The following is a 72,089-nucleotide window of genomic DNA, read 5'->3' as shown; positions in this document are numbered from 1 at the left end:
TGACATACATCAAATATAGCTTCAATCCACCTACTTCTCATCCATAATCCTTGATCCACCCAATAAAACTGTAAACTCGATCTATTATTTCCTAAGTAGGTAGATCATATCAGTTTTATATCAAGTTAACTTTAAAGGGCTGCAAGCATCATTACTGCAGTCACTACAGAAACTGGATACAACTAGCAGGAAAATTTTTGTTTTTAAGTAAATTAATGTGAGGAAAAAGTCATGAGCTATGCTTAATTTAGCAGAAATCACATTATGCTCCATTTTGTCAGAGAAGCTGATAATTTATCTTCATACCTAAGTCACATTGTTATCGTATTTTTCTATTTTCCCTTGTAGATTTTGTCGCAAGAAATGTCTCTGTCATTCTATTTGTTTAAGTTCGCCCCCTTTTTTCTATTAGAAATTTGGTTAAATTTATCTTGGTGCAAATATTTCGTTGTAATTTCCTCGGTACTAATTTATGTTTGATTCAGAACCTCATTGTACTCTAGAAGCCTGCTTGATAGTACTACTACTAGCCTGTGATCTGTGGGGTACCAGTACCAAGCTCTTTGGCTCACCCCAAATATTGAATCAAGGATCTTGACCTTATGGTTCTATTGAACTTTTATTGAATCATATTTTTTAATTACTAGCATTATGCTTGCTTCGTAATATCATTAACATTGCCCTCGTAATTTTAGCTTTGTATTTTTAACCATCTATATTTACAAACTTTTCCTCCCTACTAAGTGGCTTCAAGTTGGCTTAATCTCAGATTTGATGCTATGCTTTAGGTCGGGGTTGCTTAGCTCAAGTTTTGAGTTTAGTCTGATTTAGCTGGTCCTTTTTGCAGGCTTATATAATCATATTATGTTTTCCCTTGGTATTCTCTCTAGCAGTTTTGTTGTGTAGGATTCATGGAAGTGACTTGAAGCTTCTGATAGGAGTGGAAAATTTGACAAGAGAGGCACATAATGGCAATATTTTGTGGACAAGGGAAAATGAGACAAAAAGCATACATTTTTAGTGCAGGAGCAAAAGGGCAGTTTCTGCCTTATTCTTCTTTAAAGTTTGCATTTACCGGTTAAGGCTATTGTGGTTATTTTAGTGCTTGTCAGAATTTCCAGATTTAGTTGAATAAAGTTTTTTCTTATGTTCTTTTAGTTATGTTTCTTAAAAATTTTCTCTCAGAAAAATTACATTAGGTTTGTCTTATGTCAAGTTAGGAGTGTCTAAAGGTTAGTTTATTTCAGTTTCCTGGCATGAATAGGACTAGAGTTGGTAGGGTATGAATACCTGTGTCATCTCTTGAAACTTGAGATTTCAATGCAGCAAAGATGCATACAAGAGAGATATTTTTTCTTTATTTTCTGGGAAAACCAGAATTTTTAAACCCAGCAATTTGGGATCTCAATCCCTAAAACCAGTTTCCTTGTCTTATTTTCAAGTACAGGCTAGGTTTGACCCTCGACCAAGTGGGCAGGCTCTAAGATTCTAACTTTGTTCTTCACAGAGAAACTGGTGGAAAGGGATAGTAAATTTGGATCTGTCATTCTGGGTCCTTATTGAGTTTTAACTTTTACCTGCTAGGAGCAGGCTTCAAAACCATACAAGAATATTTTCACATACAGAAAGTTTTCTTGCCCTGATATAGATGGCGATTAGGAGGGTGATCTAGTAACCTGTTCCCCAAATAATATTTTATGTAATTTTTATAAAATATTGTTGTGTACCATGTAGTTTGTGAAATTAATATAATAGATGTGTCTATAGTATCTGTATATTGAATGATTAAATACTTTCATTATGTTTTCCGAGTGTTTTGGATGTTCAGTTTTTAGATGGAATCTAAAATCTAAAAATAATTTTATATGAACAACTTTGAAATCTTAAATGTTTAAATAGGAATGTTGGATAAAAACTTTCAAGTTTTAAGATAGTTTTATAATTGCTCTCAAAAAAATTTAAATTTAGGATATAAAACAAATAAAACAATCATTTGTCAGGGAATTTCCACCCCCACTTGGGGTGGGGTTGGAAACGGGGTTTTATTCCCATTAAGGAAACATGGCAGGACAGGGATTGCTTCCCTAGGTGGAATGGAGAATATGATCCTTGGTTCCATGCCCTGAAACCACTCTGTTCACATTCATGTCCATATTACTTCCTTTTTTCCAACCAGTTTTCATTTGTAATATTCTTTACATCCTGTTAAGTCCACGTTGCTTAATTTCTAGTGGCAACTTAAAGTCACGTTGATTCCCCTTCTCAAATTTCAGTTTCATGATATTCTTGGTAGTCAACTTTTTAACTGGGCCCAAGAAGATTGCCTTTTACCATTGATTTGTATATGGTGCTATGCTGAACAGGAATATCTTGGGAAAACTTTAAGTGAATGTTATAGTCAAGCTAACATTTAGAATCACTTGAATTTCTCTGTTATGGATGTCTGCACAACCATGCATGTGTCATTAGGAATGGAGTTACTCTGATATGTAGCACCGTTGAGGAGACATCTGATTCCTAATATATATGTTTTGTCCTAGACTGCAAGTTTACTTTAATAATTTACTTCACATTAGAAAATAGGGATTGGCATTGGGGCTTTGGTTATGGCAGGTAGTTGAGATAGTCTCTGCTGGTTATGCTCTGACGTTCTGCATCTTCTGTTTTTTATGTTTTGAGAATTTGAGAATGATAACATTTCAAAAGAAACTTTTTTGTTTGTGCCATCAATGAGAATTTTTATGCGTTTTTGCCTGACAGGAAGCGTCTGTTTAGTCTAATCAATGATCTGCCCACCCTTTTTGAAGTTGTGACTGGTAGGAAGCCTATCAAAGACAAACCTGGTGTGGATATTGGAAGCAAATCTAGGAATGGAACAAAGGTGAAATTTTTTATTTCCTCAGTGAGTCAGATTGATAGGAAGCATAGTTACTGCTAAAACTTAATATCTTTTATTCCCTAAATCATATCTTGATTTTGGGTTCCTGGTTCTTGGTGCTCCTTGTCATATTCAGAGATCACTGGATGGTCAGGTAAGAAACAACCCAAAATTGCTTGATGAAAGTTACGAGGATGAGGAAGACGAGCACAGTGAAACCCTCTGTGGGAGCTGTGGAGGTAACTACACTAATGATGAGTTTTGGATTTGCTGTGACATCTGTGAGCGGTGGTATCATGGAAAGTGTGTGAAGATAACACCGGCCAAGGCTGAAGGTATCAAGCAGTACAAATGCCCTTCTTGCAGCACAAAGAAGGGAAGACAGTAATATCCACAGTAAAAATTCCTTTGCAAATGTAGGTTGAGTTGGGCGTTGATCTCGTATCTATTTCGGCTCCTTGATATCTAAAGGCACTCTTATAGTTGACTGGGAGGTCCAAATTTGTCTAGGTATGTTGATTGACTTTTAATGCTTCACAACTGAGGACCTAATGATGGAGCTCATTGTAGATTAAAACCTGGAAAGATATGAAATACATCTGTCTTATTACCATTATTATGTACTGCATTTGTAAATGCGGCTAATTATAGAATGAACTTGGGAACTTTATTGAGGTAATAGTTGACCATGGAACGAAATGGGTACAGGTAATATGCAGACATGTTTATTATTTGCTCATAACTGAACTGATATTCATCCATTTTTATGGTACTGCCTTAGTTTCATTTTTTACTATTAGATCATGATCTAGCATCGGAATTTTCTTTCTATCCTGCTCCCAAAATTTGAGGTAAATTCTATTGTAACTTTTTACTGGTGAGTTATAGCTAGTTACTGTTGACTTGGCTTCTAGTTCTACAGTTAGATTTATGGAAACAGCTTTCTAAGCTGCTTTTATCTGAGTCTAATGGTAATTAGTAATTTAAGTTACAGTGACTTGTATTCACTGCTAGGTTTTATATCTGACAGTATATATAAATTACATATTACTGCACTGGCTGCTAAGCTGAAGATGATAACTGAAGTTTTTGATATCAAATCCATTTTCTTAAAATCTGGTCTTTTGATTTTTCTCTTCTTTGCTTGCTATTAAGTTTTTTAGCATTTATTTTTTGGTAAAAACTCTGAAGAGCTCCGTTTTTTTCTGTAGTATTTTATTATTGTTGTCCTATTTTTTGCAGGGAAAAAAAGTTATTTCTTGATCAAATTTATAGGTGCAATTTATCACGTTTCTTTGTACATTGAGAATTTTCACTCTTTGTATTTCCCACAATCATCTTAAATCTGTTTTCTCAACAGATGATCGTAAAAAAAAAAAATTAAAAAAAAAAAAAAACTTTTCTTTGGATGTTAAGATATTTTGTTCCAACTTTATTTATCAAAATTAAGTTTTCTGTTAATCAATTTTAATCATTTTTATATATAGTTAAGATCTTACTTTTGGAATATTACTAACGATACATCAATTTAGATAGTTAAAATAACTCTACAAATAATCTTTCTAAATATCTGAAGGACGAGCTTTCTAATGTACGTGTGGTCTAAAATATTTTGCTTTTATTTGGTTACCCATATTCTCCAGGATCTCTCTTTAATTAGAACTAGAGAAGAGAACCATTTCTGAGGTTGGAACTGTCATTATATTGCCTTTTACAATCATGAGTAGGACAAGGTTTATGGGTTGGTGCCCTTGTGGTCCGGAGGAATAGCATATGAAAAAGTTCAGAACCTACAAATTAAAAATTAAACCTAGAAAGTACAACAAGATTCTCATGAAAATTTTCATGTGAAGATTTTTTTCCAAATTGTTTAAAATTACAAAATATACCCAAATGATTTCTGCTGTTACTCTTCCAATTGAAACAATTCTGATCCACTATTTGGTTAGGTAGATTTACAATATGAAGTGGCCTAAATTAGATCCACAATTAGTGAAAAAATACATCACCAATATATAAAAGGTTACCGACTAGATATTGGATTAAGTTACAAGTTTGATAAGATGAGTTTCGAACATTATCTTATCAACCCAAACGAGTCGTTTTTGGATATATATATTATATATATATACATATATATATTTCACCATAAGTCTCTTATACGTATATATATTACTTACCGATAAATTAGGCGGATATAGTAAATGGATATTTTTGTATTATCACGGTGAGAAAATTTAAGTCTCAATTATTTGGAATTAAAAATGAAAAAAATCAGTAGAAAATTGAAACTTTAAAAATGTAAATTCTCTTATGTTCAAGTCAAATAATAACTTTTTTAAAAAATTAATTGGAGCTTTAAGGAGCTTATAGAAATAAAAAAAGGTAACATATGTATTCTTGTGAAGATATGTAAGGATTTCAGAGCATAATAGTAAAAAAATTATTGAATATCATATTTATTTAATAATGTGATAGATTTAATAACTAATAATATGAACATTAATTCTTCTGCAAATTGTTTAGTACATTAATAAATTTTAAATATTTAGGAATCAGTAATTTTTCTAAACTGAGTATTATATTAAAACCTCTTTAATTCAATTCAATCTAGATTAAACAACTCAGTCAAATATAACTTGGTCCGAATTGAAAAATAAATATTAAAGGAGCCGATAATTTAGAGGTTGATTTTCATACCAACTGTTCTAAATATATTTTAAATTGCTTGCAATATGCTAAGATAACATGTTAAGAATTTGGTTAAATATATTTTAAATTGATCAAATATAAAAAAATAGTCATCACTCGCTTAATATAAACTATACTTAAACATAACTCAAAATTAACTAAGACCAACATAAAGTATTTCAATTTAATGCTAACTTAAATACAATAACTTGCTTTTAAATAATATTAGTTACAAGTTGATTATTTTTTACATTATTTCATCATATAGTAAGATAATATTGTATTCCAACGTGACTACAAATTTAAATTTCATAAAATAGAAATTAATGAAAATATTATGAAATTAAGATAAAAATTAGAACAAAAGTAACATTTTAATTTTGAATTAATTTTATATTTAATTCAAATAAAATATTTTTTTTACAATTCCTTCACGAATAAACAAATATATAAAATTAACGTGAAAAATAAATATACGAATTAAATTAATTTAACTATGTATTAAATATAAAATTATATGTCTTTTACATATGTACGAAAATGTAAATTTTAACCAAAATACATAGAAATTCATTATCTTATATATGTAAAGAACTAACCCTGTCTTTATCTTCAAGTAAAAAATAAGTAATTCACATAAATATTATAGAACTTAAAAATAATATATCTACCCAAATTTCAAATCAAGATAATGTCTAGAAAAACACGCAACCTTTGAAAACATAAACAAATACAATATTATATATATATATATATATATATATATATATATAAACTACTTGTTCAAATCAAGTTAGTCAAAGACAAAAAAAAAAAAAAAAATCTTTTATAATTAACTGTGTGACACCTGCAATCTAAATCACTGACAATGATACTCTGCCCACCTCCACAAAAACACATTTTAGGAACACGTGATGAAATTGTATTTGTGCACGTGTTGATTGACGTGGTTTCAAGTAACAGATATACATCTCCTGCAAGTTGACAGACATGGTCCCCTTCGTGACCTAATCATGATTTGTTATTTTTTTAAATGTTAATTAAATCATAATCCAGAATTAAAACGAATATTAATCGATGTAATGGTCAATCAAAATTAACCTGAAAATGCCAAAAAGTTGAAGACTAAGACGAGTAATAATTTGCCTTCTGAAAGACGACTCTAATTTTGACAGAATTCATAAATATCATTACTGTATTTTAAATTTTATTTTTTAAATAATTTTTAAGAAAAATTTAGAGTTAATCAATCATGTATATAATATTTAGAAATATTAATTAATTAGTATTTCTAAATATTAATTAATTAATTTTTGCGAATATTAAACCAAGATTTTAGTCTAATCACAATGAACTTAATTTTGTTTTTCTTCTGTTGATTGTTTGGAAAATTCCATTTCGTCTTAAACTCTATTTATTTTTTTTTTAATAATCAAATCTAAATCGTTACACACAAAAAGAGCATCTTTTTTACCAACTAAATTAACTAATCCTCACCAATTGTTGTTGAATTATCTATAATTATTAATTAATTGATCACAACTAATTATCATTAAATGTTCTTACCTATTTAATATCTTTGGTTAGTTTTGAAATTTTGCTTCCATTGAATAAGTCTTTTGTTGGTAGATTTTGCTTTAATTATTTAAGAGCTTTCTCATGGTTCTTTTTCCGTAGATTTTGCTGGGGCCATCAATTATGATATCATCTACACGAAGTAGTTTGGCTTGTATTGCATAAAGCCGAACTATAGAAGAGCTTCAATGAACTTGAAGAATTATTTTCTAGATACTTGATTTAGACTGTAGATTGTGGAGATGATATTGTAGAGATCCAAAACTTAAATAAAAATAAAGTCATAAATTAAATACCGAAGTGAAATAATAAAGTTAGGGTTTACATTCCTTATACAATAATTTATAATGCCAAATAGGGTTACATGAATGTCATTTCTAAAAGAACAAACGAAAATCAAAGAAATAAATGAAAAACAAATAATTAAGCAATCATAGGGCAACCTTCACTAGTTTTTGAAGGGAGTCTGGTTGGTGAACTATTTCCAACCCTCTTGTTGATCAGGATCTGGATCTTGGTCATTTTGATATAAAATAGTTAATGAATGGATGAACTACACTAACCTAGTGACAATATCACACTAAGAACAAATACGAAAAATTAAAGATTGGTAAAAAAATAAAAAAAACAACCAATGGAGCTTTTAATTTAATATAAATTCATTTACTATAAAGAAAGTCATTTATTCCATATTTGTGTAACAAGTCTTTCATAACAATAACTTATGAAAACTTGTATTCATACACTATTATTTATCACATATAAGATAATAAAAAATAATTATTTTACATTTCTACCCACTTACCGATGCCCATAGGGGTCCATAGGGATGTCATTCTACTTGTAAACTCAATATCCAATTAAACAATTAACCGATCGTCCCCATATCCTGTCCGGTAATGGGCGCTAAATATTCTACCACCTCGACACCCCGTGCGGTATGAAGGTGAACCATATCTTCTAAACCTTACTGGTAAGGGACTTCTCAGTCCCGTCCGACTGAGATAACGTTCACGATAGGGTTCCCTATGTATCGGACCCGTCTACCATTTTTCGAGTATCAAGTAAGTCTTTCCCATACAGATTTTTATCAGTATCACAAGCAACTACGCCATAACCATATCTCATTTTATACTCACAGTTTACTTAGATAACAATATAGTTTAACACAGCCAAATAACCAATGACCGAAATACCGGCACAATGCAAGAGAAACAAATAACCAAATAACCAAACAGATTCTAAAAATCATCAATTGAGTTACGTGTAGTATAATAGTAATCAAATATAGGTAATAAAGGAAAATAAATAAGAAATCAAAACGACCATGAACTAACCGGTTTCGCCTCTACTAATGATATGTAATTATTCTTAAGGTTCTCTATTTTTTTATAAAAAAATACAATTATTAATTATTAAGCCTCAATTTACTGTAACAGAGAAAAATGTGAGGGATCATCACTCAAATCCGTGTCGAAACATCAAACTTTCTATGCATCTACTAACGGTCCCTAGGTTTTCTGAATTTTCATACAGAGATTAAAACACGCTTTATGTACCTAAAAATACCCCAAAAATTTTAAAATCGGTGTTAAAAATCCTTTCAAGCTAATTTCGGGGTTCCGGCACAGCGGCACCATCGTGCTCTAGTAATGGCACCACTGTCCGCGGCGGTGGTTTGCCTCAGCCTAGCCATTTTTCGGTCATCTTTATACATATTCCAACGAAAAACCACGTTAGGGGGCCTCGATAGATCGAAAAAAATAAGAAAATGAAAACCTACCGGTGGTGGAGTTTTTCGGGTGCGGCGGCTTTGTCGGCTCACTTTTACGATTGGAATTTTTGTCCGATTAACCTACAGAAAAAAGGACGGTGAATACAACAATGAAAAAATCGCACGAAACGGGAAACAAGAAGGAGCTCATCGGAGAGGTTGCAAGTTTTGCCCCCGGCGCTGCCGCTGAGCTTTACCCATGGTTTTCAACTCACCCGTCATTCGTTTTTCTCCGATGTGGCCACAGAGGTTCTCGAAATCGAATTCTGAGTAGGTAGGAGAATTTTTACCCTTTTTGGCGGTCGAAAGTGATTTCGGTGCGGCGATGGTCGGTAGTCGACTCCCTTCTCCGGCGACTGGTTCTTCTTCTCCAGCGGGAGGCTGGTAGCTAAGGTTTGGGTTCAGTGTGATGCAAAATATTTATACTCATCTCGCGTTAATCTGAGCATTCATCGCGTTTGATCTCGACCATTCGATTGCCTTAAAAAAGAAACGAATCTGAACCGTTCATCGTATTTGATCTCGACCGTCCAATTGCATTTAAGGAGAAAATAAATCTGGACTGTTCATCGCGATTTGATCTCAATTATCTGATCGCATTTAAAGGGAAAACAAATCCAAGCCGTCCAAGCGCGCGGGATCGATCTTGGGCCATTCGATCACGGGGCACATGAATTGCCTACGTGGCACCAACATCAGCGTGTCTTGTCATGCGGCGTGCTCCGGCTCATCGGGGTTGCTGACTAAGCGGTCTAATGTGGCAAAAAAAATTTTATTTGCATTCTAACCCCTAGTTTTCGATTTTTCTTTCAAAAATACCACCCGTACCTAAAATTTCACCAATTTTTCTAAAATTATTTTCAGTTTCGTCACTAACCTATTTTTTTTTCATAAATTCAACAAAAATTAAAATAATTTTTTTTTATATTTAAAATATTAAAATTAATCATAGTCTAAATTCTCGGACCAAGTACTACACATATACTAGCTTATAGATATAGATTCCTTTTCCCTTGTTTAGGATATCCAAGTTGAAGCTCTATGTAGACTTTTTTTCGTAGATCTTTATTAAAAAAAACACAGTTCATATCTGATTGAGCTAAGTGCCATTACTAACTTGCAGTTAGGGCCAAATTACGTTGATAATATCTAGTTTTGCAACCAATGAAAAGGTTTCAGTGAAGTCAACTTCTTATTATGAGTGTAGCTTTTTGCAACAAGGCGAGCTTTATAATACTCGATAGTTTTTGTTTGACTTGTAGTTGATTTATGAAACCAACAACATCTAGTGACATGTGTACCTAGTGGTAATGGATCATTGTTCAGATTTTATTGTCCTTCATGGCCACAAGCTTACTTGCTATAGCATCATGTCAGTCTTAATGAGATATAACTTGATAATAGAATTTGCGTTCAAACTTTATAGACACCACTCTGGTAAAAGCCTTGTAGCTTGGAAAGAGTCTAATAAAGAATAAGGTACGTTAGATACACCATGATTACACAAATATAAATTGTAATGAAATTCTTTGAGATAAGAAAGAGGTCTTGTAACTTGATTGATCTACAAACAAGTATTGGAGTAGATGAAGATATGAGAAAATCATCTAAACCTAAAGGAATATAGGTAGTAGAATCCTCTCATAACTTCATGTGATGGAATAGAGATAGGATTTGGAATAACTAGTTTATGAAAGGAATCCACCAAGGCATCTAAAGATGTGATAAAATGATACAAAATTTGATTTTTAAGAAAAATTACATCCCGTGATATGAAAACTTGTTTAATTTAAAGATTAAGCAACATATAACCTTTTATATCTACTGTGTAACTAAGAAATATGGATAATATCGGCCGTGGATCAGACTTGCTTCTATTTGTTGTTAAGGTGGATGCAAAAGTCATAAAACTAAACACTCAAAAATAAGAATAATTGGAACTATTTTTATATGGCATATCAAATCGTGATTTATTATGTATTAGAAAAAGAGTTCTATTAATGAAGAAAATAATAGTAACTACATTTTCATTCTAAAAATGGGGAGGAACTCAAGATTAGAAAAATAAAGCTTTATAGCATTTAAAAGATTTTGATATTTCATTCCAACTACTAATTATGTTGTGGAGTTTATACACATGAAAACTGATGAATAACACCATGCTCTTAAAAAAAAAAAAAAACTTAATAAGAGGAAGCTCTCGAGCATGATTAGACCTTAAGGATTTAATATTAGCATAGATTGTGTAGATACTAATTGAAAGAAAGAATTTATTACAATATGCACCTCTAATTTATTTTTGAGAAAGTAAACCCAAGAAAAATGAGTGGAATCATGAACAATTTTAAGAAAGAATTTGTATTATATATAGATACATTAAAGGTCTTTAAATGTCATATGGACAAGATCAAAAGCATTTAAGGATAAATTATTATGTGAAATAAAAGATAATTGCTTTTGTTTAATTAAAAGACAAATATAACATGTTTGTTGAGTAACACTATGGAAGTTTATACATGCTAGCATAGGCTACAACGATGCAAACGTTTGACATGATAAATGTCATAGCCTTGTATGCCACACATGAGCAATAACTTTATTAACAAAAATTGATTTCTCTAAATGATGTTACCCACTTGAAGAATATGTAATCCATTCTATTTCTTAGTCATGTCAATCATCTTCTTGGACTGAATTTCTTGAATCATACAATGATTAGGAAGAAAAATAACAACTTGAGACTTATTCAATAAAACACTCACTGGGATCAAATTGACTTTGAATTGAGGCATGTATATATCATCCTTAATGAGAAAGGAAGGATTAATCCACACATCACCACATACTCTAACTTTAAAAGATGTAATGTTGCTTAGAATTTGTAGTGGCAGTCAATAGATGTTTTGGTAACAATCTCATTAGTTATTGATATTATGATGAGTTGAGATTATGAATAAGTAAAACAATACCAGCTTATAACATGTTTTAATAGTATGCCCATGAAAATTGCAGTGTTAATAATAGGGCCTATTGTTTCTATTATTTCTATTTCCATTAGCTTCCTGATGTTTAAAACAATCAATTTTAGCTAAAAATGCCAAACTAGTGGCATCAACATATTTAACAACATTGTTAATGTTTCATTGTCGCTCATCCTAAATTAGTAAAGAGAAAACCTTATTCATTAGAGACAGAGGATCTAATAAAAGGATTAACTCTGTATTCGAGAATAAAAATCATCTACCTTTATCAAAAATAAAATAACATATCGTTCAATTCAAAAACACTGCCACAAGTACATTTACTACAAGAACAAAGAGCTTTTAAATTATTCAACTCCTTCATTAAAGCTTTTAGCTTCATGAAATATAGACTAATTGAATTTTCACCATATATATGACTAATTAAATCCCTATACAACTAAAAATTCGAAGACCATTACTTTATTTAAGACTATCTTAGAGATTTGCTCGAATTTCAACTGTAGAACTAAACACAAGATACTAGCAGAAATTTCTTTAGATATAAAATTAAAGATCCAAAAAATAACGATATAGTTGTACTCAATAAAATTTAGTGTCTATTGTATGATTTCGTGATAGATCCATCAAGAAACCCTAACTTCTTTTTCACATATAAAATAATAAACATAACTTAGCTATAAAACACATAGTTATCTATTGCAATAGCCATAAGAGTAATACAAATGCAGAACTATCTGAATAGGATAAGAATAAGGCTAAAAGGTCATCCACTAAGGATTTACTTGATCGTAATTGAGAGAAAAATAGTTTTCAATGGCCGGTGCCATATTCCAATTCCGAGAGAGAGAGATTAAAACTTGTTTTCCATTGAATAAGAATATGTATACAAGTGGCCCACATATGATAAATGCTGTTTAACAAACACAAATATACGGATATTAAAAGAAAAATAAATTAACGTGTGTCTAATATGCATTAATAATTTTCCTAATCAATGACATTAATTGATATTTGAAACTCTTCACATTAAATATACAAGTTCCAGCGTATGAGATAAATTTGTAGCTTCTTAATTTTAAACAAACTTATTAATTAAAAACCATTTTTAATTTTACTATTATTATTAAGTAATTATGTATGTATGTATGTATGTGCCTTAGTTTGAGTAATAATGATAACCCAATCAGCAAATTACGATCTGATACTTATTCCATTACTGTTTTATGATAGAGATCTTAGTTTTGTCTCTTACTTTTAGTAAGATCAATATATTTTACGATATAATAATAATAATTATAATAATAATAATAATAATAATGATAATAAGCATCTTTATCTTTTTCCAACTATTTATATACACCTCCGATCATCCCCGTAGGTTGCATTTGGTTTCGCCGGAGAGGAAGGTGACGTTGGCGGCGGGACAGAGGAGGAAAGATCCCGGCATCGACGAGAGGGTTCGAGTTTCCACGAAGCAGTTGAAGAATAGTTCGACATCGTTTTGGCATTCTTCGCCATTGCCGATTCTTTTTTCTTAATTTTGGCTTATCTGCTTCATCCTCCGGCTGTCGGACAAGGCGCTGCTCCCTCATGGCATGCCGAATTCCGATTGGGCGATCCTGTTGCTTAAATGATACTTGCCGAAAAATTAACTGTTAATTTATGCTGTGTTGCACTGAGGCCTTGAATTTGTATATTATATATTATTTTCACAAAATATATGCATATAAATAAATATTTAGTAGAAAGGAGAGAGTGTGTGTGATTTTTTTTTTTTTTTTTAAAAAAGTTTTACATTCTAATTATATTTTTTAAAATGACAATTTAAAATATTAATATTTATATATAGTTACATTTATTTAAATCTATAATAATTTATATATTTGTTGACCATTTTTTTTTTCAATATAACATATATATTTTTTTTTTGGGGGTTAAAAACTTTGTCCTTCTTGATTCACCATAATTACTTTAGTTTTATGATTAACTACGAACATCAAGCATCTAATTGAATAATTAATGGTAATTAAAATTAAGCCTACTAATACATGTATCCATACATGTGTGGTTAATAATTTTTAATTACGCCCATTATCATTCTCACTCTTCCTCAATAATTAACGATTGATTCTCAAAGTCATTAAAATATGATTTATTAATTTTTTTAGCATAATTAAAAAATTAGTCTCTTTCTAACTTTAAAAAAGTTAGCTAATATTCAAGTATTGACATATAGACCAAAATTTTTCTTTAAAAAATGACTTGTAGTTTTGGCATAAATAATTAAATTTTAAAGATAAAATAGCCTCAGCACCTGAATTTTGACCCAAAAATTATAATCACTAAATTAAAAAAACTATTTTCTTAGTTAAAAATTATTTGAGCACAAGCCAAAATTTTATCTACTCTGTTTTTTCTTAGTCAAATTATGTCTGCATAAAAATATAACGTGCAATTTTAGTGTTTGTCAAAAAATAATTGGTCAATATTATTTAAATATATGTAAGTGCAAAATACACATGCCTATGCAATATATTTTCAACTTACACACATAAAAAATTTAAAGAATTTTTTTTTTTTTTTTTTTTAATTTAAGTGAAGTCTTTTCACTATGGTTAAGAGGGTATTTTTTATATTTAATTCTCAAAATTCACAGAAATAAACATGTGCATGATTTAATTAAATAAAATAATGTATTCATTTTATAAAGAACCTTAATAGTCGGCAGTATTGACTTTGCAACATGATTGATATATAGAAATTTAACACTAACTACAAAAGTGATTTTGAAAAGAAACAATATTAATAAGATTTTCGCACACACAAGTAGAGGGGTGTATGTATATATATATATATATATATATATATGAATAATATCATCCATCCGTTTACTTTATGATATATATATATATATACTTATCAAATTCTAAAAGTTTAAATATGAGCATTGATAATTAATCTTTTGTTCTTTCATAAAATACCCACCATCAAACATATGCATATGGTATAAAAGATATAATAATTGAGAATCATTTTGTGCTATATACATGGGTGTGTTGGCATACACCTTTCTATTATGCTTATTACCATGATTTTCCTCCACTAATGCTAGCTAAATATGGGCGCGCATAAGGATTATTATATTGCATACATGCTTTAAGTCTAATCACTCAGAAAAAAACATTAATGGATTAGCAAGCAAACACAAATACTTATATATATACATATACATATACATATATACTATAGTTGAGAGTTTACAAAAACCAATCTTCACATTTCTTCTCCCATTAATTAGCAACTTGTCACTTCAATCAATGGAAATTAAATACTATAGGTACGAAGTCTAGTCAATAGATAAGTGAGGAATCTTTTGGGCCCTAAACTTTTAAAGACAAGAGCTAAAGTTGCATGAATTGCATGAAAACAAATAGAGAAGTTACCGTCCGTGGTAAATATTTTGTAATTAATTACCATGCTGTTTTAAATTATTAATAAGATGACTTTTTTTTTTTTTATCAAATTCAATTTTTTTTAACATCAATTTTAGATTTTTTGTGTTCATGTTATTACTTCTTAAAGGTATTTGTAAGCAACTTTCTTAAGAGGCTGGTAACTAACTTTTGATAGGATAAGCATGAGCATCAATCAAAGCTCCACTAGCTGTTTTTGTTTTAGGAATTTTGAGTGTTTTAATAAAGTATTACTTGCTAAATAATCATGTCAACTACTAAATAATAGTAATACCCTTTTATCCAGTTGCTGATGTCAAAATATTTTAGAGAGGATAATTTTTTTTTAAATTTATATTGAGCTGTCGATCTAGTTATGTATATAAAAAAAGTATATTAGTAGGAAAAGAGTCACTTGAAAAAAGTATCTTTTGAAGGGTGGGGAATAGTGAAAATATTCAAGTATAAGAGGATAAATGGATCCCACAGTAGCCTAATGGTAGGATGTGGAGTTGGAGACCAACTCACTTTTTACCTGTTAAAGTTTCAAATCTTATTCTCTCTGCGGGGTTATATTATGATTCTATTATTTTTAAGACAGTTATTTCATCCACAAAAAGTGTAACTAATGAGAGTATCCTTTGAGTTATAAATAACCTCTTAACAAGTTAGGATGGGAGGATGAATCATCTAGCAGATACTTTATTAAGTCGAATGTAACAAGAGGCTTGAAAACTAAGGCTTATGCACAAGGAAATGTCATCATACGAGAGATTGTCTCTATGTTGGAGAAAGATTTGAAGTGCAAATACCAGTTCAGGAGTTAAATCACTTTATTTGGCATTTAATGAAGAACATGGCTTCAGTAAAGTGTCACTTGGCTAAAAAAAATTGTGCGTGGGGACATTATATGCTCAATGTGTTGGATAGTGAAGAGATTAATGATCACCTATTTAGAACCTTCATGTATATAAAGAATTTTTGGATATTAAGCCCATTTAAGAGATTTTCAGTGAATCATGTAAGTCAATTATCTTGACTCATAGAGGGTCTCTTTCTTCTCGACAATATGTCTTTGTTTAGTTTATTTATACTTTGTGTGATATTTAGTGGAGCCACAATTTATGGGAATACCAACCAACATAAGTACCTCTGTATGAGATCACTATATGAGTGCAGCGGCAGATTACTGAGGTTGAGTTGTCAAAGAAGGAGAAATTGCACAATAAGAGCAAAGTTGTAAAGACCCGGAACCTTAAAGGAAATAAATTTATAATTTAAATGCGAAAACAATTAATAGAATTAAATTTATATTCCTTACACAAAAATTTAAAATTTTCAATAGAGCTACGAGAATGTCCCTACTAAAAGATAAATGGTAATTAAAGAAATAAAAAAGAAGAGCAAATAAATAAGTCTCATAGAACAACCTTCACGAGCATTTGAAGGGAATCCAGGTGGTAAACTACTCACAACATTTTTGCTGATCGGGATCTGAATCTTGGTCTTCTTGATATGAAATGGTTAATGAAAAAGTGAGTTATACTAGACTATTAAGAATATCACACTAATCACATATACGAAAAATTAAAAAATTAGTAAAAATCATAAAATAACTAATGGAGCCCTTAATTTGAGTAAATTCATTCAATACAAAGAAAATCGTTTATTCTGTACTTACTGTAATGAGTTTTCTAAAAAAAAATCTATGAAGACCTATATTCATACTACTTTTTATTTTCACACATAAGAGAATACGAAACGATAACTTTTCTTTGTTACCTGCTTAGTAGTACCACTAGGGGTTCATAGGGATGTCCCTCTTACTTGTGAATCTAATTTCCAATTTAAACAATTAATCGGTCGTTCCCATACCCCATCCGGTAATGGGTATCAAACATTCCATCGTTTTGATACCTCGTTCGGTATGAACGTGAACCATATCTCCCAAACTTTTTCGGTAAGGGATTTTTTAGCCCCATTCGACTGAGACAATGTTCGCGATAGGGTTCCCTATGTAATGAGCCCGTCCGCCCTTTTCCTAAGTATTCAGTAAGTCTTTCACATAAAGATTCTTATTAACAAAACAACCAACCACGCACACCAATATCTCATATTACATTTATAAATCACTTAAACTATATTCATGCTGACGGTATATAACTTAATAAACCAGATAAATTGATAAGGGTATAGAAAATATAATTTAAGAATATGCACCATATTATAACAAATAAATAGAGCAATACAAAAAAATAAACAGGAAATTGAGACAATTATGAACTAACCGGTTCCAGCTCCATTAGTGACTAGTAATTATTTTTAGGGTTATCTAATTTCTCATAAAAATATGAAATTATTATCGTTGAGCCTCAATTTATCGTAACGAAAAATATGGTGAGGGATCCTTAACCGGATTGGTGTTTTGAGATGTCGTACTGTCTACTATGTCTCTCAACAAGTACTAGATTTCCTGAATTTTTCCTGTGAAAGTCTAAAACACTCGTCACATACCTAAAAATACCCCAAAATCCAAAACGAGTGTCCAAAACTCTTTTTGGCCAATTTTGGGATTCTAGTATAGCGGTGGTTCACCTTGGTCTAGCCAGTTTTGATTGGTTTTGCACGTATCCTTGCAGAAAAATACATTATAGTGTCTCGGTTAACCGAAAAATCATAAAAATTGAATCTACCGGCGAGGAGGACCTCCAGGTGTAGCACTCCATCGATCCTCCTTTGCGGCTGGGATTTTTTCTTCGGCTAACCTGTATAAAAAGGAACAGTGAACACAATAACCAAAAAATTACGTGAAACGAGAAGCGAGAAGGTGCTCATTGGAGAATTTTTTGGGTTTTGTCAGCAACAGCTCTGTCGGGCTTGCTCACAATTTTTGGCTTACTTGTCGTCCCTCTTGCTCTGATTTGATCGTATGGGATGCTTGGAATCAAATTTCAAGCAAGTAGAGAGAATTTTTACCTTTTTTGGCGACCGGCGACGGCGGCAGTCGGCCTCCTTCTCCGGCCAATGGTTCTTCTCCTGCAGGAGGGTTGGCGGCTAGGGTTTGGGTTCCCATGCAAAACGAAGTATTTATACTCATCCTGCATCGATCTGAACCGATCATTGCAATTGATCTCTTCTGTCTGATCGCATCTAAGGAGGAAATGAATATGGACCGTTCATTGCGATTGATCTCTCCGTCTGATCGTGCCTAAGGAGGGAATGAATCACAGCCGTCCACGCGCGTGGGATCGATTCTGGGTCATCCAATAGCTAGGCATGCGGATTGCTCGCGTGACGCCAACGACAGCATGTCTTGCCACATGGCGTGCTCCGGTTCGTCGAAGCTGCTGATTGGTCGTCCTACATGGCCGAATTTTTTCTTTTTGCATTTTAACCCACTGTTTCTAATTTTTCTTTGAAAAATATTTCAAACTCAAATTTTTACCCCTTTTTCTAAAAATTATTTTCGATTACATGCCTAACCTATTTTTTTCAATAATTTTACAAAATTAAATTAAATTAATTTATAAATAATATTTTATTTATTTTTAAATTTCCAAAATTGATTCCATACCAATTTTTGGATCCAGGTATTATAACTCTCCCATTTTAAGAAGAAATTCGGTCTCTCAAATTATTTACCCTCTCACTTAGTCAAACAGTTGGGGATACTTGGCTCTGAAATCCGATTCTATCTCCCATATGGCCTCTTTCTGTGTGTGATTTTGTCATAGGACTTTGACGAAGAAAATTTCTCTGTTGCGGAGTACTTTACTTTTTCAGTCTACAATACCTACTAGTATCTCCTCATAGGATAGATTATTCTGAAGTGAAGAGGGCTTGTGGGGCAGGATGTGTGAGAGGTTCGGGTTGTACTTGCGTAGCATGGATATGTAGAACATTATGAATCCTGGATAGCTCTAAAGGTAGTGTCAGTCTGTAGGTGGTTGTATCAATTCGGTCTAAAATCTCAAATGACCCGGTGAACCGGGGATTTAATTTCTCTCTCTTGTCAAACTTACTGATCTCCTTGAAAGAAGTGACATTAAGAAACACTCAATCACTTTTCTCAATTTCCAAATCCCTCCTCTAGGTGTCTGTACAAATTTTTTGCCTACTTTAAGCTTTTTGGATGTTCTTTCTAATCTTAATTCTCTTGGCTATAGTCTCCTCTACAAGATCTGAGCCGAATAATTTTCTATCACTTACATCTTCCCAATAGATAGGTGATGTACATGGGCGGTCATACAATGCTTCGTACGGAGCTATACCGATACTTTCCTGGTAACTGTTATCGTAGGTGAACTCTATCAAGGTAGGTGATCATCCTAATGACCTCCGAAATCTAGAACACAAATTCGAAGTATATGCTCTAGTGTGCGAATCATTCTCTCCGATTGTCCATCAGTTTGAGAGTGAAATGCAATACTAAGGAATATTTTCATTCTCATAGCTTACTTAAAACAAAAATAAAATTGAGAAGTAAAATTGGGTTCTCTGTCGGATACTACTGACACTGAATTTTTATGTAACTTGACTATCTCCCGGATATATATTCTTATTACCTTGTCCAAAGAGTTAGTCATCTTGATAGCTAAAAAGTAAAAAGACTTGGTGAGCAGGCAATAATTACTCAAATGGTATCATGTCCTGAGCGTGCCTTAGGGAACCCTCTCACAAAATCAATTGTGATATATTCCTACTTCCACTCCGGGATCAGTAATGGCAGAAGTAGTCTGCTTGAGTGTTGATGTTCTGGCTTAACCTGTTGACATATTATACATTTAAAAACAAAGTCGGCTACTTCTCATTTTATCCCGCTCTACTAAAATCATAGTAGCATACTTTAATACATTTTAGTACTTTCGATATGTATGGCACTTTTGCCTTAGTCAGAACGACTGAGTAGGTACTGAGCTCAAATACGTACAGCTGCTGTCTAATCTCAAGACGGATGCCCCACTCAAACTTTCTTGTCTTTCTGCCTTTATCCATCATGTTTTCATGGGAATACCAGTCTAACTCTAAGAACTTTTGAGCATACTCCGATATAGTCATATCACCCTATACTAGGTGTGCAAACTCTATTTTTTTCAAATGTTGGAGGTGCTCTGAGAGATACTCTGTATTGAAGGACATCAGGAATTTGTTCCCAAGTGACTGAAATGGGCAGGGTGGCCTACTTTAACTGCCACCAGCGACCTGCCTCTCCCATAAGCATGTAGGTAGCAAGTACAACTTTTTGTTCGAGAATCACCCCAAGAGTGGCGAAGACCTTCTCTACTTCAACTAACCAATAATTGACCTCTTTAAAAGATGATACCCCTGCAAAGGTAGATTAGTTTAGTCTTTTACACTTTTTAATGTAGGTAGGGTCCATCATGGGTGGAATTAGATCCAGTGAAAAAGAGACTAAATTGTGCTGAAAAAGGACCGGGTTACTTTGTGGTGCTGCCGGATGATACGATGGAGGCACCATATTGTTATGTGGTGGTACCGGATGATACGGTGGAAGATCAGGGTTATACTGGGGTGGCTCTAAATCTTTTTGCTGTAAGGGTGGCTCAAACTGTGGTAGTGGGGGAAGGTCAGACAACTTCTTCCTTTCCTCTCGGGCTTGCTGGGCTGAGATAAGTTTCTCCAATATCTCAAAGAGTCGGTCAACATCCTCTCGAAGTGAACCATCCATAGCTGCTCGATTTAATGGGGGTCTTCCTCTTCTCATATTCTTGTACCTGTATTTCACAAGGAAGATTTGGATGATAGTTTGTTTTTTTTTAGTGTTTTTAAGTGTTTATGTAAGGAATAGTTCTGAAGAATGCGGCTATGATACCAACTGTAAAGACCCAGAATCTTAAAAGAAATGAATTTATAATTTAAATGCGGAAGCGATTAATAGAGTTAAGGTTTACATTCCTTACATAATAATTTAGATTGCCCAATAGAACTACAGAAATATCCCTACTAAAAGACAAATGGTAAGTAAGAAAATAAAAAGAAGAACGAATAAACAAACCTCCTAGAACAACCTTCACTAACATTTGAAGAGAGTCTGGGTAGTGAACTAGTATAATTTAAGAACGTGCACCATATAATAACAAGTAAATAAGGCAGTATAGGAAAATAAACAGAAATTTCAAAAAATTGTGAACTAACTGGTTCCAACTCTACTAGTGACCTGTAATTATTTTTAAGATTCTCTAATTTTTCATAAAAATATGAAATTATAAATCATTGAGTCTCAATTTACCGTAATGGAGAACAGGGTGAGGGATCCTTATCCAGATTGGTGTTTTGAGATGTTGCGATGTCTACTATGTCTCTCAACGGATACCAGATTTTCTGAATTTTTCCTGTAGAAATCCAAAATGCTCGTCACATACTTAAAAATTTTCCAAAATCCAAAATCGATGTTCAAAATTCTTTCTGGGCAATTTTAGGGTTCCAGCATGGCAGCGTTGCCATACTCTGGCACAGGCTTTGTCGCCTACAGCGGCGGTTCACCTCGGCCTAGCCAATTTTGACTAATTTTGGCCTGTTTTGCACGTATCCTTGTAAAAAAAAAGTTACGGGACCTCAGTTAACTGAAAAATCACAAAAATCAAATCTACGGGAAGGGGGACCTCCGGATACGGTGGCTCCACCAGTCCTCTTTTGCAGAAAGGGCTCATTGGAGAGATTTTTTGGGTTTTGGCTGTGACGGCTCCATCAAGCTTTACTCGTGATTTCTGTCCCATCCATTATCTCTCTTGCTCCGATTGGGTCACAAAGATACTCGAAATCAAATTCCGAACCAATATGAGAAATTTTTACCTTTTTTGGTGGCCAACAGTGGCTCCGATCCGGTGGCGGTCGGTGTTCGGCCTCCTTCTCCGACGTCTGGTTCTTCTTCTCCGATGGGGGGCTGCCAGTTAGGGTTTGAATTCCCATGCGATGTGAATTATTTATACCAATCTTATGTCGATGTAGGTCGTTCATCACGATTGATCTCGTCTGTCCGATTGCGCATAAGGAGAAAATGAATATGCACTGTTCATTGTGGTTAATCTCGTTCATTCGATCACTCTTAAGTAGGGAACGAATCTGAGCAGCCACGCATACAGGATCAATACTGGGCGGTCCGATCACTGGGCACGCAGATTGCCCGCTTGGCCTCCTACGTAGTGCTAACATCATCGTGTCTTACCACGCGAAGTACTCCGTTTCGTTGGGGATGCTAACTGGACCGTTCTACGCAGACAAATTTTCTCTTTTTGCACTTTAACCATCTGTTTCTATTTTTTCTTTCAAAAGTACTATTTGAACTCAAATTTTTTTCTATTTTTTTCAGAATTATTTTCAATTACATCCCTAACATATTTTTTTTAATAATTTAACAAAATTAAATTAAATTAATTTATAAATAATATTTTATTTATTTTTAAATTGTCAAAATTAATCTCATACTAATTTTTGAGTCCGGATATTACAAAAATCAACTTAGAATATAATTGTCCGTCACTACCATGTATGTATAAAATCGAATTGTGATATCTCTATTGGGATGTTGGATGACCAAGTTTGGTATGTCTCGTGATGTCGATGGACTGGTGTTGTTTACTAATTTTAGAAAAATTCATTCACCCTCGTACTAGAGGATAAACAGTTAGCAAGAGATGCGGTTCATCTTATTTGACTTGATGGATTTATTTTTCTCTCAAAAAAAATATAAAACCTGAGATATATTAGACTGTAATTACTTTAAATATGTTTAAATTAATATATATATTGTAATCATTAGTATCCCAATAAATAAAACTAAGAGATAAGAAGGAAATAATTTTTCATTTTTTTGCTATATCTTTCACTATGTTCTTTATAGCAATTACATATCATGTACAATTTAATAAAATCAAATCAATTATAAATTACATATGGAGTAGTATTTTAACTACGTACAATAATAATAATAATAATATGGTTGACAATTGAAGAAATAATAATTATATAGTATTTTAAATTATATTGTTTTGAATAATTTTCTGAATTGCATTAATTAAATTATAATAAAATTAAATATCTCATCGTGGGGATTTTAAAGATTCCACTTGAGATTTACCACGAGGACCCCTCATTCTAATGAAAAGTCTGTACTCATCGAATGTCATAGTTGTATATAGTGCAGGTCTATCTTCTGTAACAAGTTCTTTTATTGGCTCGATAGGAATATCACTCTTAGGATTGTAGAAGAAGGCAAGAGAGACACGATCTTGTGCTGAGTTTACCATCACTCTATGCTCTACACTCCTGTAAATTGCATTGCTTAATACCTAAATCACATATTGAGAAGTACTAATTAATGCAATTATATTAAATAAAATATTACTTGAATGTAATACGAGCTTGAATTTTTTTTAAATATTATTTTACTTTTTACTTAAATTTCAAAATAAATTTTGAAAGTTTTGAATATTGATTTATGAGACATTATATCTAAATTTTTTTAAGGGTCAATTAGGATGATATACTTATATATATATAAGAGAGAGAGAGAGATTTCGAAGAAAACATTTATAATATAGTAAAACCATATATAACTAATGACAAAAACTTGACGTAATTACTTACATTGCATGATTAATGAATAGTGTCCAAAAGACATCAAAATTAAATATATATATATATATATAAGCAAATTGATGAGAGATGTTTAAGTAATTTCTAATTAAATCCAAAGGAATAATATATATTAGCAATGTAATCCAAATTAAAGGGTAACAGGGTAAATTCATATATATATATACTTCATGTTTATCCAGTTTCATTTTTGAAAGAAAAAAAATTGAAAAATACTTTATTTAATCATATCCAGTATTTTTCATTTAACTCATTATTATCCGTAATATTATATAAGCATCTGTACATTTTTTTGCTAAAATATTTTAATTGAAGAAAAGGACAACTAATTTCTCTTTCGAATCCACTCTCCCAAAAAATTCATGGGATGAATAAATTTCCCATGATTTTCATCGCCTCACACGTGAATGTTTTATATATATATATATATATATATATATATATATATATATATATATTTTCATCAAATATATGGTTTATGTACAATAATTAATATACATACACAGAGTAGAAAAAAAAATATGTGTATATATATATATACACACGCATATAAGAACTGATATTATTGGTCCATCTAACATTTTATATGACTAAATTCATCTAACCATCCTCCAAAAAAGGAGAAATTGAAATGATATGTCAAGAATTCAATAACTGACTCCTCTTAAGAGTGTGTGTGTGTGTGTATATATGTATATGTATACACACACACACCATCCATTCAAACGGGACCGCTCCACGTGCCCCGGTTTGAAGCATATCCATAGCCAAACATTTTTTTATTTCTATGGATAACGAACAGAAAATTCAATTGCATTAATAAACATAGCAAAAAATCAAAAGAAGGAAGAAAAAAAAACAAAGAATGAATCTTGATCAGAATTACCTGAATTTGATCGCCAATATTAACGATGAATGCATGTTTGGCGGGCTTCACGGTGATCCACCGGCCGTCTCGTCGGACTTGCAGGCCGAGGACCTGGTCATCGGGGAGCAGCAGCGTCAATCCGCCGGGATCGGAATGTGAGGACAAGCCAAGAGTCAAGTCAGGCTGCGGACACTTTGGATAAAAATTTACCCTCAAACATGCTCCAATATTCTCCCCTCCAAATGCATTTTGAAGATGATCTTCTCTTAACCCAAGATTTATTGATAAAATCTTCATTAATCTCCCACATAACTTCACCAATTCTCTCCCGTAATCATCTATGATTTCCCTGCATAATTTGACAAAACCCAGTTCATTGAATCAAATTAATTAATGAACCCAATTATTGTCCGGTTAAATATAATTAATAAATACATAAATAAATAACACCGCCAATCTGGCAATTACAATCTTTAAACTGGAAGTCTAAACTGTATTTTTTGATATACTTTATGTACGTCGCAATTATAAATTACCCACAAACGAAAACCCAATTTACTGTATGGTAAATTTTAAGTAATGTGTCAGGTTTACGTAAAAATTAAATTTTTTAATAAAAAATGATTAAAAACATAAAATAAGTTCAAAATTCAAGTACTAGATTAACTGAACCGAATAAAAAAAAACGTGATTAATTGAGTAATTAATTAATTAATTAATTAATTACCTGGAAAAAGGAGGTGAAGCAGGCCATTTGTTGAAGTCTTTCAAGCACAAAGGAAGATAGTGAAGATAATAATAATCACTCCAATCAAGAATCGCACCTTTCTCGATCCCCAGCCTGCTACCATATCCTTCATAAGTTCTTGGCTTATTAGCATACTTCTGTTTCTTCTCCATCGGCAAATGGAAGAATTCCCGCCATGCTTCTCGAGCTCCGTCCATTAATTCATGGCTTACACCATGGTTGACCACCTGGAAAAATCCCCATTCACGACATGCCACCGAAATCTGACTAAACGTATTACTATTACTACTATTATTACTACTCGTAACTATTAAATCTCCATTTTTGTTCTCAAACAAGCCGGAGAGGTCAATAATTGGGATATTGGCGTTGTCGTAATTAGAGGAAGTATTCTCGAACGTTGGCCTATCTGACAAAGGTTTGACATAGCGAGGGGGAATGCATGAGAGGCCGCTGTCGGACAAAGATTGAACACGAACCACTGGCTCAGGCCAGTCCTCCATGTTGCTCATGATTAGAAAAGAATAGTAGTGGTTGTGAAATATATATATATATCAATAACAGGGTTGATTATGATAAGCACAAGAAAGTTGTACTTTTTTTTTTTTTTTTTCTGGGAAAAATTGAAGGTTGAAGAAGGATGAGTGGGAGAGCAGGAGCAGTTAAAAGAAGGTGTGAAGGTAGTGGGGATGGGAAGTGGAGGGAAATTGAAGTGGACGTGGAGGAGAACGTGAAGGTAATGAGGATTTTATATAAATGTGTATGTATATATATATATATATATTTGGATGTAGAGAGGGTGGAGGATGATAGTCAATACTCTTCTGCTTTTGACCATCAATTAGTTTAATTTCCGGACGCAAGTAGGATTCAAGTGCTAAAGTGGAGAAATTTGTTTTTAGAATGATCTAATCTCAGGTTAGACAGAGAGAGAGAGAGAGAGAGAGAGAGAGAGATAATATATATATATATGCCTTTTAATCAAACATAAAATGAAAAAAAAAAAAAAGAATTATAACTTAGAATTAGAAACCAAATTTACTTAGTGTTAAAAATGGTTTTGATTGATGTATTTTTTTATGTAATGTTACAGTTTTATATATATAGATTTTTTAGGACAAAAAATAAATAAGTAATTATAAATTATATAATTTTATTATTTAATTTAATTTGATTTATTTTTTCTTTCTAATATACTGGTCTATTTTCTCTTTTAGCACCCTTATTATCTTTCTCTTTAATATTATCATTTTTTTCTCTTTTAGCATCTTAATTTACTTCTCTTTAATACAATAATTTTCTTCTACTTTAACATATTAATTTACTTTGTCTTTAAGTACCCTGAATTTTTTCTTCTTTAACACTTATAACTATTATAATTATTATGTTTGTTTTGTATTCTCATTTTTATTTCGTAAAATTGAAATTTAAACAACTCATAATAATTACTCAACTAAAACAATATAAGAAAAAAAAAAATTAATAGCAACTCACTCTACTACAATGCTAAGATCACTTTTAGAATGTATTTATCCTTGTTGTACGAAAATGAATCTTGAAGTATGCACATTTTCACTAAAAGTCAAAAAAAAAATAAAATAAAAGAATTTGAAACCAAATAACCTTTCAAAAGATCCATTAGGAAGGCATACGAAAAAAATGAAGAAATGAAACATCACCATCTCATACAAGATGACCTGCACCTTTAGTATCACATGAATAATACTCTCATCTGGTGTCCTGTGAATAGTGAGAGTATCATCCATGTTATTAGAGATTGTTCGACATCCAAAAAAATATAAAATGAATTTTTTTTTCTTTTTAAAAAATTAGCAAATAAAAGATAATTATAGTTCGAATATAAATACAAAGCCACTAAGCAATACACTTAATTCATAAAAAAAAATACAATCAAACTCAGAAAGTACACATGAAATAGCACAAACAGAAAATAAAGAAGCAAACCAACAAGGCAAAATAACACCACCCACGAACAAAAAACACCAAAGCCACAAATAGGGATATAATAGCACGAAACTCAAGGTTGTTCATAACCAAGCCAATAGGTCGACCTCTCTATCCATGACCAACCTAGCCAAGAAATCTACAAGCGAATTTCTTTTTTTGGAGAGGGTTAATTGGTATGTATATTATTTAATTTTTTTCTATTTGTTTAATAAACATATTAAATAAAATATTCTTTTGAATATGAGTGCTCGTGATATAGTGAGTTGGAAAATAACATTCTCCGCTATGACATGACTACTATGAAAATGAATGAATAAGTTCGTTCATGAAGGCCAGAAAGCCGTCACGACGTCCTTAAAATTTTACAATTGTCAAGCTTGTTCTTATTTTAAGTTGTCCATGGATGGAGTACCCCAAGAGCTTGGTATTAGTGAGGAACCAAAAGTCTTGAAATAGGTTAGATAGCCCTACCAACATATTAGATCAAACTTAATATGGATGATTAAATTAATGGCGATCATGTCAATGCAATATACAGTAATTTTATTCGAAATAGTAATAATGATAGATGGTAGAGTTCATGCGCAACTTAAGTCAATCATTAAATTACTAATATATATTATTTGAAAAATCTCAATTTTTTTAAAATTAAATAAAAAAAATTCCTTGCATTATAATTTATTATACAATTTACCTTCTAATTGTTAAATTTCAATGTTAGATCTTACTTTGATACCTAAATTTATTATAATAACCTTATACTTGATAATAAATTATTTAATACTTATGATTATAAATATAAATAATTTCCATGCAAATACTTTATATATATATATATAAATAATAAACCAATACCTTCTCTTTATTTAGGTCGACAAACGGGGGCACAAAAGAAAGGTCCACAACCATTTTCGGTCCATCACACTATAATTTCATTCATATATAAATACATACATACATACACATACACTATATATGAATCATGACATGGGAGCTCGCGGGAACATGAGCGATGGATGACTCATGAGCATAAGTGAGCGGGACTACATACATACATATATATATATATATATATATGTGAACCGTGATGTTAGGGATTCACGTGATCTTGAGTGATGACATAAGCGTAAGTGAGCGGGCCTCGCGGGTGGCCATTTCGGCGCCGTGTTGAATTTTGATTTGCTCTCTCTCGCTCTCTCTCTCAGGGCAAAATATCTTGTATATATACACACACACACACACATACATATTATAGCCACATATAACATACCGAACACCATTTTATCTTTGAAAAAGATATCGAACATCGCTATGGCATATGACCCCTAGCACCCATTTATTTTTGCTATCGCAAAAGGGTCCACCAACGATGGTACCATAAGTCTCACTGTAAGCTAAACCATCAATATTAAGCTTGAAAAAATTAACAGAAGGAGAAAACCATTTTTCTCAAAATTGCAGACTCTCATCTCTCGATTTTGGATTCATTGACAATGTGAAACTTAAGGGGTAAGATTAATAATCTTAAAGCTTGAAGGGACCATGAAGCTGTCTTCATTATCACGAACGAAATTGTTCTTTCTCCCTAAGAGTCAAGCTGGCATTGCCATTATCACTAATCTTTATGTGGAAATTTCATATGATTCACAATTTTAGAAAAAGAAAAAATAAATAAATAAAATAAGAACATTAGAATGTTTATCATCGGTTAATTTTTAAACCGATAATCTAATTTATAAAAATTATTTCAAATATAACTTTTTGTTTTTTTAAACTTACTTAATAACTCTTAAATATTAAATAAAATAGAATAAAAAAATCTTATTAAATATTTATCCTAACCCCTACTCAATAATATATTTAAACCTAACAAATGTCATATCTTATATTAAAATTATTGTTTATCATGATTTCACCGCTTTTACAACAAACAAAAATATCTTTATTAAAAGTTATTTCTACAGTATTTATGAGTGAAAATAAAAATAATTTTTTTAAAATGGAGATGAATAATTCTAAATGTTTTTTTTATTTTTAGTATGGTATAATAATTAATAAAATTAAGAGAATTAAAAACTTAAGTACGAATTAGAATTAAACTCCTGTAATTAATAGTTAATGAGTGGAAATATCAATTGATTGATATTGTTTATCAAATATTATAAGAGAATGTGTACAAAAAAAAAAAAAAGTGAAAATTCAACAAAACCCACCATATGTATATTAATATATATATATATATATATTTTAATCTTGTTTATCTCTTAAAAAATTCAATTGCTCATGTGACAAAATTATGAGAGTGGAATTTAATAGCCTTCGTATTTTGGTTGAAAATTATGGCCCTACTAATATAGGCGTACGAATTTAACATTAAAGGCTCTCTGACCAATAATAATATGGGTGGCCATCACGTATTTGCCAATAACATGCTGAAGGAAATATGTACACACAACACATATATGCACACGTGACAAATGAAAAATACACATGTACATAACATAAATTACTGTTTTACTTTCATGATTTAGTTCATTTTAAAAGGTAAAGAGATATGTACAAGATATGTGTAATAATTACTGTTACTTTTTTTATATAGTATTTATTACTGTAAAAAGTTTAAGAGTACAGTTTTAATTAAATATTTAATAAGTTTTATACAAATATATATATATATATATGTAACACATATATTAATTTTTATACTTACATTTAATGGATAAAATCCTTTTGAAATGTAAGTTAATAAATTTGAAGATAAATTGTTCTCAGCTAATTAAAATCCTTACTCTTTAATTTTTTATTTATTGTATATCAGTTTATGTGTATATTATATTTTCTTTAAAATCCATTTTTAACCAAATGGTCAAAATTAAAACCTTTGACCAATATAATACACACACGCACACACACACACGTGTTATTGTCTTTAGACAAATCAGTTTTGTTTTTTAGCAATAGCTTAACATCATCCATGACTTAAACATGACATCATCACCACCTAGGAATCGCTATCAGTATTATTACAGTAAGAACCTCCAGATGTTTTTTTTTTTTTTTTTCAAAAACAATATATGAAAAAATTCAAAAAAAAAAATAAGAAGAATTTCCAATATTATAATACAATTAAAAAAAAAACAACTAACCCAATTTTAATTCAATCCATTTGACGAATTCAATTGAAATATAATTTTATTTTTTAAAAAAATATTTTATTTTTGTAATAGAAAAAACTATTAATATATACATATTATTAAACGTACAAATAATAAATCAAAAAATAAAAATAAAGCAATAAAGAAACGTCATCCTCAATCCTTTTTATATGGTATGAAGAATATGAAAAACATTAATTTTAAGTTTAATTTATAGTTATGATTCTAATGACTTAAAAAGTGTATTCCTTAAGCTAAGGAATTTCTTATTAGAAGCTAAAATAAAATTAGATCTCACACTATTGATTTTCCGCATTCATGATAATTAGTCAACTTTTAATATCAAATCATTTAGAAAATGTATGGTTCGATTTAGTTTTTACGTAGCTTCTAAACTTTTTTTACCGATTATAGAAATATGTTGGGTTATAATTTTTATTTTAGCTATTATATTTTTAAAAGAATTTTTTTTTTTTATATTGGCTGTGATGTCTTAATTTTACTTTTGAAAGATATATAATTGTTGAAATCTATATAACAATTCAAATCACATAATAAAAATAATTTGAATTTGAAGTTTTTACCATTAGCGATTTGGATTATAAAGATTATTAGCTTAATAGTGTTTGAATGCCCGATCTTTCACATATTACTAAGGTATGTATTAGTTTTTTGAGGCCGTATCGGAGTAAAACAAACAACGAGTGAGCTAGAAACAGCAGACAAAATCCGGCGACGCCGCCACAGGCAAAACCTGCAACCTCCACCGACAAGCCTCTTTCTGATTTTTATTTTACGTGATTTTTTCACCGTTGTGTTTATTGTTCTATTTTTTACAAATTGACCGAAGAAAAAGCCTCAGCTGCGAAGGTGAGCGAGCGGAGCCACCGCATCCGGAAAACTCTACCACCAGTAGGTTTCTGTTTTTTGATTTTTTTGGCCAACTGAAACCCCCTAACGTATTTTTTCGCAGTGATATATATATATAAAGGCTATCAAAACTAGCCAAAACCGGCCGAAAACAGCCAAGCCGAGGTAAACTATCACCGCGGACGGCGGTGTCGCTGTGTCGGAACCCCAAAATTGGCCAGAAATGATTTTTAATACTGATTTTAGATTTTTTTTAGGTATTTTCATGTACGTAAAGCGTGTTTGAATCTCTGCATAAAAATTCAAGAAATCCAGAGACCGCTAGTAAGCGCAGTAGAAATTTCAATATTTCGAACACCGATTCGACTAAAGATCTCTCACGCTTTTTTCCATTACGGTAAATTGAGATTTAATAATTAATAATTGTGTATTTTTATAAAAAATTAAAAAATCTTAAAAATAATTACATGTCACTAGTGGAGCCGGAACTGATTAGTTGACAGTCGTTTTGATTTTCTATTTATTCTTCTGTATTACCTATTTTTGTTTACTATTATATTGTGGGTAATTTAATTGATGGTTTTTAGGGTCTTTTTGGTTATTTTGTTATTTGTTTTCCCTGCATTACGTGCTGGTATTCCGATAATTGGTTATTTGGTTGTGTTAAACTTTATTATTATTTAAGTGAACGGTGAGTATCAAATAAGATATGATTATTGCATAGTTGATTATTATACTGATGAAAATCTGTATGGAAAAGATTTAATGGGTACCCAGAAAAAGACGGACGGGGTCGGTACATAGGGAACCCTACTGTGAATGTTTATCTTAATCGGACGGGGCTATCAAGTCTATTACCAGTAAGGTTTTGAAGATATGGTTCATTTTCATACCAAACGGAGTATCGAGGTGGTAAAATCTTCAATACCCATTACCGGATGGGGTATGGGGACGACTGATTAATTGTTTAATTGGATATTGGGTTCACGAGTAGGAGGGCATCCCTATGGACCCTCAGGGGTATCGGTAAGCATATAAAAATATAAAATGATTGTTTCTTATTATCTTTTATATGATAAATAATAGTGTATGAATATAAGTTTTCATATGTTATTATTGGGAAAGACTTCTTACACAAATATGTAATAAATAACTTTCTTTATACTAAATGAATTTACATTAAATTAATGGTTTCATTGGTTGTTTTTTATGATTTTTACCAATCTTTAGTTTTCTGTATATGTGATTAGTGTTATATTCTTACTGGATTAGTGTAGCTCACCCCTTCATTAACTATTTTATATCAAGATGATCAAAATCCAGATCCCAATCAACAAGAGAGTTGTGAATAGTCCACCATCCGGATTTTCTTTGGACTCCTTTCAAAAGTTAGTGAAAGTCGTTATAGGATTGTTTAGTTATTTGTCTTTTGTTTATGTAACGGCCTCGGAAATTTAAATAAAGATGTATGTATTAAAAATTTTAAATGCGGAAGCAAAATAAAAATTCTGATTAACATCCCTTACACAATAACCATAAACGTATTCAACGTATGAAAGAATAAGTTAATTAAAGAAAATACTCGAAATGAAAAATATAAATAGAACTATAAAATCTTTAGGCATCTAACTCGCCGTCTTCCTGCGGAACGAGCTCGGGAACCACGTCTTCCTGATCTGAAATGGTTAAGTAAGGAATGAGCTACACTAGCCCAATAAAGACATCACACTATCTCACTGCCACATAAGTAAAGGTTGGTAGAAAACAAAAACGACCAATAGAGCATAATTTATAACAAACTCATTTATTAATAATAAAAACATTTACTGTCCACTTACCTCAGTGAGATTCATGAAAACAACATATGAAAACAATAACATTATAACCATCAATAAAATCATATACACTTTATAACATAATACATGTTATACCTTTGCACTTCAATAATCAGACAACAATTCTCCTCTTTTACCAGCCTACTAGTATCCATGGGGATCCATAGGGGGTCCCCGCTACACGTGAACCATTAAAATTAATAACCTGATCGCAGGGCCGTCCCCATACCTCGTCCAGTATGGGCGCCAAAACTACAAATCTTAATACCCCGTCCGGTATAAGGGTGAAACGGGCCGTCCCCATACTCCGTCTGGTATGGGCACCAAAACCATAAACCTCAATACCTCGTCCGGTATGGGCGCCAAAACACATAAGGTCTTCATACCCCATCCGATATGAGAGACCACGTTCCCGATAGGGTTCCCTGCAGACCCAGTCCGTCCACCATCTCTCAAGATATCTAGTGAGGCTGTAGACATTATCCATTATCAATTCACATACCTTTTTACCATTTTTCTTAATCTCAATTATCCAATCAAACACAAACACGTAAACCAGTAATGGACACTAAACAAAGCAACACAACATCGGGTTCATAATAATTCAAAGTATAATAAATGAAACTGTGATTCATGTATACTAAACCATAGAATAAACACATCAGGTACCATACTGCATTCAAAACTGCAAAATAAATCAAACAACACCTTACCGAAAATATATCAGATTCGGGCTCCATTGGCAACCTTAATCCATATCTATTAAGTCATAAATACCGTTTTATCATTTATTAGGCTTTAATGTCATGATAAGAAATAGGGTGAGAGATCCTTACTTGTTTCGGGGTCTGAAATCGGCTGTACAATGCGCCTACAGGCTGTCCCTAAATTTTCTGAATTTTTTCCGAGAAACTGAAACGCACTACCGGTACCTGCACGTGTTCCAAAAAACTCCATATTAGACCCAGGGCCCCTTTTCGGTCAATATTAAAATTCTGGCACAGCGGCTCCGCCGTGCTCTGGCGACGGCATCGCCGCCCACGGCGGCGATCCACCTCGCGTTGGCCATTTTCGGCCGAATTCGGCCAAACTTGCATTGGTTCCTGCGATAAAAAAACCCCAGGGCCCTCGGTAGGCCAAAAAATCACAAAAGATCGAGACTTACCGGCGGCGGAACTCTCGGCTGCGGCGGTGCCGCTGGACTTCAGCGGTGTTTTTCGACCGATTGGCCAGTGGTTTGACTCTGATTTGGCCATAGGCGGATTCAGCATCGAAAAACAAGCCAATGGAAGAAAATTTACCTCGCTTAGCAGTTAAAAAACCCTCCGGTGCGGCGGCGGGTGGTAGCAGCCAGCTCCTCCAGTGACTGGTTCTTCTTCTCCGGCGAGAGTACTGGCGGCTAGGGTTTGGGGTCGAGTGTGGGTGAGGTTATTTATAACCTTCACCTTTTAATCTGAGCCGTCCGATCGCGATTAAAATGGGAATAAATCTGGACCGTCCATCGCGATGCGATCTGGACCGTCCGTGCATGATTCAATCCGTGCGCGTGAGATCTGGGCCGTTCGATCGCGTGCACGCGGATCGCCCACATGGCTCCGTCCCGCGTGGCCTCTCGTGTCAGCTTCCTTGCCATACGGCGTGTTCTAGTTGGCCGTAGCTGCTGACTGGGCTGCTGACATGGCACAACTTTCTTAAATTACGTTTTGACCACCGGTTTCTGATTTTTTTTTCAAAAACACCCACGGAATCTAAATTTCCACCATTTTTTTTCAAAATCAATTTCAATTAAATCCCAAAAATGATTTTACCATATTTTATCATTATTATTATTTTTATTTTTATTAAATTAAATATTGAAAAATTAAATTAAAATTCTAATATAAATTAAAAAGTAAAAATAATAAAATTTGGGTGTTAAAGTTTATTTTTTTAATTTTTGTTTATTCTTTTATAAAAAACATTATTGTATCTCTATTGGGTATTTTAAAGTATTGTGTAAGAAATGTAAACCCTAACTCTATTATTTCATTTCTCTATTTAATTTATAACTTTATTTCTATTTAAGTTTCAGACCTTTACAATTGAATCTTATATAAAGATCAAAATAAAATGCTACAAATAATTCATGTTTTTAATATATGTTTCTTATTTTTTAAAAAAGATTTTATTTATATTTATTTATCTATTTATCATGTGATGCTCGTTCAGTGATAATTATTATATATGATACGATACATGTTAATATCGTTTTAGCTTCTACAAAAATATACGAGGTTAGTAAAGCCTAAGATTTTGAGAAAAATTTCATTTTTTTCACGTGAATAAATTATATATCAAGGATTTGTATTTTGAATATAAAGTCGAGTTAAATGAATTTTTTTTTTCAATATCCATTGATTAAAGTTTTATAATTTTAATTTTACACGCACATTATATTTTTTTTACAAAGGAAAATAAGTTTAGGATATTTGAAGTGGATGATTTTCTTTAAGAAAAATTCATAACATATATATATAATTTACGCATGAGGGTAATAAAAATTTAAGTATAAATAAATTTTAAGTGATAATCGAAATAATAAACTTTAAAACTTAAATTTTCATTCTCTTCTAGATATAAACGTGAAAAATATTTCTATTATTATCCTATCCAAATGAAGTGTATAAAAAAAGATTATATTCCATCATATCTCCCAAACATGGTCTTATGAACCATTTCTTATTATTGTCAATTACATTTGATAAATAAGCCACCAAAAAAATAAAAATAATTTTCTTCATTTATTATGGTAATATATTGGGCTTGTAGAGAACTTGAGATGTGAATATATATATATATATATTTGGGCCTCTATAACGTGCGATAATAAGCCCAATAGACCAATATCAAGATCACTATTATTTGAATTTTCTTTATACTTAGTTCTTAATTTTTTATTTATTAATTATAAAAATTAAAATTATTATATCACCTTTTGATTTTTTCTTAAAATAAAAAATAAAAAAGACTAATTATTAAAATAATAATTAATATTTTTTAAAGAAACATTTAATATTTTTATTAATTTATTAGTTATTTAAAATTATTTATATTATTTTTTTAAAGAATATTTAAATATGATATAATAATTTTAATTTTTTTATATTTAGAAAAAAATAAGTATCTGAAATAAATAAAGAATGTTAAGAATCAAAGTTTTTTTAAAAAAATATTTTACATAAATCAAACTATATAATAAATCTACAAATTTGTTTAAAAAATCTAAAAAAATTTGAACCTTAAGGTCAGCCCACAAACCAATACTTTACTTACCAACATAAAAAATTTTAGAATCAAAATTTAGATTTAACTTAGTGATCTTCGGTTAATTAATCAAATAATTAACTTTAATTCAGTTAATAAACCAATCTAAGGTCCCTTAAGAAGTTGATTTTTAAGGAGACCAACTTCCCAGTTTATGAAATTTAACTCAAAGGTTGGACGAACATTTAAATCAATTTGGCCCAATTTAATCTCTGAAAGGTGGACTCTTTCTGGTCTTGGGTCAGCCCAAATTAAAGCTTATGTGGATTCCACATGGGGGAAATACATATAATCATATATGTATCGCGTGTATGTATACGCTGATTCGCACACATTTTCCACGTGGCCTAAAAGAACCGAACCAATTAAAAATTGAGATTGCTCGAATCTTTTTTACAAAAAAAAAAAAATATTTGGGGGGATGGGGAAGTTTGTAAGCAGTATAAACAATTAAAAATTAAGTTTGATTAAGTGACTTAAAATATTTTTATAATCGCTTAAATTTTTTTTTTCTTTACGTGTAATTCAGTATGAATTCACATATTTCGTATAATGTAATATAAAATTATTTATATTGTAAATTTAGTAATTTTATATATAATAATCAAACTAATTCAGTAAATTTGTTTTGAAATGATTATTACCAACATGTCATAACTTGGGGCAAGATTGTTATATTTTTTACATTATGCTCCAAACGAGTGATTTGTCATTGAATAACTTAAAATAATTGAATTTTTACAGGTGTTTGTATATGCTAAGACGTGTGTCTGTATGAACTACTTCACTAAAAGTATGTATATAACTTGTCTGCAAATTATAAACTATTTTCTACTGCACACAGTCTCTTGAATTCAACCGAACCACTCAAGCTACCAGTGTTTATATTTATATTAACTTTTTAATATGTACTTTAATTTCATTTATACAATAATAATTCGTTATTACTCAAATATTTTTAAAAAAAAAATGAAGTTTAATAGTTTGAATCTAATTATATCACTGCTACTCAAATTTAAAGTATTAAAATTAATATTATGATAGTATCTCTTATGTTTTAATTTTTTTAAAAAAAAATTAACATCATATTAAGAGTTACATAAATGTGTTTATAAATATTAAATTAGTCATATTGTATTTATCAATTACCTAAAATACCTTTTTATTTATTTTTTTAATAATGGGTTTTACATTTTCAACACTCTTAGATAGTGCAATGACCTATTGAATCCATTGAAATCATATAATAAAATAAAAAAAAAAAAACAGAGATGCCAATTTCTTTTTTTGTGTTTGTGTTTTTAGAAAAAGTAAATCATGATCTCTCCTATAAAAACCCAAACTTGATTGTACTCGTTCAAATTCCAAATTGCAAGTCACTGCCTGCCAATAAAATCATTGACTTATTTCTTCATCATTCCAGGAAACTATTTGAAACTCTACAGACAAACAATTCGAAGAAAATAACTTGATGGGTCTCCTCCCATTTGCCAAATACAACAAGAGTTATTGAACAAAACAATAAATTTTTTTAAAACAGTTTTTGGGATTGCCCAGATGAAGATGCTCCTATACAGATAATTTATATTTTAATGGGATTTCAATGACAAATTCATTTAAAACAACGATTATAATTTAAAATAGCTTAAGAATAACCGTACTAATATTTGTTTTGTGAATTCTTTTTTTTTTTAATTTATAAATTAAATAAAAGGATGGAATAATTTTAGTGGAATTTAATGGGAGGGGGAAAAAAAAGAGAGCTAATTAAAAATAAAAATAAAAATAAAAAGAATATAATTGAGAGAGAGAGAGAGAGAGAGAGAGGAAGTGGAAGGATGAGTCAGAGGCATATCCTGTCACCCACCTACTGAGAAGAGAAGCGCGTGATGACTTGTTTACAACTTGGAATATTTCCATCCGGTCACCCTTTCATTCACGAGCACTCTCACCCCCCACTCGCACAATCTTAAATCCCACTCACACCTTCCTTTTCAAAAATAAATTAAATAAAGAATATAAATTTAACAAATAATCTTTTTATTATAGAATTTTAGTATATACTTTAACATATTTTTTTGAAAATTTTATATTAACTAAATAAATTTCTTCTTAATAAATAACCTACTCATAAAATTTTCTAAAATTATATATTTTTAAATATCTATAAACTATTATTTTTTATGTTTTAAGTGTATTTTTATTAAAAATGAAAAAATAAAGGTAGTTAATTGATCCAATTTAATTATGTAACACCCAATAACATTTTTTAATTTTATTTTTCGTTTTTTTTTTATTTATATTTATTTATTTATTTAGTTTTAATTTAATGAAAAAAAAGGTAAAATTTGTTAATGATTAATTTGAAAATAATTTTGAAAAAAATATGTGAAAATTTGGATTCTGCGGATATTTTTGAAAGAAAAATCGAAAAACAAAAGTCAAAACGCAATTTAGAAAAGTTACATAAGGTCAAATGCCCGGTCAGCAGTCCCAACCAACCAGGACGCGTCAGGTGGCAAAGGCGTTGACGCGGGAAGCTACGCGGGAGGAGAGCTACGTGGGCGATTCGAGTGCGCGCGATCGAACGGCTGAGATCTGTTCTCGCACACACAGACGGCCCAGATTGAAAATGTGCATGGACAGTCCAGATTAAAAACGCGCACAAATGGTCCAAATTGAATTGCGCATGGACGACCTAGATTGAAAACACGCACGGACGGTATAGATTAAATCGCGCACGGACGGTCCAGATTGAATCGCGATCAGACGGTTCAGATCAAAAGCGATGAACAACCCAAATCAAAAGCGGATGGGTATAAATAACCTCATCTGCACCAAAACCCTAACCCTAACCGCCAAAACATATCGCCGGAGAAGACAGCTCAGCCGCCGAGGAGCCAACCGCAACCACCCGCCGCTGCACTGGAGCAATTTTCGACCGCCAAACGAGATAAAAAAATTCTCCTCTTGCACGAAATTCAATTTTAAACCCACCCATAGCCAAATCAGAGTGAAAGAACTAATCAGTTGGCCGAAAAACGCTACCGAAGTTAGGTGGCGCTGCCACGGGGTGTTTCAGAAAATGCCTCCGATGAAGTTTTTTCTGATTCCCGTTTGATGTGATTTTTCCACCATTGTAATTATAGTTTCCTTCTCTACAGGTTGATCGAAGCAAAACACCCAATCGCAACGTAAGCTGAAGGAGTTGTCGCATCAGAGAGCCCCACCGCTGGTGAGTTTTTATTTTTTATATTTTTTTGGTCCACCGAAGGTCCTAAGTGTGTTTTATTGCAGGAACCGATGCAAATTTGACTGAATTCGACCGAAAACGGTCAAAAACGGTCGAAAATAACCAACCCGAGGCAGATCACCGTCGCCCGCCAGAACACAGTGGAGTCGTCGCGCTGGATTTTCAAAATTGGTCGAGTAGGCCATGAGACTGATTTTGGGTTTATTTGGGACATTTGTAAGTATCATAAGCGCATTTTAGTTCCCAAAGAAAAATTTAAGGAACCTAGAGACCGCCCGTAGGCACAGTAACCACTTAGCTTTTGGCGTTGAATCAAGTAAAGATCCCTCACCCTATTTCCTATCATGGAATTAAATTTTAAATAAATAATAATACGGTCTTTTGTACAAATTAAATGTATGCACTTTATTAATTACAGATTGCTAATGGAGTCCAAATCGGATATTATTTTCTGTCAATTTTTGTTGATTTATTTTACAGTTTAAAAGCATGATGATATCGGATTTATATATTGTATGGTTTAAATGCATGTATTACTGCCTTACTTGACCACTATTTGATTTTGAGAATCTAAGATATGATTGCATTATCGGATGCATATTTACTTGTTATGTATTTATGTTTGATTTGGTAACGGAGACTAAAGAAAAACATAAAATTAATGTGATCTGATAAATGGATAAGATGACAGTCTCACTAGATATCTTGGGAGATGGTGGATGGACCGGATTCATAAGAAACCCTACCGTGAACGTTGTCTTATACCAGACTGGGTATAGAGACTTAGTCATTTGGCGCTCATACCGAACGGGGTATGGGGACTACCCGCTTCACTCTTATACCAAATGGGATATTGAAGTTTAATGTCTTGGCGCTCATACCGGACGGGGTATGAGGTCGGCTATGTAATTAAGACTGTTAAGAGAAAGTGGTTCACGTGTAGTGGTGACACCCCTATGGATCTTCATATATACTAGTAGACTAGTGAAACGAGAAACGGTTACGAGTTCGTCTATTGTTAATAAATATGAATTTATGATATGTTCTATGTTGCTGGTCGTGCATGAAGTTATGATCTGTATGATATTAATTGTCTGCATAGATTGTTTTCATAAATTCTCTAATGATAAGTAAAATAGTAAATGGTTTTATTTTAAATAAATATATTGGTTTAAATCTACTACTCCGTTGGTTATTTTAATTTTTTATCAACTTTTACTTATGTGACGGTGATATAGTGTGATATTTTTACTGGATTAGTATAACTCATTCCTTATTTAACTATTTTAGATCAAGAGGACCTGATTTCCTATTCCGATCCGCAAGAAGACTGCGAGTAGATGCTAGATACTTTATATTTACTTTTATTTTTCTCATTTCGCGTGTTTTTTTCAGAGAATTCATTCCGTGATGTTTATTAAGTACTTTTAAGTTATTGTGTAAATGATGTAAATATTAATTTTTTATTTCGATTATGCACTTAAATTATTATATATTTCTTTTTAGATTTCCAAAGTCGTTACAAATTATGTTTATGTACAAATAGAATTAATTATAGTTGAGATGATAAATTAAATAAAGTGTTTTATGGTGAGCAATTGCCAAGCACGCGCGGCGGCTTTCGTATAAAGCAAGAGCTCACACTCAGTCACACACGTGAAGGGCAACCCGCTGAGTCGGTTAGATATTGCTGAAAAAGGATGGGGCCCACCACCTACATTTCATATGCATTTGAATTTCATTTCGCGAAATTTAATTTTAATTTCATTTCTCATTTCATTTTCATTTCAGTTTAGCAAGTAAGCAAAACAGCGACCTTTGGCTCCGATAGGGGGAAAGAGAAGATAGCAGTGGCCTTCGCTTTAAAGATTTGACTTTGACCATAAAAAAGCTTTAACCCAGAAAGAGAGAAGAAGAAAAGTCACACCTTCCTCCCTCTTTCTCCCCCAAGGCCATACATAAAAGGAGCCTCCCCCATTCATGGTCTTCTCCTTGTAAACCAACCCACTTATTCTTCAAACCGAGTTCTTCTCGAATTAGCTCGCTTACTTTAACAGAAACTTCAGCAAGAAGGAAAAAAAACTAAGAACCCATATTGCATCTGCGGTTTTCTCTGCTGCAAAGTGCTCAAAGGTATGTTTTTTCCGATGAAAATGGAAGGAAGTTGAATAAGAATCGTGGATTTAGTTTGCTTTGAAGTTTAGCTTTGGATTTTGTTGTTGATCTGGCGGATTATTGGGTTTTTTTTGGTGGGTCTGTGAAATTCTTTTTGGGGTTAAAGAAGTTTTGAATTTTGTTTACTGTTTTTTTTTGGGTGTAGTTCTTTGGTTTGTTAAGGATTTCGAAACAGATCAAAATGTTGATTTCAAGTATGAGATATAATTTTTTTCCCTTCTTATTACGGTTTCTTTTGGTGTATTCTGTTTCGGTGCAAAGAATTTCGAAAAAAATTTGGGATTCTAGGTCCTTTCTGGGGGTTTTGGTATGTGGAAAGGTTAATCTTACTTAAAACTAGGGCAGATCTAGGAGGGTTTATATTTTCTTGGGGTATCAAGTAGTGGATTTGGGTTCATGTTCTTTCATTTTCTCATAAACTAAACAGAACTTTTTGTGTATATAGTGTTACTTTCAGTTTTCTTTTGTTTGAAATGAGTGGAAATATTTATTTATCTGTTCTCTTCATGTATGCAGGACTTGTTGGGTATGTGCAACGGTTCAAAGAGTGAGTTTTGCTCATCAAAAGTCCTTATGGAAGCTGAACCCAAGAAGCAGAAAGATGGTAGCTCGTGTAGATGTTCAATTTTGCTCGAGTTAGCAGCCTCAAATGACCTGGCTGCATTCAAAACCGAAGTAGAAGAGAAAGGTTTTGGTGTTGATGAGGCAAGCTTCTGGTATGGTAGAAGAATTGGGTCGAAAAAGATGGGTTTTGAGGAGAAGACTCCTCTCATGATCGCTGCCATGTTTGGTAGTATTGAGGTTTTGAAGTACATAATTGGAACTGACAAAGTTGATGTGAATAGGATTTGTGGCACTGATAGGGTCACTGCCCTTCATTGTGCTGCTGCTGGTGGTGCTGGTTCCTCCTTGGAGATTGTCAAGTGCTTGCTCGATGCATCTGCTGACCCGAGTTGTCTTGATGCCAATGGTAATAGGCCTGTTGATCTTATTGCCCCTTCTTTGAAATCGACATCAAATTCAAGAAAGAGGGCTATTGAGATGTTGCTAAAAGGTGATAATTCAGTTAGTGTTGCTGATCAGATTCTTAACCAAGAAGAAGAACAGAAGATCACAACTACTCAGTTGTCAAAAGAGGGAGCTGAGAAGAAAGAATATCCTATTGATTTATCTTTGCCGGACATCAATGATGGGATATATGGAACTGATGAGTTTAGGATGTATACTTTCAAGGTGAAGCCGTGCTCGAGGGCTTATTCACATGATTGGACCGAGTGCCCATTTGTTCACCCAGGGGAGAATGCAAGGAGAAGGGACCCAAGGAAGTACCCGTACAGCTGTGTTCCTTGCCCTGAGTTCCGAAAGGGAGCATGTCCTAAGGGGGATGCCTGTGAGTATGCACACGGTGTTTTTGAGTCGTGGCTGCATCCTGCCCAGTACAGGACCCGGCTTTGCAAGGATGAGACAGGTTGCACACGCAAAGTCTGCTTCTTTGCTCACAAGCGCGAAGAATTGCGTCCTGTCTATGCATCTACTGGTTCAGCTATGCCCTCACCAAGGTCTATTCCTGTTAGTGCAATGGATATGGCGACCCTGAGCTCACTGGCACTTGGTTCATCATCTTTGCCACTGCCTGCTGCATCAACACCGCCAATGTCTCCTTTGGCTGCTTCATCATCTCCAAAAAGTGGAGGTTTGTGGCAGAACAAGGTTAATCTTACACCACCTGCCTTGCAGCTCCCAGGTAGTCGGCTGAAGACTGCTTTTAGTGCTAGAGATTTGGATATAGAGATGGAATTGCTTGGTCTAGATAGCCACGTCAGTCAATTGCAGCAGCGGCAATTATTAGAGGAGATGTCAAGCCCCTCTTCCCCATCCTACTGGAATAAGGAGTACAGTAGGCTTGGAGATTTGAAACCTACTAACCTTGATGATATTTTTGGATCGCTCGATCCATCCATTTTGTCTCCTTTGCAGGGACTCTCGGTGAAATCTACAACACCAACTCAGTTGCAATCTCCAACCGGGCTTCAAATTCGCCAAAACCAGCTTCGTGCCAGCTACCCTACAAATCTCTCATCCTCTCCAGCAAGGAAACCTTCTTCCTTTGGCTTCGACACTTCTGCTGCTGTAGCAGCAGCAGTGATGAATTCGAGGTCTTCAGCTTTTGCAAAACGAAGCCAGAGTTTCATTGATCGAGGAGCAGTGACCGGTCATGCTGGACTTGCTGCATCTGCTAATTCTGCATCAATGATGTCCAATCTTTCAGACTGGGGCTCGCCAGATGGAAAGCTTGATTGGGGCATTCAAGGTGATGAGCTAAACAAGCTTAGGAAGTCTGCTTCCTTTGGTTTTCGAAACAATGATCATGTTCCAGTAACTGCATCAACGGAGTTGAACTCGATGCCATTGAGCTTCGATGAGCCAGACGTATCTTGGGTTAATTCCTTGGTGAAAGATGTAACGCCAGTGAGAGCAGGGTTGGTTGGCACCGAGAAGCAGCAATACATTCTAGGCAAAGGCCACCACGAGAAGCTTCCGCTTTGGTTGGAGCAAATGTACATGGAACAGGAGCAGATGGTGGTGTAAGCAACATCAGTTTGCTCCTCAGTCTGACTAGTTTTTTGATATTCTTATTTAGCATTCTATAATTATATGAAAATTGATAGAAGGTGAACTTAATAGGTAACCCAAAAAGAAGAAAGAAAAGTGTAGAGCCATCAAGAAAATTTAGGAGGACATGAATTTAGATGGAAGACCAAAGTAGAATTTGATTAATTATTATTCTATATTCTTTTCTTGTTTGTAGTTCCCTAATCTTGGGTTTTTTTTGTTTTATTTATTATTATTTTTTCTTTTGTTGTTTCTTAGTAAGGGAAAGGCCACAAGAATGAGTGGCATCGGAAGGATTTCCATTTTTATCTGATCAAGTTATTATTTATGTAATGAAAATAGGAAATGGATCCATAAGGGACTCTTCCTCTTCCTTGTAATTCTATCAACGACACATTTTTAATCTATATAAAAGAATATTATTACATGTTTTGTTCAGTTCTTGACCTAATTTTTTAACTTTTGAAGTTCTGAGGATAACAACGCATTGCTCCTGCTCGTGTTTATACGTTGTAGCTCCTTGCACAACTTCTGGATTGCTGTAACATTCTGGTTAGGTTATGTTTTTTTCAATTTTCAGCTAACAGCATGATGAAGAACATATGTAAACGTTTATGTATACATAGATTCATGGATTACTAACTAATCAAATCATAAGACTGGGATGTTATAATAAATTTGTTTGTAATCTAAACTTTTTTTATTTTCAATTATATTCCCTGAAAGACGTTTTGCGAGGTGTGTAAGTATGTAGATAGCTTAACGAGATCTCTCTCATTGCACTGCCACATTTGGTATTGAAATTATTTCAAACTAAAAAAATTTAACCACCATTACATACAATTATAAGTCACATTGTAATTTACTTTGAATTAGTGACATATATATATATATATATATATATATATATATATATATATAACAACAATAAATCAAAATTAAAAAAGTTGATACTATCTTGTTCAATGCAAACCTAACGCATTAATTATTCAAATTTATTTAGAATAAATCAAAATCTATTACTTTATATTTAATTGCAAATAAAAGATACAATTTTTTCCCCCCCTAAATAAAAAGTAATTTTTGACTAAATAAAAACATCTTAATTTTTTTTATTTTTTTTTCAATAATTTTTGATCTTTAGCGGACTTCAATTTTAGAATTAAAATGAGAAATACATTAAACCTATTGCATTAAGAAGAAAATAAAAATGGTATTTACCAAAAATACATAATATTCTTTAATCACTACACACCAAATTCACACCTCAACCACCGCCATAAACTTAATTCCCAAGTAAATTTATTAAAGAGAAAAAAAAAAAAAGAAAAAGTCGAAAGGCTAATAAATCAATTTCAACTACTCATCTCCTAAAGTAGATATTAAATTAATAAAAAAGAAAGTTGGTAATCCAAAGTTGACCGTCGATTTTATATATGCGAACCTTATTAACTCCATCAAGAACATGAACAAATTTAAAAATCGAGACAAGACTTTTTGTGTTCTTTTAAAGTCCTTCTTCTTTATTTATTTATTTTTTAATTTTCTTTTGTGATAAAGATGAATATTATGTCTGTCAGAAATATTGTATGGACAGGAATTTTAATTTTAAATAATGGGTTTTCTGTATTTTAATTAAAAAAAAGTACAATTTTTATTATTGAATAATTAATTTCTTTTGGGTTACAACCGATCCATGTGACTTGTTTTTTTTTTTTTTTAAAAAAATTATTTTAAACGAAATTATTGTTGTTTTTCGTAGTTTTTTTTATTTATTAATTTATCTTAAAATTAATCCAAATACGTGTAGATATTGTTTCACACAAAATAAAATTTTAGTTAATTACATAATTTCCCAAATTAATAAAATTATTATCTCATCCAAAAATTATTAAAAATTGCTTGTAGGTCCCCATGTTATCTTTCGTCATTTGGTGGTCTCCTAGGAGAAGAAAAAATTTGATTGTTGAAATCAGTAGCCGCCCATGATGTCATTGTTTAATATTTAATCATTTAGGACGACACAAGTTTCTTTCATGCTTCATTTATTAATAATAATAATAATTATTATTATTTTTTAACACTTTAACTCAATAATTTATGCTTTTAATATTTATTTATTTAATAATAATAATAAAAAATTAACTAATTAATTTAATTTGAATTCGAATACCAATTCAAGCAAATAATTTGGTCATGATGGGCTTTGACCCGGCCCAACATTTGGCCCGGACTAAGAGCTTTTGATTTCCGTTTCCTGTCCGCCCAACAAGAGAAATGAACGTTGCTTCTCGCGTTGCTTATACTCGAGACTCTTTAACAAGGTTTTCACGAGCAACTTTCTCTGCTCTTTTATTCATCATCCTCCGACCAATAATCAATCACCTTGTCGCGTGAAAAGAGAAATTCTCAGGTTCGATTACAGAAGAAATGCTCAGAGGTGATTATCTCTTCCCGGGTTTCTGTACACATGCATTTTTCATTTTGTTGCAGCTATCTTGTTCGATGAATTTCCCCAGAGAAATGCCAGCGGAGACTGGATTTTCTTAATTTTTCTTTTCACTTGAATTTCTCATTCAGTCGTGAGAAATGCTTATGTACTTATGTTTGGTGGAGCAATGTGATTAATGCATCGTGTATGTACACACAAACACACACACAGACCGACGTATATATGTATATGGATGTGTTTATGATATATTTGTATGTATATTTTATTCTCAGGGGTTGCAACAGAAGTTCATTTTCAATCCAGAATACAAACTTTTACACGAAGGCCATTCCCGGGTAATTTTTCTTTTTTTACTTTTCTCAGCTATTCAGATGCAGTTAGAATTTAAAGTTGCATAATTTACATGTAATTCTATATGTCTTGTGCTCAAATTGTATTGGAATAGTTGAGTTATTTATTGAGTGTCAGGTGGTTAATTACTTTGTATCTCAAGAGTCTTGGTTAATTTGCAGGTTTGCAGGGTGAGAAATCATGCTTTTCAAAAGCCTGCTTCTCTCCAAACAATAAGATAACTTGCAGCTTATCTCACTCCGAAAAAGTGTTCCCTATTGGTGAGGAGCGTGAATCACATCTGGTAAAGATGTGCGGAATCACATCTGCGAAGGATGCTGCCATGGCGGCAGATGCTGGTGCTGATTTTATAGGGATGATTCTTTGGCCAGGTTCAAAGCGTTCTATTTCCGTTGCAGTTGCAAAGGAGATTTCCAAAGTTGCAAGAGAATATGGTGCACAGCCGGTTGGAGTATTTGTGGATGATGATGCAGAGACAATATTGAGAGTTTCTGCTACTTCGGACCTTGAACTCGTGCAGGTTTATGCTTATTTATTTTGATTACCTTGGTTGAGTTTGTCGTAAACTTTCAACCTATGAAACAGGAACGAGAGTATGGTATAAATGGGATAAAGATCTGAATGGAAATAATATCTAATTCCAAGTTAATTGCATCTTTAATTCAAGTTAACTTTTTCCGGTTTCGTCCTAGTTAGTGTAAAACATAAATTTATCATTGGAAATTAAATATATGAGGGGAGTTAATTTATCCATCATGAATAAATATGCACATTAAAAGAATCGAGTGGGAACATAATTAACTTGAATAAATGTATGTGGTAACATTCTTAACCTGGTAATTGCATTGGGTTTATGCAGCTTCATGGGGACAACTCTCGTGCAGCTTTTCCAGATTTAGTGAAAGAGAAGAGGATTATATATGTTCTTCATGCAAATGAAGAGGGAAATCTCCTAAACAAGATCTCAGATGAGGAAGGTCCTCTAGTTGATTGGATTCTTGTTGACAGTGCCAAGGGTGGAAGGTATTAATCTTTAATTCCTTATGTTGAGTCCTTCAACTTAAATAATCGATCTTTCAGAGCCAAGAGGTTCTTCCTTCATGCATACTCCTACTTTATCTATACATATCAAACAAACACACATGTATATAGCGTGATTATTGCTGACTTCGGTTCTTCTGCTTTTGGGATATACGTCTTAGTGGTAAAGAATTTCATTGGGCTCAGTTCAAGTTACCCCCAATTAGAAGCAAACATGGATGGCTCTTGGCTGGGGGAATGAATCCTGAAAATGTTTCTAAAGCCATTTCTATCCTCAAACCTCATGGAGTTGATGTCAGTAGTGGCATTTGTGGTGCAGATGGAATTCAGAAAGATCAATCACGGATATCATTGTTTATGAGTGCAGTTCAATCAGCACTTGATCAATCATGAGTAATGAGCAAGGTAGATCCACTCCTGCTTTTCGTAACTGTAAGAATGCGATTGAAGTGCCTAGACATCCATATGTTCTTTTTTTTGCTCTCGTGCTAAATGTTGAGCAGATTTTAGCTTGGAAGGAGCATGTGCTAGTGCAAACTTTGTAATAGTTCCGCTTATTTTATTCATGACCCTTTCGAGATGTGTTCTTAATGTAATAAGAAGGAAGATGTACCATAGCATCCCTGCATAGACTCAGGAGACCTGTTCTTGTTTTTAACCGAGAGAGATTCTAATAGAAAATTTTATGATTTTATGTAATGTTGTTACAAAGTACTGAATTACTGTACGAAATTAATGAAATGTTAGAAAGTTATTATGAAGGCATCATGGATTTTCCTGTAAATAGGTAGACATTTACACATTACACCGAGAGATTCACTGCTTGAGCTGGTGAAATGCATCATTTATGTATGAACACATATTATAATTTATCTGTTCTTCCAAAATTGTAACTGTAATATCAATATCTTAACAGGCACCTATTCTTCTGTAGGAGAAAGAATGGTTGAATTGTTTTCTGGCAAAAATGGCCATCAACCTAACGGTCAGAACTCAAGTATGAGCTAGTAATGAATCTGTTAATAATGAATCTGTAGATTTGGACACTTCATGTCATTCGCTAAATACTTAGAACTTCACTTGGATTCATGGAGCTTGGGGTCTGTTTGGTAATACACAACATCTCCAGTGTCACTCACGAAATGATCTTTTTTCATACTTCTAATGAGACTTCCCAGTAAATGAAATGGAAGAGGTCTCGATTTCTCTGGCTCTCGATAATATTTCCCGAGCACAGGCCTTGCTGCCTCTGTCTGGAAGAGATCGAAAAACAGAAAGTAGAACCATGTTGAGCATGTTTAAAAGCCGATCAGTCATCAGACAATGAATTTGGGAGACAACTTACTGCTTCTATCAAGTGATAGTGTGGGATTTGAGGGAATAGGTGATGTATCACATGCGTTCCTATATCATGGTGGATGTTGTTGATCCATCCATAGTCACGATCCAGCGTTGTAAGCCCTCCTCTTAGGTAACTCCATTCCTGTTCCATAATTACCAAAAGAAAAGATCAGCAAACATCCAAAAGCTTCTCTGCATTATTGATTGAAATGCTAATTTATGACAGCAACTTTGAGTAATACAGAGTTAAACCATTGTTTGTACACTAATTCGTTATCTCCTGCAAAAGCCTATTAGGTTAAAAGCGAGGATCAATTACAGATCCTCCATCATGCTTTATACTGATTTGATAATGGTAGCCAGTTCTTTAAAAAAAAAAGGATAATGGTAGCCAGTAACCAAAACACAAAATCTAAACCTCTGACTTGGTATTATGACAAATAATAGATTATGATCATTATGTCAAAAGATTAAACATAGTAGAAACTTGATTTCTTACATATGAAACCTAATAGAAAGAAATTGCATACCCTTCCGCGGTACCAGGGGAGTTTCTCCTCATGGCCGTGGTGATGTAAGTAAGTTACAAAATCCAACCACATTACGAATATCTGCAAACAAGTTGCAGATTTTCAAAGCCATGCATCAGAATATGAAAGGAGGAAGTGTCAGTCCAAAATTCAAGTAATCTTCCAAGGAAACTGGACGTACCCAATAAGGGATGCCATAGAGTTTGAGCATCTGGACAGGACCCATTACAAAGGATAAGGAAACAAGCAGTACAACCATGGCAGTCCAGCAAGCAGTAGAGGTTATGATATCTTGTCTCTCACTTGGGACAAATAAATCACTATCTGGGTGGAAATGAGAGCCTTTCTTTCCGGGACTGCGAGTGAACTGTAATTGAAACCAGCATAACGAGTGAAAACTAATGAAAGCTTGATCCCTCTAAGCTCATCATGGAGATATATACAATCAATTCATTGAAAACTAAAAGGATTTACCAGATAGACAGGGTAAGCAAGCATAGGAAAAGGCAGAGTAAACCTCAATTTTCGAGTAACATTATCCAGAGTGTTGTAAATCTTTTCAGATAGCTGCAATAGAGAAATGGTATTTTTCACTAAAATTCCATCACTGAAAAGAGAAAAACAAGACATGGGTAGATTGAATACAAGCAAAACAACTTACTGGGTGCCATGATTCATCATTTTCTACATGACCGTGGTTTTGATGATGAGTTCTGTGACTAATTCTCCTGTGTTCATCATAATAAAAACTCCAATCACTTAAGCTATTACCAGATGCATCAGAGAGTTAAAAAGCATCTAAGAAAAGCCAAAAGCAAACAAGGAAAAGCAAGTAAAACGAGAAAGTAACTCACCAGCCATGGTAGGGAACAAGAATTGAAGAATGAAGAATATGACCCACAACACTATTCAGCTTGGGATTAGTAGAGAAACTACCATGACCACTGCATAACCCAAAACCGAAACAGCAAAGACAACCCATGTTTGCAATTCAATCACGTAGCAAAGCAATCAAAGAGCAAATTACAAAATTTCAGAGCTGGAATGAAAATCAAATTACAGCCAAATGAAACTTTACCAATCATGGCCAAGAACAAAGAGAGCCCAGAACATAGTTCCCTGAGCAAACCAATAAAGTGGCCAAACGAGCCAGTTATTGAAATGAGCAGCAACAGCAGCCAATCCAAAAACAACAGCAACATCTCTTACAACATAGCTCATTGACCTCCATGGATCCCTCACCCAACAATGATTAGGTATAGCAGCTCGTACATCAGCCAACCTAAAAGGCGGCGGAGCACCTGGGTCAAATTCACCATCATCTTCCCCACCGTTAATAATCTCCGTCTCTTTGTCTCCTCCATTGGCAGTTGATACAGACAATGGAACACTCACATTGAGTGCCCATCTTCTCTCCACAAACCCACCAGGGACCTTGGAGGAATAACCAAGAAAATAAGGTTTAGAGGCTGGCAACCCTCTGATGTTAGTCGATGGGAATCCAGTTCTGGGTCTGGTGTAGATTCTGTGGAGAGGTCTCAGGCCACATTCTGACAAGAGGAGACCCGCCATTGAAGACCCAGATGAGGGAATGTCAGGGAGACGATGGGTCAAGTTGTGACAGGGAGAACCACAAAAAGGCAATACGAGTAGGAAGAAGATAAGAAGAGGAGCTCTCTTCTGTATAATACTTCTCTATCTCTCTAAATAATAAATAAATTTCGCCATTAAAAAAACTCGTGCTTCCTGTTGCTTGTAACTCCGCGCCTCTACCTTTGTTCTTTCATTCTCTGCCCCACTCCGCGTGTACACAGCAAGTGTGGTTGACTCAAACTTGGACGTTGAATTTATTACCTAATAAAAAAACTCCTATTATGTTATTATTTAATGTGAATTAAACTTTATTACTAATTATATTATTATTGCAATATTAATATTTATAGGTAATTAATAACGGGTAATAAATGAGTTGTTTATTTTAACTATTTGCATTTAATTACTCTTAAGAAAAATTAAATTTTGTTCCTAAAATAATTTAAAAAAATGATTTAGTCTTGATGGTAGAAATGTTTGAAAATATTTTTACTCCTGAAATAAAAAAAAAAAGAAAAGACAAATGATTATAATATTATATGTAAACTAATATTCTACCCTGTCTGTGTTTCTGCGTTATTTACAAGGTGGGGAAAGAGGGTGTAGTTTCAAAGCCGCCTTAGACTAACTCTAAATGTTTGGGTTAATCATTCCATGTGAAAAGTGCCCAACTTCAAAAACTTCTTAGTTTAAATTCTGAAATAATATATATATATATATTAAAAAATTTCTATGTGACTTATTTTTCATTAAATTAATTAAAGTTCATGCATTAACACTCAAGGATTAGTTAGCTGTTTAACCAAAAAAAAAAAAAACATTTATATCGATTATAATACACCCTAATAATCTTGCCTTAATGACTTCAATTCTTTATTATATTATAGTCAGAACACACACAAGTTATTAAATATCATTAATTCCTTAATATGTTTCATAATCGATCTTAATTAATTAATTTATTTTTAATGTATTATTTGTTATTTTGCACATTTATTTTTTTATTTAATCAATCCAGTCGTATGATTCACCCAAAAGTGTAAGGGTTAGGAAATTGAATCTCTTATTGAAAAATAAAATTGCAGATTAAATTAAGTAATTTAACGTCTCATTCAAAAAAAAAATTAATTTAAATATTATCTTAAAATTACTTGCTAACCTAATTGAATATTAATAAAATGTATCCTCGTCAAACTTTATTTTATCTTGTTGTCTTCACATGAACCGTCAATAGCTTCTCGGTCAACTTTGGAAATGCCACGGTACCTAACTAGTTCGTATTCAATTAGGAATCTTTTAGTTACAAAATGATAGTTTGGAAATTTATATTTAGATTTGCATATTTCAAAATAAATAAATAAATTAAAAGTTTACTCGAACATTAATGCTGCGGTGAAATAGAACAAGTTCACTATGAAAACAATTAAGATTAAATTATATAATTCTTTAGATTTTGCAGATAATAACGATGAAATTCTCTATTTTCAAAAAATAATAATTAATTAGCATTTGAATAACAAAAAAATTAAATCTAATATTTGAATAAATGTCAAATGTAAAATAATGTAAAGTAATAAAATAGTTATTATCATTTGACTATACGACTAACATTTTATTTAAAGAGGTTATAACTTCAAATTGAATGTTTTCGTCCATGCCCGTTAAAAAATTTGTTATAATTAATACACATATTTTATTAAAATATATAAATTTACACTTAAAAAATAGATCTTTTGGTATCTCTTTTTTTGTTTCTCATCCAAAAGAGTGGCAGTGGTGATACACGAGTGGCACGTGTAAAAAATCATAAAAGCTTGTAGTTTGCTTTTGGACCTCAAAAAACCTTGTAGCTTGTCATGTCAGTGTATAAATTCCATTCAAAGGTATGATTTTTGAACAAGAAAAACGTGGGCATTTCAGGATTTACGAGTCAATCATGACATAAAAAAATATAATAGTTTGATTCAGCCCTCACCACCGACACAAAAAACAGTCATTTTAACATTTTACAATTTGATAACTTGTACCACCATCTTTCTTTTCCGTAATAAATCAACCAATAACCAAATAATTAAACGACAACATTAACCAATATTATTAAGCTTGAGATTACAATATCAATACAATAACTTACAGAATCAAAATTATCTGCAACTCGCCTGCGTTATATATAAGTATATCATGGTTGGCATAAGTAAAAAAAAGAAAGAAAGAAAAGAATTCGGCAAGGTGAAAAAAAAGAATTCCAAAAAGAAGATAAAGTCATAAAGTTGTAGCATATCTTTATTGTTGATTCATATACATATAAACTATAACGTGTGTATATGACGGGAAACTTTTTGCAGGTATTTTTGGTGCTCAAGTTGCATCTGAATCAAACAGCATATCAATGGGGGCTTCAAACCAAGATGGGATGCCGTGTTCCTCATATCTCGGATTCAGTTACCTATCTTACTAGTCAAAAACTAAAAAAGAAAAAGAAGAGAAAAACTAATGGTGGATAATGATGATGGCCATCAATGTATGGTTTCCGGCTGTATAGAATTTGCACTGATCCAAATTCATTGATAGAATTCCAGACAGTAAACAAGCATGGTACCTTTGAACAATGTAGGATGAGTCCTTTCTGGGGTCCAAATAATGTAAGGAAGCAGGCTCTTGTTAAGGCCAATAATCATATATTCCACCATTTACGCTTTTCCATCTGTTTGGCTAGTTCTTGTGCCATGGATGCAAAGTTCTCAGCACCACTTTGCAGCTCTTCCGTACGTTGGCTGAGTCTCTGGCATAAATACACATAAATTTTGAAGGGGAGAAAATTAGTTGACAAATTTAGCAGTTACTTTATTTACTACAAGGAGATTAGTTCAAAGAAAAAATTAAATAAAAGAGTATCGTCAAGGGATTTTGGTTGCATCCTACCTCAAGTTTTTCTTTACGTTCTAGAAGCTTGTCCCTTGCCTGTGAAGCTATTGCAGATGTATCCTGTAACCATCAGCAGTATCAGAAATAACATCCATTTAATTGGAACTTTTGGCGATTTTCCAACTATTCAAATGAAAATACCTTTGCCCTCCCGTATTTAGCCTTAATTTCTTCAGCTGTTCTTCCTCTTGGTTTTGTATCAGTAGTTGCACCTTCAAATAATCTTTCCCTCTCAGTGTTCATATCTACAAACCAGTATTAGATAAGTCATGGCACTTAAAACAGATTACTGGAGTTACAAAATATATATATATATATATATAAACAGTACACCTGTCTTGTTAATCTTGCTCTTCTGCGATGAAGATGCCACAGCCATAGCCACGGGTTCATCAATTTCAATGTCATCTGCATAAAAGTAGTAGCAGTCAAGCGAAAGGAGGTACAGATGGACAAAGGAGAAACAGCATGGGAAGAGATTGAGGACCTATGTTTAGGTTTATCTCCAAGGATTCTTTTCCATCTTCGATGCAGGTAGAAGGCTTCAAAAAGGGTGAGCAAGAAAATATACTCTCTAAATGCAAAAGGTTATTCCCAAAAACATCGAGATGATCCACATTCTGTTCCACATTACCGACTCTGAAGCCCTTAATAATGCCACCTAGTATTCCAGGGGCAGCATTCTGTGGCTAAATAAATTAGATCTATGATCCAAAATTTAAAATAATAAACAAAAAATGCAGGTCACAAATAATACACAACCTGACTTTTTTTCTGATTTGGAGACAAAAGGACACCAGCATCAGCTGCAGCCGCAAGAACTTTATCATGAAGACAAGGCAAAGACTCCGGTATCCTAAAGGTAAACCATTCATTTAGATATTATCTTGAAGTCGTGACTTAAGTTGCGAGCTTATAGCTAAAGCAATATGTATACACACAGATGTGCACTCATAACTCATAAAAGGGTGTGAAGAGAGAATTTGATACCTGAAGTCATTTTCATGAGCCAACATAGATAAGATTGCAAATTCACAACTATTTACCTGTAAAAGCAGTGGATCATAAAGCCATTATAGGAACTATGATAGAAAGAAATTACATGACATATTGAAAACTCAATAATCTTTAATAAAATTTTGACAATGGAACTTTTTCTTATATCTAAGGAATTCAGAATTATTTGAAAAGAAAAAAGATATATATATATATATATTAAGTCTTGAGATATATATATATATATATATATATATATATTAAGTCTTGAGACCTTAGCTCCATTGACTGGTGAGATTTGAGAGGGGTAAATGTTATCAACTGTTTCATTTTAAAAATAAACTATAAGACTGAAAGAACTAACCACTACAAGATGCCCTCTACCAGAAGAACACAATGTTTTGTCCATGTTGGTTTTGAAGTTCCACCTCAGAATTGATGTTAGAGAGCTTTCTCCCACAACTTCAAGATGTGGAAAGGACCTGCACATGAAGGACATCAACTTTCATTTATTGTCCATTATTTTCAGAAAACATCATTTTGGCTGAAAGATAAAAAGAGATCCCGGTAGGGGACAATATTTGTAGCAAATGCACTGTTCTCTCTCAATGGGGCATATGCTTGGATTTCTACCAAACTCATCTTATGGATTGCAGGATCAAAGCAAGCAACAACAGCAATTCAAGGATCACATTGCCTTATTTCTATGGCTCCTGTCCGATAAAGTACAATTAGCCCACATTCTTCATCGTCTTTCTTCAATATTGTTGTCCAACAACACGGCTTTAAGAGATTCACTTCCTTTATGCAATCAGTGTCCCCCTAGAAAAGACACTTTAATTATCAGTAAAAGGCAATGTATTTATGTAGATTCAGAAGAAAAATATGTAAACAAATTACACCTGAACCACAGACTTCAAAGAATACAACTGCAACAAATCCTCACAAACAAGACAGATAAGTAAACTAGTCTCCCCAAAATATTTGGTTGCTACGAGGGCCTCTGGTTCGCCTTCAAGTGGATTATCATCACAATAAGCATTAGTTTGAGAGGGCTCATCTCCAGCTTCACTATCCTGAGGTGAGCGCAAAGAATGCTTTTCCCCAAGCATATCAGAGATTAAACTGCCCCCCTCTGCAAATAGGAAGTTATCAAACTGCCAAAAATCAAACACGAATGGCAACTCACTTTTTCGGTTTCATTCTAATAAAACATACTTGCCTATGATGTACATAGAAACTGCAGTTAACTCCTTTCCATGATTTGACTGAGAGATGAGAATATGACCAGAGCTGCCATCCAAAACAACAAGATGTGCATCCCTGGTCATCACAAATACTGCCAATCTTTGAGAAGAATCTAGACTCTTAGATTCAGAAACCTCTGGTTCACTATTTATGGAGTGATTCACCTCTGTGAATGATTTAACAGACAAAGAACTGATTGGGTAATTTGGGTTGGATATGTTGTCGGTAACAAATAACACTGATGATTTATTAATGTCTAGCATTACAACCTGCATTTTGAAATTTGTAAGTGCAAATAACAAAACTTATTCATTGAAATTACCATTCAAAATTCAAAAGAAATTAGTGAATTCATCAAATATAAAAGAAAGTAGATGATTCTTTACTCTTCCACATTGGAATCCTATGGCAAGCCTGGTCCCCAAGTCCGCAAATTGTAAAGCACGTACAGGCGAATTAAGAAGGGAAAACACAGCCGTGCACTGAGGCCCATCCCCTTGATGCAAATTATGAACTATAACCAGGTAAAATATCGAGATAACTCAAAGTTAAAAAGCAGTACCAAAATCTTGACAAAAAATTTGCATGGGTTGTTAGAGAATACAATTACTTATTCCATGTTTTAACACCATCACAAGCTGAGGATTATTAGACTTGTTTTTGAACTCTTGCAAAGGTAGAATTCACCAACTAATTACTAGAGATTCGAATTTCAAACACTTACAAACATGTTCCTAATGCCTTCACCCTAACTTCTCAAGCATCATATATCTCAGGAAGTAAACATGGAATCATAAAGAGAACACCATGTGATGTATTAAACTTTCCTCTATACATATATAACTCTTGGAATAACATGAGAAAATATTGACGACTTGCTGAAGAAAAACAAAAGGTAAATAGAAGAAAAGGGATGGACATATGTAAAGAGAGGCATCAGGGATGATACTTGAATGGTTTGCTAGCTTAGCATGGTCATCTGTGTCAGGGCTCTCCAATAATATTTACCCTCGATGTGAGTTTATCACCCACATCCAATTAATAGTTTGATCCTTATTGTTTTTTTCTAGCTGGCAACTTAGATTTTAGCAACTTCTGGAAATCACTAACACTATACTTGGCCCATATCAATATAGAAAAAAGAGTAAGGAATTCTTTTGCAGATCTATATTTTTACTAGAGTATAAATATAAAGAGGTGGAATTGCAGACGGATTTCACTTTCTTGTTTTAAATTCATTTGTTCCAAGCATGGCCTAATAGATGCCTTGAGGTCACATTGCTATATTCAACCTAAGAGTGCTTTGAACCTGAGAGCGTACCTAGAATTTGCTGCAGAAAATTTTTATTTCCACTCATATTGACACAAAGTGATATGGTTCAGCATCTAAATTATCTCATTGCAACTTACTAAAACAAAAAACTTTAAACTGGAAAGAACTATGCAGATACATCATGCATCATATTGAATTTGCTCAAAGTCACACCTTGTTTATCAGTATCCGTTACAATGTTCAGACTTGTCTCCCGCATATGGCCTACTAGTGTATATAGACGTACCTACTCCCAAAAGAAAACAAAAGAAAGATAGAATCAATTGAGAAGAATTGTTGATTGCCCAAGAGAACACATACAAAGGGAAAAAAATCTTACCGTACCACATTCACTGCCTATTGCTAGAGCCAAAGTAAGAGAACACAAATCCAGTTCAGATACTGATGCACTTGCACCCGCAACATTTATAACCTTCACCTAACCATCATGTAATATCAGTTTCCATCAAGAATGATTATCTCCATGGAAATAAAAACAAATTCTGGTTAATATTATCCGCAAACATGAGAAAATTAGTAAATACATTCAAAATTCAAAATTTCCAAAATTATGAAACATACTGACCTCAGATTCAATGACATACATAAGTGATAAAGTAGGACATGTGGCATCCCATATTCGAACAGATCCATCTTGGTAACCTGCTATGTACAATCTCTCAACTTGATAATCTTCAATGCCAAAAAGTTGGCTAGGAACACCACCAGTCAAAGGCCACTTTGTACTTACTGCCAATGAAGTATTTGTATGGTCTGATGCTTGGAGTTTGGCAGCGGAGACTATCTAAACAGGGAAAGGAAGTGTAACTAAATGTATTGTAGTTTGAGTTTGGCAGCGGAGACTATCTAAACAGGGAAAGAAAGTGTAACTAAATGTACTATAATTTGATTTTTCCTTAAACAAAAGCAAGAGTTCAGTTTGGACTTTGAAACTAATCAGATGTTTGGTCTAGAAATAAATAATAAAAAAAATACTATCGCACTTTTATATTTTTAACAGATTACACCTTATGTTTTCAATTGTATCAATCTGCACATTAAACCATTACATAATTCCAACCCTTTTATTAATAATTTCTGCAAAAATTAACAAAATCTTTTTTTACAAATTAAATGAATATATTTAAGATAAAAAAACATAACATGCTAATTTCTCTTATTTTTCTCATGCTTTTTTCTCTCTCTTCTTGAGGTAATAATATTTTTTTTGGTTCTAATAAGATTTTTATTTACTTAGTAAAAAAATAGAGTTCTATTAACTTTAACGGAAATTACTAACAGAAGGGAATGATTTGATTAAATTATAATAGTTTAAAGTGCATATTGATACAATTAAAAATGCAAGGTGCAATTTGATAAAAATGTAAGAGTGTGAGAGTGTTTTCTCATGTAATCCTTAATAAAAAAATAGTACCTTGGAAAGGCTCCTTGAAATGTTCCCGTGTCTTACCAAACCAAGCTTTGCTGTTGTCATGGACGGTTCCATAGTTGGTATAATAATGGGATACTGCACTGGAGAAACAGATGCCGCTTTATCTTGCTGAGATTTCAGGGTAGACAAGAAAGCATCCTCATAAATATTTAATTCTCCAGGGTTTGTCAGTATAAATAGCAGAGCTCCGTAACTGTTTGTAAAACCAGCAACTGGTGATAGAAGCATATCAGCAAAAGAACCATTAAGTGTCTGGTCAACACGGCCAACACATTTGAGACTTTCCAAACCAGATGCCCAGTCAAGGCTCAAAATCTGCAGAGGATAGAAAATTTGTCATGCCAACATTAAAAACAAAATGCTCATTCATATTTTTCATCTTTATTTTGAATGTTCATCAACCATTCCTTAGTTTCCTATATCATGACAACTCCAGAGATTAGTTTAGATAAGCAACAACTCTCCCAGTAGAGATATGAGGAAGTTCCATTTTCTCCTCAACTAAAATGAGTAAAAAAGATCAATGTGCTATTAGCTAAATTATTACAAAACCAAGATGTGAAATTCCAGTTTAAGTCAAACACTCACCGTAAGAACTTCTTGAGAACCAATTTCATCACCACCATAGACAAAGAGTTGTCCACCACAATCATTATATGACCTGTCTGCAGACCAATGTATGACAATGACAGGGAGTCTTCTCTCGGCTGAAGATAACTGTAGCTTAACAACCTTAGTATTTGATGACTTCCCAGAATGGCATTCTTTGGAAGAGGCAACATTTGATAAATTCCAAAACAATATATCTCCATCTACATAACCAACAGCCAGAATTGACCCATCATCGGATGCCCAACAGAGAGAGCTTATTTCTTTCTCTTCTAGGTTGTGATCAAATGAACTGTCAGAAAGCTGGTCTCTTCTTCCTTTAGGAGAATCTGCTACTCTTTCACCCTCAAGTGCTAAATCTTTATTGCCTCTAACTAGTACAACATGATCTTCTGAAGCATCCCAGAGAACAATCAATCCATTGCCAAATGCAATGAGAAGTCTGCAATAGTAGTAATTTTTTTAATGCATCAAGAAAATCTTGTAAGCAAAGTGAAAGAAGATGCAAGTCTCGTCACTATTTCCTGCTCACAAGGGGAAGATATTTAAAACTTACAAGATTAGCAGCACCATTGTGTGTGCATGTACATGCATGTTTGAGAGAAAGAGAAATTATGCACTTCATGCTAATGAGTATTGTAAATAAGACATAGTAGGAAACCTCTCCCATAATAATCAATGAAATTCACTACCAGAAGCAAGATTATCTTGATTAATAAATAATAATAATCTATGAACTTGGAAAAAGAAGTGAAGAATCCAAGAAAGAGACAGGAAGGAATCTTGACGTCAAAACATTATTTTTGCTTATATTTTGTCATGATGCTACAAACAATAGTAAAATGGGTTTCATAGATATAGAATTGCTGGGAATCACAATCTGTTACAAGTGTCTTTAGAGATTGTCCTTTTAACTACTCAAACTATATTATCATAATACCTAATCCATCTTTTCTGATCCAGCCATTCTTTCCAACATATCCATGTTGACTAATGTTCCATCCTAGACCATTACTTTTAAGCTGGTTGCCTTTACACTGTAAGGCTAGTTGACTGAGCAACAATAAATAAAACTTTCAAATAGTTTGACATGAACCAGAAACAATATGCTCCTACGGAGCGTTTCCAACTTCTAAGCTAAAGAGTCCCATGTCAGGAGCCTTTGACATGTATTCCAGTGATAGCTTAGGTTGTGAGAGTTAAAATGAGAGAAAGAAGAGAATAGAGAGGAGAGGTTAAAAAAAGAGAAGGAGAGAGTGAGAAGAATAGTGGAGGAAGAGAGAAATTTGGCAAGAACTGTAGAATTTAGATAGATTTTCTATTAATCATACATCATACATGAGAATAAGGTTACATAGCTACTCTATTCTTCTACCAGACTCAGGTAAGAAAAAAAAATCTAAATGTAGTAAATGGTTATAACAAAAAGGGAATCCTTAACTAAAGTCAATGTGTCAGAGAATTTACTTTGTTCCTCACTCAAACCTGGACCACAAGCCATGTCAGATTGCCCTAGCATGCCGTTTGTACACTAGTAGGGATTTGTTTATTCTGCCCTCAAGTGCAGTCTTCTTATCCTGTGCCTTAGTCGTGACATCCGTTATAGATAACAACCTACACCATCTGGACTATCCATTACAGATGTTTTTTTTTTAGATGGAAGTTAGAAATATTGATATATTGGCACCAAGGGGATGCCACCCATTTAAAAAAGATTTACATATCAGTGAGTATATTTACAATAGAACCAAAATCATCTAGGCTAACCAGAGTGTCCTAAAACAATAGAACCAAAATAATAGAGCCATTTGTCCTTAATAGACCCAAAATCTAGTCCTTTCCCCTCAAAAGCTCTACAATTTTTTTCTCTCCAAATGACCCAAAGGACAGTAAGGGGTATGAGACTGTGGTGATTATTATTCCTGCTGAGACCTTCTCAGGCCAGAAGCTCATCCTTGATTGAACCAGCAATGACCCAATGAACTCTCAACAGGCTGTACACCAAATTCCATAAAGATTGAGTGACCGGACACCACAGCAGTAGATGATTACATGTTTTCATACCAACCTTGCAAAGATAACATCTGTTAACCATGATCACCCCTCTCTTCCTTAGATTGTCTAGAGTGAGAATGCATTCCTTTGCTGCTTCCCAAGCAAAAAAAGAGAGTCTGGGAGAGGCATGGGATTTCCAGATGTTCACCCTCAGTCTCTTCTTGCATGAACTTCAAAACAATCAGCATTCTCTGAAATGTCCACGTTATGCTACATTTCCACTATTTTTGAGCATTTAAGTGAAAAAACACATGCACCCTCTGGAATGAGTCAAACATATCTCACTAGCTCAAAGCAATATCCTTTGATGTAACTTGTGGCATATTTTATATCATGTGTTGCCATGTCATTCTTCTTCTCTAAGACCCTAGCCAGTTCCACTTACAGTGTTAGGTCAAACCTAGTTATTCTGATAAATCATAAACCCAAACTAGCACAAGCCCTCTTAACAAGGATCTTAAGAGAACACTATAATTGCCGCTCCTTATGATTCAAAGTAATATATTATCCAGACAAATGTATAGTCGTTTGCTTCTAGATCTAAAATCCTAAAAACTCAAAGCATGAGTTGTCTGCTCTGCAGGAATCACAAAGGTCAACCACAAATACATGACAATCAAAACTTAGAAAAAAAATTAAAAATTATAATGGAAACTTCCAAGTAAAACTTTCTTGCCTATTCCCCTGAGAACAAGGTTGCGGGAGAACTCCAACAACAGGATAATTAATAGATGATGAAATCCCAGCCGCTTCTACAAAGCCAAAAAAAATTTGTTAGCTGAATGATTATTCTGAGACAGAATCCAAGGAAATAGCCCCAGGGCATAGCATTCTTGATTACTAATATAAGTTGAAAATAGAATCAATCAGTAGAGAAATAATAATAAACTTATCACTAAAAAATTGGGCTAACCAACAGTGTCATATGACGACATTCTTCTCACAAAAAAACACAGAACTGAATTAATTTACAGCTGTTATATAAAGTTCTAGCAGAAAACAGAATTCTTGGGTAAGATTGGAAAAAAAAAATAAAAAAAAAAAACAGAGCAATGACATGAGCTTGAATTATTTATACATAAAAATTTTTGAAGTAGACCACTTAAGAGTAACATTTAAAAGAAGGTGCTACGTCAAATCATATAAAATACATGATCACAAGCACCTAATCCATGGTCATAAAAGTGAAGCCATTACCAGCTAAAATGTTCGTGGGAACATAATATGGCATCATCATAAGTTTCGCTTCTTCAGCATCATACTTTAACACGGATACCATTCCAAACTCGTCACCAACATACCTAAATGTAAATCATATGGAAATAGTATTAGAAACCAATGTACCTAGGAAATTTTCTCCACTTGCAGTCATAACAATGATTCAGAATTAAGATGCTGTCTGGAAATTATTTTTCTGAAGTATCATACATGTAACTGGTGCCATGAATAACTGCAAAAGCAGTTATGTTGGACTCCCACTGTAAACTAGAAGACAGTTGCCTGTGTTCCAAATCCCAAACCTGTCCACAGCAAATGAAAACACTTGTGCATGTGAATAGGAAAGAAGGAAGAAGTAGATAAGAAGAAAATATAAGCAACGAATTAAGGATGGGGCTGAAGTTATGCCAATATTATTATAGCATCTCTTCACAAGAAATTTCAAAGCAAACAAAGAGTTAATACCTGAATTTCATTTTCATTTGAGATGCCGGCAAGGAAACCTTGATTCCATATGAACTGTTCCAAGATATAAAATTACAAACAATTATATTTTTGTTGTGATCAGCCACTAAATTAAGAAGAAAATATTGTATATTAAATTGTGAGACTATTGGAGATTCACTCAATGAATATCCTTCCATAGATAACCCCAGATAAACTTCAGTTAAGTTCAGTCACTTGTTAATCAAATTAACAGTTGTTCATATCCTCTTTGAGGAGATATGAATCACATCCTTTGATTCAAAAGAATAGCTGACAATAAGAGTTGATCTGCAACTTCACACCAAAACCAGAAATGAGCATTATACAGCCTTATGAAGCTCCAAAAGGAACATCAGAAGACTACAAAGAGGGAAAGTGCATGCATACACAAACATAAAAGTTAGGAAATAAATAGTTCCATGGCAATAAAGTTGATATCCATATGCAAGGCAGATTAGAATGTTTTCCCAGGAAGCATTAGCATTGAAGCAAACAGGACAAATAACATGACAGAAGGCAAAGCCAACAGGAACCAATATCCATATCATATGCACCTACAAACCTCCAAATTTTTGAAGGGTAACTGCTTAGGAGACACAAGAATCCCTTCAATATTGTCACCACCAATCACTTTAATCCTACCATCTCTGCAAGTAAAGGAGAAAGAACTATCAAATTAAGCAACACTTTATAACACAATAATCCCACTAGATAGTTTCACTAGCCAACTCATGGTGCAAGTGATTTATCCTATAAACATGGCAGCTACAAGTAATTTCTTTCACTAATTTGGACTAATTTACAAGTCGTAGATTCAGAAATACCAAGACTGAATATAAATTCGTTAAGACATTTCACTTGGGAAGTGTGGGAAGGACTAAGAAAAAAGCCAAGTCTGGGATTCAGTCAGAGGAACACAGTTACATTCCATGCTCTCATAACAAAAAAGACAAAGCATCTACTCACAGTGTTCCTACTGCCAACAAGCATTGAACAGGGTCGAAAGCCAGAATAGATGCAGTTAGTGGTATCCCATAATGAACAACAACACGCGGATCCAAGTCAGCTGCTGCCAAACATCCTTGCTGTACATCAGTCTGCAGGAGACAATTTAAAATGTTATTGCATAATTTGAGAAGAAAATCATTAAGGGAAAAAGGAAGAAGAATCAACAAACAAGGAATACGCCAGTAACTCGTTCAGCATGTAAAGTACTAATGAGGAAAATAATCCTGCTTCAGTTAATCAGCAACATTTCTATCGACAATAACAAGCCAACAAAACTTTAAAATGAAGTAATCATATTGGCCATAGTTGACTAAATTATACAGGGAGCATCAAACAGGAGTTAGCACCGGTGAACTACGTAATCCAGGATGCGCAAATTGTAAAACTTGTCATGCCTTGGTGCTTGGCAATAGCCTTTCACGAAAAGAAGGATTAAAACTTTCCATTACTGTTTTGCATTATGGTGTGTCAAAAACAATTCTTTCAAAACAATTAGAAAAACTTGGGCTACAAAGCTTAAGCCAACAATTTGTTACCATACGAAGTCCTTGCATACCACAAATAAAGATCTATCAAACTAATTTACTGCATAAAACATCCATATAAATGCATTAACACAAAGAAAATCCGAATCTTTGATGTGATGTCGAAAATTCATTTACATGTTAGCTAAAGATTCAAAATCGGTACAAATATAAGCATTAAATCAAAACTGTAAACAGTTCACTGACACAAAGCCACAAAATCAGCTCATTCATCTCTTCTTTCCAAATCCGAAAATTATCATACATAATTGGCCTAAATTTTCAATATTTTGCATCCTAAAACAGTTTCCAATCTAAAACAATCAAGTATCAAAATGAAAGACATTATTCCCTACAATCTCTATTAATAGCGTAATCACAATCGTCAAAAGTCGAAACTCAATCAAAATTATCAATTAAAAAGTACTGAATATGTATATATATATAGAGAACAGAAACAGATATAGAATACCCGAGGAGGAGAAGGAGGAAGCGGATGAGACGCCAATTGCTGAGAGGCAGCTTTCTGAAAAAATCGCTTAGCGAACATGGAGCTGGGGAAACGACGACGTTCTGCTGTGTTTTTTTTTTTGTCTGTTCTTCTCCTTCCCGGAGGTTGTAAGGAACGAGCGAGCGAATCAGTTTTCAGTTACGGTTATTTGACGGCGGTGACTTGTTTCGTGATTGCGGATGGTGGAATTTTACCGGAATCGTATTTTTTCAACGGTGGCTAATGACATTTTTCTGGCCGTCCGATCATCTTTTTTTTTTTTTTTTTTTCTTATTGGCTAAATGCACTAACAAACAGAATTATATTATACTAATTGTGAGAAAAGACACAACTACAACATATGAAAATTTAATTTAAAATATATAGATAAATTTAAAAGTTACAAATTCTCTAAAGCAAAGAATGGTTCTGTTCCATTTCTCAAGGTATATCTTTATTTTCTCTAAATTATTATAAAAATTTATTCAATTTATTATTAGGATTATATATCTAAGAAGCCCTTGTATACATTTTTTTATCTCTATGTTTTTTTTTTTTTTACTTTTTCCAATTGTTCATTATCTTAATTATGCATTAAATAAGTTTCTATATTTTCTAAAAAAATTAAATTAAATTTATCTTTCTTTCTTCCAATAATTTTTTCTATTTTCTATTAATTTTTTTTTTCAAACACAAAAATAATAACATAACAAAAAATATAAAAAATACATGAACATTATCACTGAAACAACCACCGAACCACAACATCTTATAAACCATGATCCTTGAGTCTAGCGCTATCCCTTGTAACTTACTAAAATAAAGTGACTTTAATTACTGTTGATCTATCGACAGATTATCAATATATGGATGTCGTTGTCTTGTGAGTTATTATTAAAGATTCACTTTATAGATATCATATATAGGTTAATTTTTACTAATTTTAATTTTTTTAATTTTTTTTAACAAAAGTAATATTGAAATTGAAAATACTTTATTTTTTGTTTCTTTTCCATCTAATCGGATAACGATTTATGTTTGAAATGATATAAATTTACCTAAGTTAACAATTTTAAAAATTTTAAAAAAAGATTGATAAAGTCAAATTTAAGTCAAATTTTTTTTGGAATATTACTTTTTTTTTTTTTTAAATCTTAAACCTCAAAAAAATCACTAGTCAATGGTGGTAGAGAATCTTTTCATCAATAATTTTGTTTTTGTTTAAATCACTAAGTAGGAGGTGTGTTAGCAATGTGGAATGGTTGGGTATTAGAAACAACATCTATGCCTTAGCATGTGTGGGTATTTACATTGATACTTATAATTGGAATAATGAATAGGAGGGTTTGTCAAATTTTATTTTGACATGCACTAATTTTGATTACAACATATCTTTGCATAATAGTTGGTGAAGTGGTTGAATTAAGAATAAGGGTCTAAATTGATGAAATTTTTGAATGGGTTGGGCCTAAACTCTTAAATTATTGATGAGATTAAACTAACCGAAGGAAATGTCAGTTAATTTTTTATAAGACAATATTAAACCAAGCATCAATATACATTCTTTTATGGGAATATTAATTTTTTATGCACATCCCTAATCTTTCTTATAATACTTCATATTTAATATGTAGCACCCGGAAAGGAGGAGAGAAAAAAAAAAAAAAAAAAGGGGCGGCCACGTCAGCAGCCACGTCAGCAGGCCCGGTCAGCAGTCCCGGCCAACCAGGGCCTGCCACGTGGCAAGACCGCGTCACTCTAAAAGGAGCCACGCTGGCGATCCGCGTGGGTGCGATCCGACGGCCCAGATCAATCACGCGATCGGACGGCCCAGATTCAATCGCACGGACGGCCCAGATTCAATCAAAAACGAACGGCCCAGATTAAAACAAAATGAACGGCTGTGATCAAAAGGCAAGGGGTTATAAATAGAACCTCCACACCAGACCACAAACCCTAGCCGCCAGCCGCTCGCCGGAGAAGACGAACCAGAGGCCGACCGCCGCCACCCGCCGCCACTCGCCGCCGCACCGGGGAAATTTCCGACCGCCGATCGAGGTAAATTTCATACCCCCGACTCGTTTTTCCCCACTGATTCCTCCTATGGCCAAATCGAAGCCGAAATCCCGGCCAAACGGCCGGAATACGCGGCCGAAGCCCAGCGGCACCGCCGCGCCCCCTCTCGGTTTTTGCCTCCGACGAGGCCCTTCCCGGCCTCCGTTCGATGCAATTTTTATATCACCGTGATCACCATTCTTTTCTCTACAGGTTGACCGAAGCCAAATCACCAAAACACGAACTTCGCCGGAGAGTCGCCGTACCCGAGAGCGCCGCCGCCGGTAAGCTCCGTTTTTCCGTGATTTTTTGGCCCCCCGAGGGCCCTAGGGTTGTTTTCTGACAAGGACCAATGCGAGTGTGGCCGAATTCGGCCAAAAATGGCCGAAAACAGTCAACCCGAGGCGACTCGCCGCCGCCAGCGGCGGCGCCGTCGCCGGAGCACGGCGGAGCCGCCGTGCCGGAGTTGCGATTTGGGCCGAAAGAGGCCCTGGGCCTAATTTGGATTTTTTTTGGAACCCGTGCAGGTACTGTGAGCGTGTTTCAGTTCCCCGGGAAAAATTCAGGGGAAAATTAGGGACAGCCTGCAGGCGCACTGTGAATCGTATTCGGATCCCGAAAACAGGTAAGGACCCCTCACCTTATTTCCTATCACGGTATTAAAGTTCAAAATGATAAAACAGTATTTCTTGAATTAACGCATGTGTGAAATTGCTTAAGGTTGCTGATGGAGCCCGAGTCTAGTGTGATTGATGATTTACTGTTATTTGGCCTGTTTACAGCTTTAAATGCAAAATGAGGTTTGATGTGTTTCATTTTACAGATTTGTGTGCATGCACTACGTTTTTATTAATTATGGGTTGAATGACTGAAAAACTGATACTGTATGTTGTCTGTTTGGTATGAATTACGATTTGCTTGTTTAAATGTGAATTGATGATGCTGATTGAGGAAAAGGAAAAATGAAAGATTGTGTAAACTGATAATTGTATTATGGGGGTCAGCCTGACTAGATATCCTGGGAGATGGTGGACGGACCGGGTCCGTAGGGAACCCTACCGGGATTGTGGTCTCACATGCCGGACGGGGTATGGAGATCTTATGGTTTTGGCGCCCATACCGGACGGGGTATGGGGACGGCCCGTTTCACCCTCATACCGGACGGGGTATTGAGGTTTATGGTTTTGGCGCCCATACCGGACGGGGTATGGGGACGACCCGTTTCACCCTCATACCGGACGGGGTATTGAGGTTTATGGTTTTGGCGCCCATACCGGACGGGGTATGGGGACGGTCCTGGAAACTGATTATGAATGTTAAAGGTTAACGGGTAGCGGAACCCCTATGGACCCCCACGGATACTAGTAGGCTGGTAAATGAGAAAAAAATATGTTGTACAATGATTGAATTACAAGAGGCGTGATAAGTGTTATGTTTTACAGCTTAGATTATTCAATGATTATGATAATGTTATTGTTTTTCTCATATTGTTTTCATAAATTCCACCAAGGTAAGTGGATGGTCAAAGTTTTATTATTGATAAAAGGTTTTGTTGTTAATAAACGAGTTTATCGTAAATTATGCTCCATTGGTCTTTTTGTGGTTTTTTACCCACCTTTATCTCCGTGACGGTGAGATATCGTGATGTTCTTACTGGGCTAGTGTAGCTCACTCCTTAATTAACCATTTCAGATCAGGAAGACATGGTTCCCGAGCCCGTTCCGCAGGAGGACGACGAAGGGGATGCCTAGAGACTCCGTAGTCATACGCATAGTTTTATTTTCGAGTTTCTTTCTTAGTTAGTTTAATCTTTTATATTTTAAGTACGTTTTTGGTTTTTCGTGTAAGGGATGTTAAATGAAATTTTGATCTCGCTTCCGCATTCGATATATTTAAATACTCATTTCATTTTAATATTTTCCGGGGCCGTTACAGTTGGTATCAGAGCCGCATTTCTTCGGACCCATCCCTTACACTATAGTCCTTTAAAGAAATACTCACCGATTGGTCGTTACTCAACCATTCCTTGTAAATGCAGGTACACAGAAATGAGGAGAGGAAGGCCCCCACTAAACCGAGCGGCCCAAGATAATTCGCTTCGGGAGGATTTGGACAGATTATATGAGATGGTGGAAGCTCTCGTAGCTGCTCAGCGAAGGCAAGAGGAGAGAAGGGAGTTACCCGGACCTCCTCCGCTAGCGCAGGTTGAGCCCCCGTTACAGCAGGCTGATCCCGAGCCACCCCGGCAGGAGCCTGTTCCTCCACAGTACCACCCGGCACCACAGCCGCGGTACGACCCGGTACCACAGCCACGGTACCAACAGGTACCGCCACAGCACATTCCAGTGCCCCCACCCCATCAGCAGGCGCCACCACAGGGTCCCCCAGTTCACCCTCAGCCGGCCCCAGTTCCTTTACCTCGGGACCCCGCTCCCTCCTTGATCGACCCTGGCTTCATAGAGAGGTACAGGAGACTGAACCCTTCTACTTTTTCGGGGGAATCCTCTTTTGAAGAGGCCCAATACTGGTTGGCGGAGACTGAGCGAGCCTTTGAGACCTTGGGAGTAATTCCTGAGCAGAGGGCTGCCATTGCCTCCTACATGCTGGTAGGGGAAGCAGTACGCTGGTGGGAGCTCAAGCGGGCCACCCTGCCTGTACCAGTTACTTGGGAGCAGTTCCTAGCGGCTTTCCATGCGGAGTATCTCCCTAAGCACATCCAACATTTAAAGGAAATTGAATTTGCTCAGTTGGTCCAGGGTAATATGACAGTGTCGGAGTATGCCCGCAAGTTCCTGGAGCTGGGCCGACATGCCCCGGAGACATTGTTGGATGAGGGCCGAAAGGCCAGGAAATTCCAGTGGGGTCTCCGCCCGGCGATCAGACAGCACTTGTTGGTGATGGAGCTCGAGACATATTCGGCAGTCCTGGCAAAGGCGCAGATCATAGAAAGGAGCTTCGACACCCGCCCTCAGCTAGCGGGAAGTTCCCGACCTTCAGCCCCGCTCCGCAGGCCAGCGCCTACCATGCCGGTCCAACCCAGCAAGAGACCCAGGCCTGCCGCTCAGGGCCCTCCTCAGGCTATGGGGGCAGCTCGTGGGAAGATCTGCCAGTACTGCGGCAGGGATCATGGGGACCGACCCTGCTACCGCCTCAACAACACCTGTCGCATATGCGGCAGTACCCAGCACTATGCGAGGGAGTGTCCTAGGAACCAGAATCAAGGGAGGCCTCCAATCCAGGGCAGAGTTTACAACCTTACCCAGAAGGATGCCGATGCAGACCCGGACGTGGTACATGGTATGTATACTATCTCTGGCCACATTGCTCATATTTTGTTTGATACTGGTGCATTACATTCTTTTATTTCACATGTTCTTGCTTCCAAAATTTGTGTACCACCTGATAGACTTGATTCATTATTGTTTGTATCTACCGCTGGGGGGGAGACATTACTAGGAGAGGTTGTCTACAGGGCATGTGCCGTGGAGATAGCAGATAGGAAATTGAGGGTAGACCTGATAGGGTTAGACACAGGGGATTTTGATGTAATCCTAGGAATGGATTGGCTGGCGGCGTATCACGCCACCATAGACTGCTTTAATAAAAAGATTGTATTTAATCCTCCCAACGAGGAACCATTCACA

General features: G+C 33.8%; 6 protein-coding genes across 6 annotated transcripts in view; 3 read left to right on the top strand and 3 right to left on the bottom strand.

The window, feature by feature from the left end:
• AL1 (alfin-like 1) overlaps window positions 1–3,557 on the top strand; it is a 6,029-nt gene extending 2,472 nt beyond the window's left edge. The window contains exons 5-6 of the mRNA XM_022048328.2: window positions 2,761–2,881; window positions 3,015–3,557. Of these exons, the coding sequence (XP_021904020.1) occupies window positions 2,761–2,881; window positions 3,015–3,266 (373 nt within the window). The 3' untranslated portion in view covers window positions 3,267–3,557. The remainder of the gene's footprint in view (window positions 1–2,760; window positions 2,882–3,014) is intronic.
• A 19,764-nt stretch (window positions 3,558–23,321) lies between these two features.
• Window positions 23,322–26,348, bottom strand: LOC110808659 (jasmonate-induced oxygenase 2-like). The gene is made up of 3 exons (XM_088212805.1): window positions 25,566–26,348; window positions 24,857–25,187; window positions 23,322–23,663 (listed from the first exon to the last, which is right to left on the bottom strand). The coding sequence occupies exons 1-3, from the start codon at window positions 26,096–26,098 to the stop codon at window positions 23,415–23,417; spliced, it is 1,113 nt and encodes a 370-aa protein (XP_088068931.1). The 5' UTR covers window positions 26,099–26,348; the 3' UTR covers window positions 23,322–23,414.
• A 15,615-nt stretch (window positions 26,349–41,963) lies between these two features.
• LOC148268682 (zinc finger CCCH domain-containing protein 29-like) lies at window positions 41,964–45,185 on the top strand. The gene is made up of 2 exons (XM_088212802.1): window positions 41,964–42,103; window positions 42,662–45,185. The coding sequence occupies exon 2, from the start codon at window positions 42,674–42,676 to the stop codon at window positions 44,732–44,734; it is 2,061 nt and encodes a 686-aa protein (XP_088068928.1). The 5' UTR covers window positions 41,964–42,103; window positions 42,662–42,673; the 3' UTR covers window positions 44,735–45,185.
• Window positions 45,186–47,041: 1,856 nt separating this feature from the next.
• Window positions 47,042–49,256, top strand: LOC148268681 (N-(5'-phosphoribosyl)anthranilate isomerase 1, chloroplastic-like). Its single transcript, XM_088212804.1, has 5 exons — window positions 47,042–47,198; window positions 47,483–47,545; window positions 47,723–48,081; window positions 48,421–48,584; window positions 48,764–49,256. Exons 1-5 carry the CDS (start codon window positions 47,189–47,191, stop codon window positions 48,993–48,995), a joined length of 828 nt encoding a protein of 275 aa, XP_088068930.1. The 5' UTR covers window positions 47,042–47,188; the 3' UTR covers window positions 48,996–49,256.
• A 346-nt stretch (window positions 49,257–49,602) lies between these two features.
• FAD8 (fatty acid desaturase 8) lies at window positions 49,603–52,201 on the bottom strand. The gene is made up of 8 exons (XM_088212803.1): window positions 51,552–52,201; window positions 51,328–51,417; window positions 51,135–51,201; window positions 50,948–51,040; window positions 50,655–50,840; window positions 50,474–50,554; window positions 49,948–50,085; window positions 49,603–49,855 (listed from the first exon to the last, which is right to left on the bottom strand). The coding sequence occupies exons 1-8, from the start codon at window positions 52,043–52,045 to the stop codon at window positions 49,679–49,681; spliced, it is 1,326 nt and encodes a 441-aa protein (XP_088068929.1). The 5' UTR covers window positions 52,046–52,201; the 3' UTR covers window positions 49,603–49,678.
• Window positions 52,202–54,137: 1,936 nt separating this feature from the next.
• On the bottom strand, window positions 54,138–66,748 carry LOC110807390 (transducin family protein / WD-40 repeat family protein). The gene is made up of 24 exons (XM_088212801.1): window positions 66,373–66,748; window positions 65,335–65,465; window positions 64,931–65,015; window positions 64,348–64,401; window positions 64,093–64,184; window positions 63,862–63,965; window positions 63,341–63,416; window positions 60,589–61,051; window positions 59,983–60,315; window positions 59,134–59,352; window positions 58,888–58,986; window positions 58,722–58,794; window positions 57,622–57,749; window positions 57,210–57,504; window positions 56,890–57,122; window positions 56,685–56,809; window positions 56,352–56,469; window positions 55,982–56,037; window positions 55,754–55,847; window positions 55,479–55,674; window positions 55,325–55,399; window positions 55,133–55,236; window positions 54,989–55,051; window positions 54,138–54,848 (listed from the first exon to the last, which is right to left on the bottom strand). The coding sequence occupies exons 1-24, from the start codon at window positions 66,448–66,450 to the stop codon at window positions 54,741–54,743; spliced, it is 3,402 nt and encodes a 1,133-aa protein (XP_088068927.1). The 5' UTR covers window positions 66,451–66,748; the 3' UTR covers window positions 54,138–54,740.
• Between the last annotated feature and the right edge of the window lie 5,341 nt (window positions 66,749–72,089).

The sequence above is a fragment of the Carica papaya genome, chromosome 2, assembly GCF_054855325.1.
Source record: "Carica papaya isolate Zhongbai chromosome 2, ASM5485532v1, whole genome shotgun sequence".
Taxonomy (NCBI): Eukaryota; Viridiplantae; Streptophyta; class Magnoliopsida; order Brassicales; family Caricaceae; genus Carica; species Carica papaya.
The sequence above is the reverse complement of the archived record's forward strand: the minus strand, read 5'-3'. Positions and strand labels throughout refer to the sequence as shown.

Excerpts from the sequence above, each read along its gene's own strand:
- LOC110808659 (XM_088212805.1), bottom strand. The coding sequence starts at position 26,098 with ATGAGCAACATGGAGGACTGGCCTGAGCCAGTGGTTCGTGTTCAATCT. Across the intron at positions 25,188-25,565 it reads GCTTCACCTCCTTTTTCCAG|GGAAATCATAGATGATTACG; the intron begins GTAATTAATTAA and ends CAAATTATGCAG. Across the intron at positions 23,664-24,856 it reads ATATTGGCGATCAAATTCAG|GTATTAAGCAATGCAATTTA; the intron begins GTAATTCTGATC and ends TATGTGATTTAG.
- LOC148268682 (XM_088212802.1), top strand. The coding sequence starts at position 42,674 with ATGTGCAACGGTTCAAAGAGTGAGTTTTGCTCATCAAAAGTCCTTATG.
- LOC148268681 (XM_088212804.1), top strand. Across the intron at positions 47,546-47,722 it reads TACACGAAGGCCATTCCCGG|GTTTGCAGGGTGAGAAATCA; the intron begins GTAATTTTTCTT and ends GTTAATTTGCAG. Across the intron at positions 48,082-48,420 it reads CGGACCTTGAACTCGTGCAG|CTTCATGGGGACAACTCTCG; the intron begins GTTTATGCTTAT and ends GGGTTTATGCAG.
- FAD8 (XM_088212803.1), bottom strand. The coding sequence starts at position 52,045 with ATGGCGGGTCTCCTCTTGTCAGAATGTGGCCTGAGACCTCTCCACAGA. Across the intron at positions 51,041-51,134 it reads ATGATGAATCATGGCACCCA|CTATCTGAAAAGATTTACAA; the intron begins GTAAGTTGTTTT and ends TCTCTATTGCAG. Across the intron at positions 50,555-50,654 it reads TCTATGGCATCCCTTATTGG|ATATTCGTAATGTGGTTGGA; the intron begins GTACGTCCAGTT and ends ACTTGTTTGCAG.
- LOC110807390 (XM_088212801.1), bottom strand. The coding sequence starts at position 66,450 with ATGTTCGCTAAGCGATTTTTTCAGAAAGCTGCCTCTCAGCAATTGGCG. Across the intron at positions 65,016-65,334 it reads TTGTTGGCAGTAGGAACACT|AGATGGTAGGATTAAAGTGA; the intron begins GTGAGTAGATGC and ends CTTTACTTGCAG. Across the intron at positions 63,417-63,861 it reads TCCCACGAACATTTTAGCTG|AAGCGGCTGGGATTTCATCA; the intron begins GTAATGGCTTCA and ends TTGGCTTTGTAG.